This window comes from Triticum aestivum, chromosome 4D (assembly GCF_018294505.1).
Source record: "Triticum aestivum cultivar Chinese Spring chromosome 4D, IWGSC CS RefSeq v2.1, whole genome shotgun sequence".
Lineage (NCBI taxonomy): Eukaryota > Viridiplantae > Streptophyta > Magnoliopsida > Poales > Poaceae > Triticum > Triticum aestivum.
The window spans coordinates 207,919,967-207,992,055 of NC_057805.1; the positions used below are offsets into that span (position 1 = coordinate 207,919,967).

Here is a 72,089-nt window from a genome sequence, read left to right on the forward strand (position 1 = left end):
TGACGACGACCAGGAGTAGTTAGGAAGATCCCAGGCAGGAGGCCTGCGCCTCGTTCGATCTGTATCCCAGTTTGTGCTAGCCTTCTTAAGGCAAACTTGTTTAACTTATGTCTGTACTCAGATATTGCTGCTTCCGCTGACTCGTCTGTGATCGAGCACTTGTATTCGAGCCCTCGAGGCCCCTGGCTTGTATTATGATGCTTGTATGACTTATTTATGTTTTAGAGTTGTGTTGTGATATCTTCCCATGAGTCCCTGATCTTGGTCGTACACATTTGCGTGCATGATTAGTGTACGGTCAAATCGGGGGCGTCACAAGTTGGTATCAGAGCCGACTGCCTGTAGGAATCCCCCTTTCCACACTCCTTGGCCGAAGTCGAGTCTAGACATTACAAAACTTTTACTAACATGGCTGTGTGTCTTACGGGCCCACGTCGCCATTGGGTGGTACTAGTATCTTTTACTCCTCGACCTTTACTCTGGGACTCTGAACTCTCTTCTACTCGGGTTAAACGAATTTACTAACTCTAACACTAGGATCCCGTGACCACATTCACCCCAAAGTTGGATAAGCCATAGTTGTTTCTTAGAGTAGTATTTTGAACAATACACACACTGGCATTTGACTCCTTTGAAACGTCTTTGCTTTCAGATGGAACCCACGAGGCAGGTCGTTCGCCACACGACGGCCATTGGTGCCTCGGGATCACCTGCGGTGCTAGCTGAGATGATGACCTATCTGGGTTATCGCTGGCACCCTGAGTACACCGTCTACGAGGAGTACCAGGACTTTAACCAGGAGCAGTACCGTGCCATCGTCCACCTCTACTCTCGGGAGTACGACTCCACTACTGTGCTGCACACCGCACATGGTGTTGGTGTGACCATCGATATGGCTGTCCACGATGCTGCCTATGCTGCTCTGACACGTCTTCGTGGAGAGTATCGGGAGTTGGACACCTCCCCTTTCAGGCACATTGCTATCGCTTCTGATGTTGGTGCGGAGGGATACTATACTGCTGCCTACTCCACTGTCACCCGAGAGCCCTTCTACCATCAGAACCTGGTTCTGCATGCTGATGGGCTGGATCGAGCTAACCGAGCTCTTCACCACGAGATGTACACCACCCGTCAGCACCTTTACCGTGCTCTGACGCTGCTGCACCCCTTTTTCCGATCTGGACAGGTACCGCGTACTGCGATCTACCCAGCCAAGACCGTGATGCCCCACGGTGTCGGTTGGCCAGAGGTGGGAGGCTACTCTCCCGCACTTGGTCCTCTTCTGCCACCTGAGCGTCGGGCTCTACACCTGAGTATCCGCGGCCCCCAGTCTGCTGACGTGGAGGGCTATCCGTTGCCTCACTACCAGCTGTCGGGCTACGATTACCTCCACAGTACCTCTTGGGACTGATGTAGGCTTGCTTGTAGTGTTAGATGCATTCGCCGCGAGCCTGTGTGCCGCCTATGATGTTTTAGTCTATGTACTGAACTCTATGTACTGAACTCTATGCATGACCCCTTTTGTAAGTTATGCCGACTACTATGTAGTAGCTATCGTGCTCCTTTCATTATGCATGTTTCATCATGAATGATTCTTGTCTTTGCAAATATTTCCAATGCTGAACTACCCCTGTTATATATTAGCAGGATGGTTAGACCAGGTGGTCGTGGTCGTGGTGGCGATGCCCCACCACCACCTGAGTACATGGCTGGTATGATCCAACAGTTTGAACTGAACCGCCAATTCATGGAAAATATGATGGCTCAGTTCCCTCGCCCCAATATGAACCAGCAGTCAGCTCAAGTGACTCTTCAAGATTTCATACGCCTCAACCCAACCATCTACCGCAGCTCAACTCAGCCTCTGGATGCTGATGACTGGCTCCGTGACATCACCTATGAGATGGAGTCTGCTGATGTAGCCCCTGCCAGCTATGTCACCTTTGCTTCCTTCTTCTTGAAGGGACCCGCAGCTCAATGGTGGGACAGCCACAGGCGTACTCTGCCAGCTGGAACAATCATCACATGGCCAGACTTCCAAGCTGCTTTCCGTGCCCGCTTCATTCCTCAGGGAGTCATGGACCGGAAGAAGCGTGAGTTCCACAACCTCACCCAAGGCAACAAAACTGTCGAAGCTTATCAGCGGGAGTTTCTGGACCTGTCCCGCTATGCTGAAGAAGACATTGCAACTGATGCACGCAGACAGGAGAAGTTCCGTGATGGCCTTCAAGCTGACATCAAGCTCGCACTTCTAGTGCATGACTTTGCTGATTTCGCCACCTTGGTGAATAAGGCCATCAATGTCGAGACTGGTCTGCAGGAATACCAGAGCTCTCACAGGCGCAACCGTGACACGGGCTCATCTTCGGGCTCGCCCGCACAGAAGCGTAAGATATGGATCCCGAACAGCATGTACCGTCCAAATGCATCTGCCCCAAGGCAGACATATGCTGCACCTCGTCTGCCTCCACCACCATCTAGGCAGTCAAGACTTCCAGCTCCACCATCCCAAGCTCCTGTTCCCACTCCGAATAATGGCTTGTGCTTCAGGTGTGGTCAACCAGGGCACCGTGCTAAAGAATGCAACCAGAACCAGAATCAACTGGCCCTTCCAGCAACTGGCCGTAGTAACAATCAGCCCCGCAACAACAATGCTAAGTCTTATGGTCGTGCTCATGCCAACCATGTTGATCTCAACGAAGCTCAAGACCAGCCTACTACTGTGATGGGTACACTCCTCGTAAATTCAGTACCAGCATCCGTTTTATTTGATACAGGTGCATCGCATTCATTCATGTCAGAAGATTTTGCATACAAGCACGACGTTAAATGTGAGGAGATGAACACCTCTGTATTGGTCAAAACCCCCGTGGGACAGTGTCAAACCTCCTTGGTTGGCATCGATGTCCCCGTGGAAATCGAAGGGCTGGAATTCTATGCCTCTCCCATTATCCTGAAGTCGTCTAACATCGACCTCATTTTGGGTATGGATTGGTTGAAAGCGCATACTGCTTCTATAGTTTGCGCCACTAAAACCGTCCATCTGCTACACCCTTCAGATGAAATAGTTGCTTACCAAGCTCATCTGGTGCAAAATGCCGAGGCAAGGCTCTATGCATTGAATGCATTGAATGCTGCACCACTCGAGGGCATTGAAAACATTCCCGTCGTGCGTGAATTCCTCGACGTCTTTCCTGAAGAACTTCCAGGGATTCCCCCTGCTAGAGCTGTCGAATTCATCATCGACTTGAAACCAGGCACCACTCCTATAGCCAAGCGACCCTACAAAATGCCGCCGCATGAACTCCTTGAGCTTAAGGAGGAAATCGACAAATCCCTTCGCAAGGGATTCATTCGCCCAAGTTGCTCTCCTTGGGGAGCACCTTCTCTCTTTGTCAAGAAGAAGGATGGGACAAACCGGTTAGTTCAAGACTACCGTCCTATAAACCAAGCTACCATCCAGAATAAATACCCCCTTCCTCGGATCAATGATCTGTATGATCAACTGGCGGGTTTGTCAGTGTTCTCTAAGCTCGACTTGAGGTTGGGCTACCACCAGATCCGTGTTCGCAAAGAGGATATCCCAAAGACCGCCTTCGTGACTCGCTATGGTTCATACGAGTACACCGTCATGTCTTTCGGTTTAACCAATGCTCCAGCCACCTTCTCTCGTCTGATGAACTATATATTCATGGATTACCTCGACAAGTTCGTCGTGGTTTATCTGGATGATATCCTGGTATTTTCCAAGAACGAAGAAGAACATGCTGAACATCTTCGACTTGTGCTGGAGAAGCTACGAGAACATCAACTATATGCCAAGTTCTCCAAATGTGAATTCTGGCTACCGGAAGTAACCTATCTCGGGCATGTCATCTCTAAGGATGGTATTGCCGTCAACCCCGAGCGAGTTCAGGCTATTCTTGATTGGACTCCTCCCAAGAACGTTAAGCAAGTCAGAAGTTTTCTCGGTTTCGCCAGCTATTGCCGTCGATTTGTCGAGAACTTCTCCAAGATCGCCAGGCCTCTGACTAACCTGTTGCATAAGGGTGTCAAGTTCCAATGGACAGACAAATGTCAGGAAAGTTTCCAAGCACTCAAAGACAAGTTGACTTCTGCTCCAGTTCTAGCTCCACCTGATACTAAGAAGGACTTCGTCATTTACTGCGACGCTTCCCGTCAAGGATTAGGCTGTGTCCTAATGCAAGACCGCAAAGTGATTGCTTATGCCTCTCGGCAATTGCACCCTCACGAAGAGAACTACCCAATTCACGACCTCGAACTTGCTGCTGTCATTCATGCGCTGAAACAGTGGCGACATTACCTTCTCGGTAATCGTTGCGAGATCTTCACTGACCACCAAAGTCTGAAATATCTGTTTACTCAGCCAGATCTGAACCTCCGTCAACAGAGATGGATGGAGCTTGTTGCAAACTTTGACTTGGGTATTTCCTATACGCCAGGCAAGGCTAATGTAATGGCTGATGCCTTGAGCCGCAAGTCTTACTGCAACCACCTCCAGGTTCACAAAGTTCAGCCCTCGCTTGTCGAAGAATTCAGGAAGCTGAACCTCCATATTGTTCCTTCGGGTGCACTCACTCCCCCTCCTAAGGAGTTTGGCAAGGTGAACCTCCACGTTGTTACCCAGGGTTCCCTCAATACCCTAGTTGCTAAACCAGATCTCGAGGACAGCATCAAAAGGCTACAGAAGTATGACTCTGAAGCCCACAAGATTAAGCGCTACCTCGCAGAAGGAAAGCCCTCATTCTTCACTATTGCTGAAGATGGCACCTTATACTTCAAGGGCCGCCTAGTGGTGCCATGCGCAGAGAAAAACCTGGATATGACACAGGAAGTTATGAAAGAAGCTCATGATACACCTCTGTGTATCCATCCTGGTAGTACAAAGATGTATCAAGACATCCGTCAGAGATTCTGGTGGTCTAATATGAAGCAAGCCATTGCTCGTTATGTTGCTGAGTGTGACGTTTGCCGTCGTATCAAAGCAGAACATCAAAGGCCTGCTAGAACTCTGCAACCTATCTCTATTCCTGAATGGAAATGGGACCATGTTGAGATGGACTTCGTCACTGGATTTCCCAAATCCCAGAAAGGTAATGATGCTATTCTTGTCGTCATTGACCGGCTTTCCAAAGTTGCACATTTTCTGGCAGTCAAAGAAACGATCACTGCTAGCCAGTTGGCAATGCTCTATATGTCCAGGATTGTTTCACTCCACGGTATTCCATTGGTTATCAGCTCAGACCGTGGCAGCTTATTCACTTCAAGATTCTGGGCAAGTTTCCAAGAAGCTATGGGAACTCATCTGTCATTCAGTACTGCGTTTCATCCTCAATCGCAAGGGCAAGTTGAACGCGTCAACCAAGTTCTCGAAGACATGCTTCGAGCTTGTGTTATTTCCTTTGGCAAGAAATGGGAGGAATCTCTCCCGTATGCTGAGTTCTCTTATAATAATAGCTATCAAGCTAGTCTGAAGATGGCCCCCTTCGAAGTGTTATATGGACGAAAGTGCCGAACCCCTCTGAACTGGTCAGAAACTGGGGAACGTCCACTCTTCGGCCCGGATATTATCCAAGATGCCGAAGAACAAGTCCGCATTATTCGCGAGAATCTCAAGACTGCTCAGTCACGTCAGAAGAGTCAGTATGACCGTCATCATAAAGACATGGTCTATCAACCTGGCGAAAAGGCTTATCTTCGAGTCACACCTATGAAGGGTGCTCACCGCTTCGGGATCAGGGGCAAACTAGCTCCTCGCTATATTGGCCCATTCACTATTCTCGAAAGGCGTGGAAAAGTGGCATACCAACTGGAGCTACCGCCGAACCTTTCTCAGGTTCACGATGTGTTCCATGTGTCACAGCTCTGCCGTTGCTTCAAGGATCCAATCCGAGCTGTGGATCATGAAGTGCTCGAATTGCAGCAAGACCTCTCCTATAAGGAACATCCGGTCCGCATTCTCGACCAAGCTGAACGCCGCACACGTCAGAAGGCGATCAAGTTTCTCAAAGTCCAGTGGTCGCACCATTCTGAAGATGAGGCCACTTGGGAACGAGAGGATCGTCTGCGCGAAGAATACCCCGCACTGTTTCCTTCTACATCCTAAATCTCGGGACGAGATTTCTTGTAGTGGAGGAGATTTGTAACACCCCGAGAATCATGCTACAGTAACTCCCTGTGATTAAGCTAATCATGTTGCTAAACAGGGCTTGATCACAATTGCATCAAATTTCTTTTCAAACTCCTAGTTCAAACTTCAATTAAAATCAAAGTGGAAAATAAAAGTTTTCAAAAATTTGAACAAAAATGTTCGGGCCCTGCCAGAAATTGCACTGATAATTATTGTGGAGAAACACATTTTTATAAAATACCTAAATACTTTTAAATGAAATAAAATAGAAAAGAAAATAAGCAAATAAAAAGAAAACAGAAAACAGAACAGACAAAGAAAAAAAAAAGAGAAGGCCCTTCCCCCCCACTGGACCCCCGGCCCAAACTGGGCCGCCACCCCCGACCCCCCCGGCCCAGCCCACCTCTCCCCCGCGTCCCCTTCCCTGTTCCCCCGACCGGGGTCGGAACAGGGGCCGTCCCCGCCGCACCCCCTCGCCGGCGACGGGGAGGATAAGGGTGCCAGCACCCCCGCCTCCTCGGGCCTCTCTCCCACTCACCCCCGCTCTCCCTCTCGGCCTCTGCGCCTTCCCCCGCCAGATCCACCTCCCTCTCCCCTTCGATCCCCTCTGCCCGAGTGTGCTCGCCGCCGTTCACCGTCGTTCCCGCGGCCACCGTGCCCCGATTGCTCCAACGACGTGCCCGAACGGCTCCCCGCCGTCGACTACGTCGACTACGCCATCGGGAACGAGCCGAGCGCCTCTACACCGACCTCCACGAGCTCGTCTTCAACCTTCGGGTCGCCGGCGTTCGTCGCCGATTCCGGCTACCCCGCGCCCTCCCCGAGCTCACTGCCACTCCCTACGGCTCCGTTGTGAGCTCCCACTTCTCCTCCCCCTTTCCGTTAGCTCGCCCGCGTACCGTAGCCGCTGTTTCCACGCGCGCCCGAATGCCGCGCCGCGGAGCTCGCCGCCGGCGGGTCTCCGGTGACCAAATGGTCACGGGCGTAGGCCCGCTAGTTCGACCGCATCGTGCCGCACCCGCCTAGCTAGATAGTTCGGCCGCTCGCGCGCTCTAACGCCGCACCCGCCCCAGCCCGTAGCACCTCGCCGCCGGCGAGCTCGTAGCGCTCGCCCCCGCCCGTTCCAGCCCCTCCGGCCACCACCGTTGGACGCGCGGCGCCGAGCCGCGTCGAACGCGCCCAGCCACGCCCCCGCAAACCCCCTGTGCGTGAAACCCGCACCCCTCCCGAGCCGCGCCGCCGCGTTTGGCTCGCCGGAGTTGCTCCGGCCGCCGTACTGACCTGCCGCCGACGTGGCTGGCCTGGGGCCACCCCAGTGCCCCTGCCAGTGGGCCCCGTGGGCCCCGTTGACTGGGTCAACGTGCTGACTGGGCAGGCCCAGTCACTGACGTGCGGGCCCCGCCTCAAAAATTAAAAAAGAAAAAGAAAAAGAAAAATGTTTTATAAATAAAAATAATTAATTAACTTAATCACTCACTGACAGGTGGGCCCAGTAGTTAATTAACTAAAAATTAATTAGTTTAATCTTCTGTTTAACCCACTGTCTATGACAGGTGGGTCCCCCGTGTCAGTTTTGACTAGTCAACCGGACTGTTGACCGCTGACGTCACTCATACGTCATGCTGACGTCATATCCCTTTTCTGTTAATTAAATAATTCCAGAAATTCAAATAAACTTTGAAAATTCATATCTTTTAAACCGTAACTCGGATGAAAATGTTTTCTATATGAAAATTGCTCAGAACGACGAGACGAATCCGAATACGCAGTCCGTTCGTCCACCACACCTCCCTAACCTATCGAACTAGCAACTTTCCCCCTCCGGTCCGTCTGTCCGAAAACGCGAAACATCGGGAATACCTCCCGGATGTTCCCCCCCTTCGCCGGTACCACCTACTGTCGCGTTAGGACACACCTAGCACCGTTCATTGTCATGTCACGCATCGTCATGCTTATGTTTGCATTGTATTTACTGTTTCTTCCCCCTCTCCTCTCCGGTAGACTACGAGACCGACACTGCTGCTGCCCAGTTCGACTACGGAGTTGACGACCCCTCCTACTTGCCAGAGCAACCAGGCAAGCCCCCCCCCCCTTGATCACCAGATATCGCCTATTCTTCTCTATACTGCTTGCATTAGAGTAGTGTAGCATGTTACTATTTTCCGATATCCTATCCTGATGCATAGCCTATCCTTGCTACTACTGTTGCTACCTTACCTGCAATCCTACATGCTTAGTATAGGATGCTAGATTTCCATCAGTGGCCCTACATTCTTGTCCGTCTGCTGTGCTATACTATCGGGCCGTGATCACCTGGGCGGTGATCACGGGTATATACTTATATACTACATACATGACACAGGTGATGACTAAAGTCGGGTCGGCTCGTAGGAGTACCCGCAAGTGGATCTTTGTGGCGGAGCGACAGGGCAGGTTGAGACCACCCAGGTGAGAGGTGGGCCTGGCCCTGGTCGGCGTTCGCGGTTACTTAACACGCTTAACGAGATCTTGGTATTTGATCTGAGTCTGGCCATTTGGTCTATACGCACTAACCATCTACGCGGGAGTAGTTATGGGTATCCCGGCGTCGTGGTATCAGCCGAAGCCTTCTTGAGGTCAGCGACTGAGTGGCGCGCGCCGGATTGGACTGGAATGCCACTAGGCTAGGTCTGCTTCCGGCCACGTACGCAACGTGCAGGTGTGCATAGGGCGATGGGCCCAGACCCCTGCGCGCATAGGGTTAGACCGGCGTGCTGACCGCTCTGTTGTGCTTAGGTGGGGCTGCGACGCGTTGATCTTACGAGGCCGGGCATGACCCAGAAAAGTGTGTCCGGCCAAATGGGATCGAGCGTGTTGGGTTATGTGGTGCACCCCTGCAGGGAAGTTTATCTATTCGAATAGCCGTGTCCCTCGGTAAAAGGACGACCCGGAGTTGTACCTTGACCTTATGACAACTAGAACTGGATACTGAATAAAATACACCCTTCCAAGTGCCAGATACAACCCGGTGATCGCTCTCTAACAGGGCGACGAGGAGGGGATCGCCGGGTAGGATTATGCTATGCGATGCTACTTGGAGGACTTCAATCTACTCTCTTCTACATGCTGCAAGATGGAGATGACCAGAAGCGTAGTCTTCGACAGGACTAGCTATCCCCCTTTTATTCTGGCATTCTGCAGTTCAGTCCACTGATATGCCCCTTTACACATATACCCATGCATATGTAGTATAGCTCCTTGCTTGCGAGTACTTTGGATGAGTACTCACGGTTGCTTCTCTCCCTCTTTTCCCCCTTTTCTTTTCTATCTGGTTGTCACAACCAGATGCTGGAGTCCAGGAGCCAGACGCCACCGTCGACGACGACACTGGAGGTGCCTACTACTACGTGCAGGCCGCTGACGACGACCAGGAGTAGTTAGGAAGATCCCAGGCAGGAGGCCTGCGCCTCGTTCGATCTGTATCCCAGTTTGTGCTAGCCTTCTTAAGGCAAACTTGTTTAACTTATGTCTGTACTCAGATATTGCTGCTTCCGCTGACTCGTCTGTGATCGAGCACTTGTATTCGAGCCCTCGAGGCCCCTGGCTTGTATTATGATGCTTGTATGACTTATTTATGTTTTAGAGTTGTGTTGTGATATCTTCCCATGAGTCCCTGATCTTGGTCGTACACATTTGCGTGCATGATTAGTGTACGGTCAAATCGGGGGCGTCACAAGTTGGTATCAGAGCCGACTGCCTGTAGGAATCCCCCTTTCCACACTCCTTGGCCGAAGTCGAGTCTAGACATTACAAAACTTTTACTAACATGGCTGTGTGTCTTACGGGCCCACGTCGCCATTGGGTGGTACTAGTATCTTTTACTCCTCGACCTTTACTCTGGGACTCTGAACTCTCTTCTACTCGGGTTAAACGAATTTACTAACTCTAACACTAGGATCCCGTGACCACATTCACCCCAAAGTTGGATAAGCCATAGTTGTTTCTTAGAGTAGTATTTTGAACAATACACACACTGGCATTTGACTCCTTTGAAACGTCTTTGCTTTCAGATGGAACCCACGAGGCAGGTCGTTCGCCACACGACGGCCATTGGTGCCTCGGGATCACCTGCGGTGCTAGCTGAGATGATGACCTATCTGGGTTATCGCTGGCACCCTGAGTACACCGTCTACGAGGAGTACCAGGACTTTAACCAGGAGCAGTACCGTGCCATCGTCCACCTCTACTCTCGGGAGTACGACTCCACTACTGTGCTGCACACCGCACATGGTGTTGGTGTGACCATCGATATGGCTGTCCACGATGCTGCCTATGCTGCTCTGACACGTCTTCGTGGAGAGTATCGGGAGTTGGACACCTCCCCTTTCAGGCACATTGCTATCGCTTCTGATGTTGGTGCGGAGGGATACTATACTGCTGCCTACTCCACTGTCACCCGAGAGCCCTTCTACCATCAGAACCTGGTTCTGCATGCTGATGGGCTGGATCGAGCTAACCGAGCTCTTCACCACGAGATGTACACCACCCGTCAGCACCTTTACCGTGCTCTGACGCTACTGCACCCCTTCGTCCGATCTGGACAGGTACCGCGTACTGCGATCTACCCAGCCAGGACCGTGATGCCCCACGGTGTCGGTTGGCCAGAGGTGGGAGGCTACTCTCCCGCACTTGGTCCTCTTCTGCCACCTGAGCGTTGGGCTCTACACCTGAGTATCCGCGGCCCCCAGTCTGCTGACGTGGAGGGCTATCCGTTGCCTCACTACCAGCTGTCGGGCTACGATTACCTCCACAGTACCTCTTGGGACTGATGTAGGCTTGCTTGTAGTGTTAGATGCATTCGCCGCGAGCCTGTGTGCCGCCTATGATGTTTTAGTCTATGTACTGAACTCTATGTACTGAACTCTATGCATGACCCCTTTTGTAAGTTATGCCGACTACTATGTAGTAGCTATCGTGCTCCTTTCATTATGCATGTTTCATCATGAATGATTCTTGTCTTTGCAAATATTTCCAATGCTGAACTACCCCTGTTATATATTAGCAGGATGGTTAGACCAGGTGGTCGTGGTCGTGGTGGCGATGCCCCACCACCACCTGAGTACATGGCTGGTATGATCCCATCTTGGGGCCTTTTCCGGCGCTCCGCCGGAGGGGGAATCGATCACGGAGGGCTTCTACATCAACACCATAGCCTCTCCGATGATGTGTGAGTAGTTTACCACAGACCTTCGGGTCCATAGTTATTAGCTAGATGGCTTCTTCTCTCTCTTTGGATCTCAATACAAAGTTCTCCTCGATCTTCTTGGAGATCTACTCGATGTAATTCTTTTTGCGGTGTATTTGTCGAGATCCGATGAATTGTGGGTTTATGATCAAGATTATCTATGAACAATATTTGATTCTCCTCTGAATTCTTTTATGCATGATTTAATTATCTTTGCAAGTCTCTTTGAATTATCAGTTTGGTTTGGCCTACTAGATTGATCTTTCTTGCAATGGGAGAAGTGCTTAGCTTTGGGTTCAATCTTGCGGTGTCCTTTCCCAGTGACAGCAGGGGCAGCAAGGCACATATTGTATTGTTTCCATCGAGGATAAAAAGATGGGGTTTATATCATATTGCTTGATTTTATCCCTCTACAGCATGTCATCTTGCCTAATGCGTTAGTCTGTTCTTATGAACTTAATACTCTAGATGCATGCTGGATAGTGGTCGATGTGTGGAGTAATAGTAGTAGATGCAGAATCGTTTTGGTCTACTTGTCGCGGACGTGATGCCTATATACATGATCATGCCTAGATATTCTCATAACTATACGCTTTTCTATCAATTGGTCGACAGTAATTCATACACCCACTGTAAATTATGCTATCTTGAGAGAAGCCACTAGTGAAACCTATGGCCCCCGGGTCTATCTTCCATCATATTATTTTCCTATCAATTTACTATTCCTTCCATCTTTTATTTTGCAATCTTTACTTTCCAATCTATATCATAAAAATACCAAAAATATTTATGTTTATCTCTATCAGATCTCACTTTTGCAAGTGGCCGTGAAGGGATTGACAACCCCTTTATCGTGTTGGTTGCAAGGTTCTTATTTGTTTGTGTAGGTACGTGGCGACTTGCGTGTAACCTCCTACTGGATTGATACCTTGGTTCTCAAAAACTAAGGGAAATACTTACGCTACTTTGCTGCATCACCCTTTCCTCTTCAAGGGAAAACCAACGCATGCTCAAGAGGTAGCAAGAAGGATTTCTGGCGCCGTTGCCGGGGAGGCTTACGCCAAGTCAAGACATACCAAGTACCCATCACAAACTCTTATCCCTCGCATTACATTATTTGCCATTTGCCTCTCGTTTTCCTCTCCCCCACTTCACCCTTGCCGTTTTATTCGCCCTCTTTTTCCATTCGCTTTTTTCGCTTGCTTCCTTTGTGCTTGTGTGTTGGATTGTTTGTCACGATGGCTCAAGACAATACTAAATTGTGTGACTTTTCCAATACCAACAACAAAGATTTTCTTAGCACTCCGATTGCTCCTCTTACCGATGCTGAATCTTGTGAAATTAATGCTGCTTTGTTGAATCTTGTCATGAAAGATCAATTCTCTGGCCTTCCTAGTGAAGATGTCGCTACACATCTAAACAACTTTGTTGATTTGTGTGATATGCAAAAGAAGAAAGACGTGGATAATGATATTGTTAAATTGAAGCTATTTCCGTTTTCGCTTAGAGATTGTGATAAAACTTGGTTTTCGTCTTTGCCTAAAAATAGTATTGATTCTTGGAATAAGTGCAAAGATGCTTTTATCTCTAAGTATTTTCCTCCCGCTAAGATCATCTCTCTTAGAAATGATATTATGAATTTTAAGCAACTTGATCATGAGCATGTTGCATAATCTTGGGAGAGGATGAAATTAATGATACGTAATTGCCCTACACATGGATTAAATTTATGGATGATCATACAAAAAATTTATGCCGGATTGAATTTTGCTACTAGAAATCTTTTAGATTCGGCCGCGGGAGGCACTTTTATGGAAATCACTTTAGGAGAAGCTACTAAACTCCTAGATAATATTATGGTTAATTATTATCAATGGCACACCGAAAGATCTACTAGTAAAAAGGTTCATGCGATAGAAGAGATTAATGTTTTGAGTGGAAAGATGGATGAACTGATGAAAGTGTTTGCTAATAAGAGTGCTCCTATTGATCCTAATGATATGCCTTTGTCCACTTTGATTGAGAATAATAATGAATCTATGGATTTTAATTTTGTTGGTAGGAACAATTTTGGTAACAACGCGTATAGAGGAAACTTTAATCCTAGGCCGTTTCCTAGTAATTCCTCTAATAATTATGGTAATTCCTACAACAACTCTTATGGAAATTTTAATAAGATGCCCTCTGATTTTGAGACTAGTGTTAAAGAATTTATGATTTCCCAAAAGAATTTCAATGCTTTGCTTGAGGAAAAATTGCCTAACATTGATGAGTTGGCTAGTAACGTGGATAGAATTTCTCTTGATGTTGATTCTTTGAAACTTATATCTATTCCACCTAAGCATGATATCAATGAGTCTCTCAAATCTATGAGAATTTCCATTGATGAGTGCAAGGAAAGAACCGCTAGCATGCGTGCTAAGAAAGATTGCTTTGTAAAAGCGTGTTCTTCTAGTTTTCATGATAATAGGGATGAAGATCTAAAAGTGATTGATGTGTCTCCTATTAAATCTTTGTTTTGCAATATGAATCTTGATAATGATGGGACTGGAGATGAGTCAACTTTAGTTAAAAGGCGTCCCAATGATTCGGAGTTTTTAGATCTTGATGCAAAAATTGGTAAAAGTGGGATTGAAGAGGTCAAAACTTTACATAGCAATGAACCCACTATTTTGGATTTCAAGTAATTTAATTATGATAATTGTTCTTTGATAGATTGTATTTCCTTGTTGCAATCCGTGTTAAATTCTCCTCATGCTTATAGTCAAAATAAAGCTTTTACCAAACATATCGTTGATGCTCTAATGCAATCCTATGAAGAAAAGCTTGAATTGGAAGTTTCTATCCCTAGAAAACTTTATGATGAGTGGGAACCTACTATTAAAATTAAGATTAAAGATCATGAATGCTATGCTTTATGTGATTTGGGTGCTAGTGTTTCCACGATTCCAAAAACTTTGTGTGATGTGTTAGGTTTCCGTGAATTTGATGATTGTTCTTTAAATTTGCACCTTGCAGATTCCACCATTAAGAACCCTATGGGAAGAATTAATGATGTTCTTATTGTTGCAAATATGAATTATGTGCCCGTAGATTTCATCATTCTTGATATAGATTGCAATCCTACATGTCCTATTATTCTTGGTAGACCTTTCCTTAGAACGATTGGTGCAATTATTGATATGAAAGAACGAAATATTAGATTCCAATTTCTGTTAAGGAAAGGCATGGAACACTTTCCTAGAAAGAAAATTAAATTACCTTATGAATCTATTATGAGAGCCACTTATGGATTGCATACCAAAGATGACAATACCTAGATCTATTCTTGCCTTTATGCCTAGCTAGGGGCGTTAAACGATAGCGCTTGTTCGGAGGCAACCCAATTTTATTTTTGTTTCTTACTTTTTGGTTCTGTTTAGTAATAAATAATTCATCTAGCTTCTGTATGTGTTTTCATGTTTTAATTAGTGTTTGTGCCAAGTAGAACCAATAGGATCTTCCTGGGTGATAGTTGTTTGATCTTGCTGAAAAAGACAGAAACTTTGAGCTCACAAAAGTAATTGTTAAAATTCACCAGAACGTGATAAAATACCAATTCTTTTTGCAGTAGATCAATATACAAATTGTCCAGGTTTTCCTAGTTTTTCAGAATTTTTGGAGTTGCAGAAGTATTCGAACAAATCTGATTGCTACAGACTGTTCTGTTTTTGACAGATTCTGTTTTTCGTGTGTTGTTTGCTTATTTTGATGAATCTATGGCTAGTATCGGGGGGTATGAACCATAGAGAAGTTGGAATACAGTAGGTTTAACACCAATATAAATAAAGAATTACTTCATTACAGTACCTTAAAGTGGTGATTTGTTTTCTTATACTAACGGAGCTCATGAGATTTTCTGTTGAGTTTTGTGTTGTGAAGTTTTCAAGTTTTGGGTAAAGATTTGATGGATTATGGAATAAGTAGTGGCAAGAGCCTATGCTTGGGGATGCCCAAGGCACCCCAAGGTAAAATTCAAGGACAACCAAAAGCCTAAGCTTGGGGATGCCCCGGAAGGCATCCTCTTTTTCGTCTTCGTCTATCGGTAACTTTACTTGAGGCTATATTTTTATTCACCACATGATATGTGTTTTGCTTGGAGCGTCTTGTATGATTTGAGTCTTTGCTTTTTAGTTTAACACAATCATCCTTGCTGTACACACCTTTTGTAGAGACACACATGAATCGGAATTTATTAGAATACTCTATGTACTTCACTTATATCTTTTGAGCTAGATAATTTTGCTCTAGTGTTTCACTTATATCTTTTAGAGCACGGTGGTGGTTTTATTTTATAGAAATAATTGATCTCTCATGCTTCACTTATATTATTTTGAGAGTGTTTTAGAACAGCATGGTAGTTTGCTTTGGCTATAAAATTAGTCCTAATATGATGAACATCCAAGATAGGTATAATAAAAACTATCATATAAAGTGCATCAAATACTATGAGAAGTTTGATACTTGATAATTGTTTTGAGATATGAAGATGGTGATATTAGAGTCATGCTAGTTGAGTATTTGTGAATTTGAGAAATACTTGTTCTCAAGTTTGTGATTCTCGTAGCAGGCACGTATGGTGAACTGTTATGTGATGAAGTCGGAGCATGATTTATTTATTGATTGTCTTCCTTATGAGTGGCGGTCGGGGACGAGCGATGGTCTTTTCCTACCAATCTATCCCCCTAGGAGCATGCGCGTAGTACTTCGTTTCGATAACTAATAGATTTTTGCAATAAGTATGTGAGTTCTTTATGACTAATGTTGAGTCCATGGATTATACGCACTCTCACCCTTCCACCATTGCTAGCCTCTCTAATACCGCGCACCTTTCGTCGGTATCATATACCCACCATATACCTTCCTCAAAACAACCACCATACCTACCTATTATGGCATTTCCATAGCCATTCCGATATATATTTCCATGCAACTTACCACCATTCCGTTATTATGACACGCTCCATCATTGTCATATTGCTTTGCATGATCATGTAGTTGACTTCGTATTTGTGGCAAAGCCACCTTTATAATTCTTTCATACATGTCATTCTTGATTCATTGCATATCCCGGTACACCGCCGGAGGCATTCACATAGAGTCATATTTTGTTCTAGTATTGAGTTGTAAGTAAATAAAAGTGTGATGATCATCATTATTAGAGCATTGTCCCAAGTGAGGAAAGGATGATGGAGACTGTGATTCCCCCACAAGTCAGGATGAGACTCCGGACAAAAAGAAAAAAAAAAGAGGCCATAAAAAAAGAAGAGAAAAAAGGCCCAAATAAAAAAATAAAAAATGATAGAAAAAGAGAGAAGGGACAATGTTACTATCCTTTTACCACACTTGTGCTTCAAAGTAGCACCATGATCTTTATGATAGAGAGTCTCCTATGTTGTCACTTTCATATACTAGTGGGAATTTTACATTATAGAACTTGGCTTGTATATTCCAATGATGGGATTCCTCAAATTGCCCTAGGTCTTCGTGAGCAAGCAAGTTGGATGCACACCCACTTAGTTTCTTTTGAGCTTTCATACACTTATAGCTCTAGTGCATCCGTTGCATGGCAATCCCTACTCACTCACATTGATATCTATTGATGGGCATCTCCATAGCATGTTGATACGCCTAGTTGATGTGAGACTATCTTCTCCTTTTTGTCTTCTCCACAACCACCATTCTATTCCACATATAGTGCTATGTCCATGGCTCACGCTCATATATTGCGTGAAGATTGAAAAAGTTTGAGAACATCAAAAGTATGAAACAATTGCTTGGCTTGTCATCAGGGTTGTGCATGATTAAATACTTTGTGTGATGAAGATAGAGCATAGCCAGACTATATGATTTTGTAGGGATAACTTTCTTTGGCCATGTTATTTTGAGAAGACATGATTGCTTTGTTAGTATGCTTGAAGTATTATTATTTTTATGTCAATATTAAACTTTTGTCTTGAATCTTTCGGGTCTGAACATTCATGCCACAATAAAGAAAATTACATTGAAAAATATGCTAGGTAGCATTCCACATCAAAAATTCTGTTTTTATCATTTACCTACTCGCGGACGAGCAGGAATTAAGCTTGGGGATGCTTGATACGTCTCCAATGTATCTATAATTTTTGATTGTTCCATGCTATTTTATTATCTGTTTTGGATGTTTAATGGGCTTTACTATGCACTTTTATATTATTTTTGGGACTAACCTATTAACTGAAGGCCCAGTGCAAATTGCTGTTTTTTTTTTGCCATTTTCAGTGTTTCGCAAAAGGAATATCAAAAGGAGTCCAAACGGAATGAAACCTTCGGGAGAGTTATTTTTGGAACAAACGCAATCCAGGAGACTTGGAGTGGACGTCAAGGAAGCAACGAGGAAGCCACGAGGCAGGGAGGTGCGCCCAGGGGGGTAGGCGTGCCCCCCACCCTCGTGGGCCCCTCGTGGCTCCACCGACCTACTTCTTTCGCCTATATATACTCATATACCCTGAAAACATTCGAGAGCACCACGAAACCCTATTTCCACCGCCGCAACCTTCTGTACCAGTGAGATCCCATCTTGGGGCCTTTTTCGGCGCTCCGCCGGAGGGGGAATCGATCACAAAGGGCTTCTACATCAACACCATATCCTCTCCGATGATGTGTGGTAGTTTACCACAGACCTTCGGGTCCATAGTTATTAGCTAGATGGCTTCTTCTCTCTCTTTGGATCTCAATACAAAGTTCTCCTCGATCTTCTTGGAGATCTATTCGATGTAATTCTTTTTGCGGTGTGTTTGTCGAGATCCGATGAATTGTGGGTTTATGATCAAGATTATCTATGGACAATATTTGATTCTCCTCTGAATTCTTTTATGCATGATTTAATTATCTTTGCAAGTCTCTTTGAATTATTAGTTTGGTTTGGCCTACTAGATTGATCTTTCTTGCAATGGGAGAAGTGCTTAGCTTTGGGTTCAATCTTGCGGTGTCCTTTCCCAGTGACAGCAGGGGCAGCAAGGCACGTATTGTATTGTTGCCATCGAGGATAAAAAGATGGGGTTTATATCATATTGCTTGATTTTATCCCTCTACATCATGTCATCTTGCCTAATGCGTTAGTCTGTTCTTATGAACTTAATACTCTAGATGCATGCTGGAAAGCGGTCAATGTGTGGAGTAATAATAGTAGATGCAGAATCGTTTCGGTCTACTTGTCGCGGACGTGATGCCTATATACATGATCATGCCTAGATATTCTCATAACTATGCACTTTTCTATCAATTGCTCGACAGTAATTCGTTGACCCACCGTAAATTATGCTATCTTGAGAGAAGCCACTAGTGAAACCTATGGCCCTCGGGTCTATCTTCCATCATATTATTTTCCTATCAATTTACTATTCCTTCCATCTTTTATTTTGCAATCTTTACTTTCCAATCTATATCATAAAAATACCAAAAATATTTATCTTATTATCTCTATCAGATCTCACTTTTGCAAGTGGCCGTGAAGGGATTGACAACTCCTTTATCACGTTGGTTGCAAGGTTCTTATTTATTTGTGTAGGTACGAGGCGACTTGCGTGTAACTATAGGATCGAAAGTATGTCTAGAGGTTGGTGATTAGACTACTTGACCAATTAAAAATCTAGCCTTTTGCCAATTTTAGTTCTTGGCAGATTTTAGCAACCTAGCACAAGTCAAGCAATCAACCTACACATGCAATTCTAAGAGTGTAGCAGCGGAAAGTAAAACAATTGCATATGAAGGTAAAGGGAGGAGTTTGAGGGAGCAAACGCAATGTTGACACGGAGATTTTTTATCCATGGTTCCGATAGGTGGTGCTATCGTACATCCACGTTGATGGAGACTTCAACCCACGAAGGGTAACGGTTGCGCGAGTCCATGGAGGGCTCCACCCACGAAGGTCCACGAAGAAGCAACCTTGTCTATCCCACCATGGCCGTCGCCCATGAAGGACTTGCCTCACTCGGGTAGATCTTCACGAAGTAGACGATCTCCTTGCCCTTACAAACTCCTTGGTTCAACTCCACAATCTTGACGGAGGCTCCCAAGTGACACCTAGCCAATCTAGGAGACACCACTCTCCAAGAAGTAACCATTGGTGTGTTGATGATGAACTCCTTGCTCTTGTGCTTCAAATGATAGTCTCCCCAACACTCAACTCTCTCTCACGGGATATGGATTTGGTGGAAAGATGATTTGAGTGGAAAGCAACTTGGGGAAGGCTAGAGATCAAGATTTATGTGGTTGGAATGGAATATCTTGACCTCAACACAAGTGTAGGTGGTTCTCTCTCAGAAAATGTATGTTGGAAGTGTAGGCATGTTCTGATGGCTCTCTCCATGAATGAAGAGTGGGTGGAGGGGTATATATAGCCTCCACACAAAATCTAACCGTTACACACAAATCACCAAACTCGGTGGGACTGAATCATGAAACTCGGTCGGACCGATTTAGTTCAAAATGTGAATGTTAGGGTTTTCGGTGGGACCGACATGTCAACTCGGTGAGACCGACTTTGTTAGGGTTAGGGCATAACGTAATCTCGGTGAGACCGATTACACAAACTCGGTGAGACCGATTTTGGTAATAGACAAACAGAGACTTGGTCAGGCAAACTCGGTGGGACCGATTCGCTCATCTCGGTTAGACCGAAACATTACGAAAGGGAAACAGAGTGTTTGCATTGCAATCTCGGTGGGACCGATCGCTCATCTCGGTTCGACCGAAACGTTACGAAGGGAAATAGAGAGATTACAATCCCATCTCGGTGAGACCGAGATCCCTATCGGTGAGACCGAAAAGACTAGGGTTTCTGGCAGTGGCTATGTCAATTGAACTCGGTGGCGCCGGATAGACAGTTTCGGTGGGGCCAAATTTGACTTTTGGTTTGGGACATATGTGGATGTGAGAAAGTAGTTGAGGGTTTTTGGAGCATATCACTAAGCACTTTGAGCAAGAAACTCATTAAGCAACACCTCACCCCCTCTTGATAGTATTGGCTTTTCCTATGGACTCAATGTGATCTTGGATCACTGAAATGAAAAATGTAGAGTCTTGTGCTTTGAGCTTGAGCCAATCCTTTGTCCTTAGCATTTTGAGGGGTCCACTTTTCTCATCCATGCCATTCCAATCATTGAGCTTTCCTGAAATGTTTATCTTGAAATAGCATTAGCTCAATGAGCTATATGTTGTTAGGAATTACCAAAACCACCCAGGGATAGTTGCACTTTCAGTAACCTCCTACTATATTGATACCTTGGTTCTCAAGAACTGAGGGAAATACTTACGCTACTTTGTTGCATCACCCTTTCCTCTTCAAGGGAAAACCAACGCATGCTCAAGAGGTAGCAACGCTCTCTCTTCTCCTCTATGAACAACTCTTTTCTTCTTAATGAATGCAGGAATCCAACCATTTCAGAAAAAATAAAGCACATAGCGATACTTTTTGACAACTTTGATGATCGTAAATACAATGACCAAACTGAACCCTCACATCAAGTTTGAGTACCGCACATGTATTTCACTCGTCTCTACATTGCAAAGTTTCGATTTTGCATTTTCCAAAAACTCAAATTTCACTTGTATACAAGGCCGTTGCCCCTTTTATAACCAAAAAGTCTTCAATGAACATTGAGCTTGATAAAAAAATCTAGTTTTCTCCCACGCTTACCTTGAGGGCAACTCCAACATGGATCGCCAAACCTCCCATAAATATCCAGACCAGACGGTCCGGACACTTTTAGCCATCCAACGACAGCTCCTAAATTATCTGGACCGGTCCGGACATCTGAGATCCCGCAGACAGACACCAAACTGGGGGAGTTCGAACGTCCGCCACGGTGGACTCCGACAACGGAACCACCCAAAACCTCTCTCTCGTCGCATCCGCTTTGTTGGAGATATGCTCTAGAGGCAATCATGTATGATGATATTTCCTAATGTGTTCATGAATCAATATAGTCGTGAACAATATCAATGATGCATGTCGGCAAGTACCTGACTTTTGTGTGAGATCTTACATTCTATGATACATTCTTAATAGTCCCTAGTAAGAAAGACATGTGTGGACTCACATCGAACTAGACCGGCATGCAACATAGTGGATGGCTTAGTCTCACTAGCCATGTAGCATTGGATGCTAGCCGGATTGCGTGGACCTGGTCAGATATGGCATATGAGGCCATCTATAGTAGACCTGACTTGGACTCATATGGTTGTTAGATCGGACAAACCTAACCATGAGATGCAGCGACTGGTCATCTGTTAGTCTCTAGTTTGACATGTGTTGTGTGTCCTAGACTTCAGGTCAGCGCATGGACTCAGGATGGTGACTGGCCTGCTTCGGACTGATCAAATGTTGCTTTGTAACTTGGTAGTTATAGAAGTCGGGTTCAAGCTTGTCTATTTCCATGTCATGAGGCATGAAGTAAGATGGGATTTGCTTCTCCGGACTAGGAGATATACTCTAGGGCCCTTGTGTGATCCAATCTGGATAAACATGGCCATGCGACATGAATCTTTCCCTAATAATAAAGCACGCATTGAGTCTGCCGGGTTCACCGTCGCGTCCTTTTTACACAAAGGTCCCTGTAGTTTTTAGGAATTGAACCCGCAGTCCCTTTGTAAATTGATCCAAGAAAATGTTTTGGATTTACAAATTAACCCTGTATCTATCTGTATTCAATCCACGATCCTTTCTTCCAACAATTATCCCCTCGCTCGAGCGCTAACCCTTCTCGGCCCCAAGACGCTCGCCCTGGTCGCCGCCGCCGGCCTCCATTGCATCGCCTTGATGCCCAATGCCCGAATCTCGCAGCCCTCCACCAAATGAAAGCCGCCCGCCACCACTAGACCGTTGCTTCCGCGCTGATCTTCTCTCCCAGAGGCGCCACCATCTCCGAGCCGCCGTGGATCTCGTGCTGATGGGACTGACCGCCTTCGTGGCCCGGGCTAGCTTGCCAGCCGCTGCCGGAGACCCAAATCCCCGAGCTCTATGAGTCATGATGGGAATGGGTCGGGTTGGCCCGCCGGGTCACTGACCCGGCCCAAAAATTCGAGGCCAATGGGCCAAGTGGGTTGGCCTCAAATGATATACGGGTCAGTGAAGCCGGCGCCGTGAGACCCGATGGGTCAGACGGGTCAACCCATTGGCAGTAGATACTATACACACGTATTGTTAAGTTACTTGTATCCACCGACGTAGCTACCGTGGCCAGTCCTGCCTAAAGCATTTTTTAACATATGCAAAAAGTCCAATTTTTGAGCAACCAGCTGAATGCACTGAGAGATTATTCCTCTGGTTAGCTGAATGCATTAGACATTTAGCGTTCGCAGTCTGAATGCCCAGCCTACTGCAACCCACTCCACCGGAAGACAAGACAACACCTACGCACCTCACATCCAACATTGTATATCTATTCAAAATATCCCCTAAAAAATCTATTCAAAATAACTTAGTAACTAATGCCTGGTAGCATTGAAGCAGTATGCTTCAGAAAGTTTTTAGGTCCTCCTTTAGAATGGCCAGCCCTGCTATTTCTTTGTAAACAGAGATGTAAGTGTGAATTCGCTGGATTTTGGGTCGGCCTCATGTGCCCAACGGGTTGGTGAGGCCACAAATTTCTGATGAAATGGGCCGACCCATGGCCTCACATATTGACCTTGGGGCCACTGGGCCAGGTCCAAGGCCAGGTCTGGGTCGGTCCATTCCCATCTTGATCTACGAGCTAGCTAGCCGTTCTAGACGCCTCACCTAAAAACCTCTCCATCCCCCTGAGCGGTTGAGCCCCGCAGCCACCTCACCATCCGCCGTTGGGGCCGAGTGCGCAGGCGGACGGAGACGAGGATAGCGCGTATAGTGGAGGTGTTCCAGGGACGATGAGGAGTTCCAACAAATGGAAGAAGAGGCGGCACTCCCCGACAACCTCCTTCGTGGAATCCTCAAACGCCTCGACCCGCGCAAGGCGGCGAGCCTTCCCCCACCGGCTCTTCCTCCTGCACCTTGACGTTGGCCACTTCCCTGGCGATGCACCAGTCGAGATCATGGACACATTCACGGCCGCAACACATCCATGTATCCTCCTCCGGTCGGGTGCAAATGCGATTGCAAGGTTGCTATCGAGGCCTCCTCATCTTCTGCATGTCGGTCCTCAAGGGAGCATATATACTCATTGCTTCTCATTCCATATTTGTTCATTACGTTTATTTGCTAAATTGATGCTCATGATTGACTAATTGTGGTTGGAATTTCAGAATCATTTGCATCTCTTTGTTATCAATTTTTGTTGCAACTGTTCTGCCTGCAAGCAGGGATTCTTGGCTGCCCCCACATCCTTCTCCTAGCCACGTCCAGGCAGGGAAACAGTCACCCTGCGGCAATGATAGGGCCCGTTCGGAAGTGCTCCCGCTTCCCAAATGAGCCAGCTTCTCGTGGAGCCAGCGCTGGCTAGCTTCTCGCGGGAGCAGGCGGGCGTTCGGCAGCAGAGTAAACAATTTGTGGCACTGTAGCTTCGAGGAAAATGATTCGTGGCGCTGTAGCTTCGAGGAAAACGCTTCGCCAGGCACTTCGGGAGGGCATTCCACGTAATATCGAGCAACTCCTGCTTCTCGTATTCGCGGAGCTGGTCCGACGTTGCTTCTGAAATTTGCACGCAGTCCAGCTAGTTCTCCAGGAGCTGGCTTCTTGAAGCCCTCGCGTTCGGCCAGCTCCTCGCCCGCTTCCAGAGAAGCGCGGAGCTGGAGCACTTCCGAACGGGGCCTAAGTTGATTCAAGCCGGCTCCTTGCAATGGTGAAGCTGTGATGTGGGATGGTGCCATGGCAGTGGTACTCCAGCCCAATGGCAAGATGCAGGAAGGACCGCTCAATATTTCCTCAGGTTTAATCTTCTTTCTCAATTCCACGGGTTCCCATTGGTTAGTATGTGGTGGTTAACAGATGGAATTACGTGATGCTTAGAATCAATGGATTACCTTGCATGGTTGGAATCTGAATGTGCTTAGCCAGATTGATCATTTGTGTACGTACTAGATTTGTCAGATCACACACGGGCATTTATATAGTCGTGAAGCATGTTGCTTTCTTCAAGTGATTGCGTTAAGAATAGGGAAATAATAATGTATACTGCTAAGTTAAGTGACTGGTCCTGTTAAAGAGAGAGGAGGCATGCTGGCCATATTCTGAGACTGATACAAGGTGGGTGGGTGTAGTTAGGATTATAATGTTAATCTGTTGACACATCAAACAAAATAGATTATAATGTTAATCTGTTGCTGCTGCCCTTTATACAGAAGTGAAATATGTTAATCTGCTTCTGCTGCTACACAAAGAAAAGTGCAGTGGAGTAGCTACTGCTCCGCTCTAGAAACAGAGCATGCAGCCAAACAGAGATGTAGTATATAGAGACAGACACTGAAATAAATGATGGCTGAGACAAAATCCATGTACTGAATAAACTTACCAACTTACCACTGAAAGGATCTAGAATAGATCGCTGAAACAAAGGGCTCCTGCAGCCCGACTCCCAATTGCAACAGGCTATGCATGCCCCAAGATTTGATATATGATTGACTTTTTTTGTGTCGACTGGATTCTTTTGTGTTGTTATTACAACCATCAGTGGAGATTTAAAAAAAAAAGTGGATTGGTAAGACCAAGTTTGAATTATCATATTTAATGGGTCATAATTTTTTATTCCAAAAGAAGATGTTACATAAAAATACATGATTGATTTGATAAATTTAGATGTTACCAAAGGTCATGCATGTCGCTGTTGCATGCAACTGATTTTCCTTTGTTTGCACTGCTATATAATGAATGTAACTGATTTGCCCCCCTCGGATCTACCCCTGTTTCAGTTTGTTTTTTCTGAAAATTAGTGCTACTTCTGATTGCTCACAATTTCATTTTGGATGATATGATACAAGCCCCTATTTCAGTTTATTTTTTCTGAAAAATTATTGTTACTAGCCAAGGTTTGAACCATGAAATTTCATGTTGCTGACAACATATACTTGAACATGTTGGCTTCAACTTGGTTACAGTAATTCTTGGGCATGATGCTGGAGTAATTCTTGAAGTTTCATGTATTCTGCTCTTTCTTCAGTTATCAATTAGCTTAATTGCATATACATGAATAGATATGCTTGCTGCACCTAGCAAAATAGGATTAGGTGGTGTATTAAGTGGAGTGGATTTAATTGGTTTTGACATTTCTGTAATATACTGTATTCGTCAACTTTGCAGCCTTCGTCTCTGTCGACTTCGCCGCAAGGCCATCTGCCATCACCTCCGCCGACTTGGACGGAAGACCATCAGCTATTGCCTAGACCTACTTTGCCGCAGGTACTTTTGAAGCATCTGATGGGTCTCGTCTCTTTGTCAATTCGTCAGTTTACTGTAGCCAATATAGTTGTTGCCGACAGTAGACTACATTTGACTGACAAGCAACACATGCCCTCCTACATATATGGATTATGTTTGTACTGGACAGCAGCAGACTAAATTCGTAAAAGAAGATGTATGTGATAAGTTCACAGATTAAAAAAATACAGGATGCTACAGTGACCACATTGTATGAATATGTTTGTTTAAAAACAAGCTAGCGTGTGTGTTCATTCCTATATTTTTTGTTATGTATGTTAGTTGATTTTATTTACAGAAATTTACAAAAAAGAGTGATGAGGACATCAATACCATTGTTACACCCACAGCCCCTACTACAACATATACTGGACCAATTACTAGAGCTCGCGCACGCCAATTAAATTATCAGGTACTTTTGTTTCTTGGTAATGATTCTAATGTTCATGAGAATATGATGCTGCCTAAATTGGATACATTTGTTTTGCTTACAAATGAAGGGCCTGGCATGGATAAGAGGGATGAACATTGGAGCAAGAACAAGCATGGAGTTGATGGCATGCGCAAGGGGAACAAGAACGGAGTTACAAGTGATGATTTCAGGACTTTTAAGCCACCATAATGAGTGCATGAAGCCTTGGACGAAATATACAAGATGCCACTTCATAAACTTCATCCAGAGGCTATTCACCTTATTATTGGGCCAGGCCCATGTAATTTCAAAATACATAAGCATAGGCTGTTTTTAGAGTCCGTATGTGTGGGGAAACAAGAGATAGGGTTGGTTTCGGACCCCTTCCCCAAAGGCCACGAAATTCCCCCCTCTTCCCCCATATATACAGCCCTTAGGGCACCGTTTAGACTTTGGGTTTTGTTTAGATTAAAAGTTCGCCATAGCTGCAACTTCGCGTACTTCGTTTGTGTTCAACGACCAGACAAAGGCGTCACAGAACCCCACCTTCATTAATAAAGCTTTCCTCTTTTATTCGCAATATCCAGATTGCAATCTCAGTTTCTTGCTTGTTCTTCGTTTGCTCGCAGGGAATAGACCCTCGTGGTCAGGTTGATTGTGCTCCGGCGTGGTCAGTAACCCCTCGGAAGTTGGTTTAGCGATTGCTAAGGCGCGACGTCTTCGCACGATCGTAGTCGGATCGTCAAAGTCGACTCCCACAGAACACGATTGCTATCTCATCGAAACATCGGGACACCTTTGCCTCTATCAAAGAGTTTACTGATGTTCAATGGACTCCAAAAATTAACAGTACAGACTTGCCTCTGCTCCTGGAGGTAATTACCCAGTCACTGAAAGCTTCCTCTGTTGATGTTGCTTCTTTAGGTAGAGACTTGGCCAAATGGGGATCTGCAATTTGGATATGGGGATCCTCGATTTCTTTTTTGCGGTAACCAAAAATTATTTAGAAAATATTTATTGGCTGCCAAGAAATTTCCTTTGATAAATAATCTACAATCAGAAAACTAAGAGTATGTTATTCTTCTAATACATGTCCTGTTATCCACGTAGCAGATCCATCATGTTTCTGCAATGTCACATCCACGCTCAAGCTAGAATGCAGATAGAGGATTGGACTTTCAGTATACCGCATAAGTAGAGATGTGTCATGCTATTCAATCATGGTTTGGAGAGGTTAAACTTCATAGTTAGGTTTTTCGGTATGCTCGGAGATAATAAAACTTGATGATGCCTCTTACAACGCACTGCTGATATGACAGATCGAGGGAAAGAATTCAAGAAGATATTGCTAAAATGAGGACCATTTTAATTGCTATTTCCTTTGCAAAAATCCACTCTTGAGCTTTCCGCCAATCAACTTCTTCCTTTGTGTATGACTTAACCTTCATTTCCTACTGATGCAGATGTAATTTTGCTTCAGGGTTGGCCATAGCGGTTCTTCGGAGCCACTAGGCATCAATTGACAGTGAAGAAACTGTTTCTATTAGTCCCTTTGATTTTCTTCTGCTTGGGGAGTTCCTACATGTATTAGTTCTTTAGGACTCACCTTCCTGCAGATAGGTGTTCACATGCTTCATGCTTTTAAGTATCTGTTTTCACGGGATAATTCAGTCCCTATGTTTCTTGAGAGGATAGGACTAACTGAAAAATACTATATGGCTCACAACATGAAGAAGCATGCAGTAATTTATAAGTTTTGCTGTTTGCTAAACTCCGGTTCTGATTCGAAACATACGTACATTATTTTCTGAGTTCGCCTTACTTGGTCAGATTATAAACTGATGCATTTATAAGATACATGTTCAAGCTGAAGAGTTAAATGTATTAAAGTTTAAGAAATGAGTAAACTGTATTATATTTCACCTCAGCTTGGACTCAGGGGGTTGTTAAAACATAGGCTTTATCGTTTTAACTCTACGTATGCAACTACAGCCATTTTCACTTGCTTTTGCTGTGCTATTCTTGACAGCAGACTAAGATGGTTAGTTTCCAAAGTTCTTGGATAAATTAGGAAGATATTGTTACTCTTTTTGCACTTGTTGGACTGTCTTATACTGCTAACAGAGCCCTGCCGATGTTGTTCTTAACTTAGTGTACCTATAAATTGTTCTCCGAGACTGACTAAGCAGTCTTCATTATCATAAATGGTGTTCATTTGGTCTGTATATACAATTGCTTGATGTTGTTCGCAAAAAATAAATAAGTAAAGTTCTGATGGTGGTTTTGTGGTATGTATACTATCAATCTGTGTGAAGTATGTATAATTAGATCACACCATCACCATCTGTATGAAAGTTCCTATGTTAGTGTCGTCTACTGGTCATGTATGGTCAGTGTTTGTGCGCGACCAGAGGTGCAGATGAAGATCTCATTTGACCCGCTGCTCCCCATCACCGACTCACAGAAGGACTAAGTGTTTGCTCTGCAGTGAACCCGTTGCAACGCACGGGCACATTTAGTAGTTACTCCCTCTGTTCTTTTATGTAAGGTGTATTATTTTCGACACGATGACCAAGGCACATAATTATAGACATGTTAGGACGAAGTTACCCTTGGCCAATTTATTGGTTAGTGGCAAGTAAATCAGTTACTATAGGAAAGTAAGAGATACATGCAATCGACAGAGAGATAGTTTCCTTCTTTTACTACAAGGAGAGATACGGATAATCAGGAGAGAGATACTTTCTTTATTTCTGGAGGGCTAACAAGGGAATTATGAGGAATTAGAAGAAATGCACCTTACATTCTGGAATTTTATCTAAAAACAAATACACCTTATATATAGGAACGGAGGGAGTATAAGATAAATCAATTCAGAGGTCGGTTTCACGTGACAAGAAAAAGGTCGACTCAAACAAGGATGACCGATTCACCTTGAGCCCAACAACTTATATTGTGAGGCAAAAGGAGCAAAAGTGTCACATGTTGTACAGGTTCGTCAAACCAGTCATTCACTTGGAGGTTGGTACGTTTTGATGGAAGCAGCAAGGTGAAGCACAAAGAGGCATTCATCGTCAACTCCGCCTCTTCGCGCTTGCCATTAGTAGAGCTGGATTTTTAGTTGTTTTTATTGTTAGTTTTCTATGCAAAATAAAAAATTAAATGAATGAAATATCTATGTCGCCTTTTATTTGATAATAACTCCGGTTGTGTGGCCTCCGTCCGGCCAGCTATCCGTAGACACTAGATCGGCAACGCGCCTTGGCGCGAGGGTGCCGGTCCAACCGACATGGCCAAGCGGTGGAAGATCAAACCACATGATGCATTAGCAAAAAGTATTAGAAAGAAAGCGTGATGCACAACTGATTTTTTTGTTCAAGGGAAAGAATAAATATTCCAAGTTCAACAAAGTGATGAGGTTATAAAAACTAACCCGCCCCAGAAGTAATGCAACATCAAGTTCAATGCAGTAATGAGAATACAAAAGCTAATTAGCTGACATTAAGTTCAGTAACACGAGCAGGAACATAAGAGAGCAAAAGCCAACAGTGGCAATGGAGGCGATAAAACTACGAAGCCATAGTTACGCATACTAATAGATAGCTTGGTTCAACTGCCTCCATGAGTGCCATTCCATATGAATCTGGTGTGAATAGTTTGTAAGATAGATGACCACATAATGGTTTTGTATAAAAAATGCACTTGTGATTTCCTTCTAAAGCATATGTACAGTGAACGATGGTGTCCCCTTCTAATCTTGAAGGCGAACCAATTGGTATTGTGGCCCTCTTATCCGTAGGAAAATGTTCCAGAGTAGGAGTAGGCCTGGAAATGAGCGACGAAAAATAATTAGTGTATTTTTGAGTGACATTCGCAAACATGACTTCATTTCTTAATCATGAAATACAGAAAACTTTGTTGATCCCGTTATAAAACACGATTTATCAAGAAGAGTATGCCCAGCTTTCAATTTGAGACCTCTTGAGCAAATATATTAGCAACACTAGCATGAGAATTATATATCTTTAGGAATTTCAATGATGGTGATGCCTACACCACATGAACTAAATTATAGTGGTAGAATAGGACCAGTGTATTTTTGCTAATAATGAGACTTCTTTCTGTTAAAGGTGCTAAACACCTGTTGTTAATAAATAACAGTCCTGTACTCGAAAAGACTTTTAATGTCTTCCATTAAAATCATCACTAAGAAGGCTAGGTTGAGATACAAATTTTGAAGTACACAATATAACAGAAATACAAAACATGATATGAAACATTAATTTCTGATATGTGATGGAAAACACTAATTTAGAAGATATGAGCTAAAAAACCTGGCAATGGCTTTGGTGGTCAACAAACCAAGACTAATGTCTAAAACAACCATGGACACAGAAAGACAAATCACGAACCAAGTGTCTTAATTCGATGCAAATTTAAAGACTCTTATATTGTATCCATATGAATCCATTTTTAGATGACAAACAACAAACCATGGCAATAGAATACTACCTCTGTATCAAAATATAAGACATTTGTGAGGCTTAGATTGAGCCTAAAAAACATCTTATTTATGATACTGAGGGAGTAGTAAGCAATGACCATAGGGCAGGGAATAGCAACAGCCATTCCTTGTTCTAAGTCATGGAAGCATCAACTGACAAATTTGTATGCTACTCTGGCCCAATTGACAAACAAGAACACAGTTTTCTGCTGTTAAGTGAACCTATTCCGGCTAGCCATGGCTGGGTCTGCTGCTATTCAGTCAAAGCCACCTGGAAGTTGTGTTTTTCGATTTTAGTTCAAATGGATCTATCTGATTTCCTTTAAAAGAATTTCCAGTTCAATTCCTATGTTTTTATTTTACATTTGGCATTGTGCTTACTAACATGACATACCCAGCCATGAAACAGCAAACAAATGAGCCCACTTTTTGCATGATGACAACCGTTGAATTGGCAATGTTCTTGACAATAATTGCATCGGCTTGCAGAAGGTACAAATAAGAATTGTTTGATATTGTATAGATAAAACATGGGTACACCATTTTCATGGACCAATAAAACCTACAATGTGTTGCCTATTTCCATAAAAAAAAGGAGAAGTTATCCATTCTAGTGCACACAAGCGTTACATACACCACTTGACTAAATACAAAATGGAAGAGCATAAAATCTGCAGCTGTAAGAGAAATAATATGGGCACGTGCCTTTCTTTTGATATCAAACAAATATCACATATCATAGGGCAGTTATAAGAGAATGCATCAAGCTTAAACAGGAAGTTTGAGATGACAGCGCCGCTACACACTGTATATACACATACCTTCACTGTCGACTGATGTATATCAGGTTGTTGTTGCTCGGCCCTTTCACAGTGTGGCTAGCTCGACCGGTTGGCTTTTTGGCAGGGCAGTATTTCCCTCAAAATCTAATCATACAAAAAGCCAAACAAATTTCACACATCGCATCATTGTCATAAGAACATGCACATAGGTTAAATTAAGAAGTCAAAGACAAATGGAATTTAGAATCCATATTTTTAGAACAGCCAACCATTATTTGTAAGACAGTGCATGCACTTTTGTGCCACAAACCATTCTTATAATGTTGAGGGAGACATATAAAATTAGTTGCCACATACTCAGACCTGAACAAACTAATAAATGAATACCAATGACATTGCTCAGAAATTCTTCGAGATCATCACAATTATTTCAGTGCTCACATGAACCTACCAAATGTGGTGGTCAACATTTGCATCATTCAGAACATAAACAGTCAAGTTCGATTGATACCTAATATTTACATAGATCAGCGTGGATGCGAGGCCATCTAGCTCAGCTCTAAAGTCTACTGCAAGCACAATTTGCAAATATTTATATTACCAGGTCTACGATCTGTAGCCCCATATCCAAGCCCGTGAAGGTCAGGGCTAGCCTAATCGATATCTCCTCACCCCTGGCCGTGGCCACAGGAGAAACATACATAGATCAGGTTGCCACTGTCATCTTCCTCCCTAAGCCACTGTAGTCCTCTTCTTCACCAAGACGCCGCCGCCAATGCCGTGCCATGGTACCAGAGATGGAAACATTCAGATTCGGTAGCAGGCATGGCTCAAGATAATGAACAATCCCAGAAATCAATGAAAGTTAGGTGTCACTTACTCGATCAAAACAAACAGAACTAAATGCACAAAACACATGAAGTAGATAATAATATAGTTAATCTGACAGGACCTAACACGAAAGCCTAACAATCTTGATATGCCACATGTTTGGACACCTTCATATCAATCTAGTATAATATGCAGTCCATAAGAGCTTCAGTTTGGAACAACATAAATTAGCATTTTGCGGTAAAGCATGGCATAGATATAAATAGGTTCAGTACATAGTAGTTGATCCAAACAATAACAAAAGGCAGTGGAATCAGTTATGCCAACACAATTGACAGAGTTGAAACATAGTGCACAAAGCAATTATGTTAAAGATGACTCGACTATACATTCATACCTAACATCAACCTGTTTAGTCATGGAAGGAAGCATCACATTTATATACACGCCAAGGGCAACCTAATTTGAGAGAACATGCATGTATTGAACTCTGCCTCGAAATAATATATGGAGTTAATTACACATGCACCGATTTAAGCTATCTCTTTTCCAGATTATATAGGATATTTTAACTGCTTGCAAAGAATCCTGTGAAATAATACAAAGAAGATATGCTATATCAACGGAGGTAGAAATTAAGTAAAACCGTAAGAGTATACTCATAGTCTCATATATTTATGATTTATTAGTGCCGAATACAATAATAGTCCAAGCAGATACCGTTTAATCTCTACACATCATAAAGTAAAAGCCAGGAAAAAACCTATGAAAGGTATACAATATGGAGAGAAACGACCTTGACATCTAAGCGAGACAGGGATCATGTGTAGGTGCCACCTCCGAGTGTTGCCTCATTCTTAGGACAATTTCGATCTGGATAACAGAAGGCAATCAAGTAGATACAATAGTTGGGAGACCCGCAGCTAGAGAAGTCCACCCTCTCGCCCTTATGCTTCCTGCAGAGCAACAACAAAAATAAATGGTCATGGGGATGTTGCTGTTACTGCTGCCGGAAGCAAGAGGCAAAGATTGCCGTGGGCTTGCCTGAACTTGCTGCGGACCTTGCCCTTCTCCTTGTAGACGAAGGTGACGAACCCAAACATGTGGTTCTGCTGGTAGGGGATGCGCACATCGTGGACAGGACCGCAGATGCTGCGGTTCAGAGGACGAGCACGGTTAATCCCGGCGAGACTTCGAGGCAGAGCAGAGGTAGGACTGTGGTGTGTGAGCAAGCACGGTGATGTACCTGAAGTAGTTGGAGATGTCATCCTCGTGGAAGGTGCTGTCCGCCGGGAAGATGAGGTATATCTGTCGAGACGCCGGGTTCATCAGCTCCCCATTCTACAAATAAAAAAGAACAATAAGCTCGCTCACAAAGGGAACAAGTATTATTGATTATAACTCACTCTGGAAAAAACAATGAGTGATAAATTCGCCCTAAACCGGAACCATTTATTACCATGAGCCAATGCTGAACAATACATAGCAACACTAAGCTTTCTACTGGGAAACATTAAGCACATTCCACATCAACTGAGCACAAAGCAACACATGGATTGCACTGAATATCAAAGGAGGAGGTGGAGTAGAACGGGTGGCTCACCAGTGCACCAGCAGATCCACGTACCACCAAACAGAATAACTAAAGATGGGGGCGCTTGATTGATTTGCATCGAAGACCCGAGTCTGAACCACCAACAATGAGCAGAGGGTAGATTTTCTTCTGTTGCTCGTACATCTAACAAATATATAAACAAATTCAGGACCACGTTCTGCGACAGCACGGCCGTCATTTGCGTGAGACTGCACCTACATATCCAAGTCAGATTCCTACATGAGCTTTCTTAGGTACATAACTGAACAAAGATAATGCTTCCACTGTTAGTGCTGCAGGTAAATCCTGACTGGATGGTGGCATTTATACCATTGTTCAGACGTCAGTTAATCACAAGGGTTGATAGAATAAAATCCATTATCGTTGCAGCAGCCGATACAATCGATTTATAATATAGAACAGATGGAGCAAGCAAAGAACGACCAACAAAATACACATATGCATACATCACAGCCACGAGTAACAAATGTTTTTACCCAAAAACATTGATATAGTTACTTGGACAAATTACAGTTCAATTAGCAACAAATGTTTCTACCCAACAATTGTGAAGGACACTTGACATTGTAGTTACCCTTTTAATACATAAATCAACTGGTCACATCTGTTCATAGGCACCTATCCAGAGAGATACATATTTCATTCTCAGAAAAGAGCATATGCACATGATCATTTGTCGTTGAGTACTTTTATTGCAGAGAATTATAAACCCAAAAAAATGTGCACTTTTGAAACCACATAATCTGTTTAGGGCAATCTGACTTTTAATGACCTGATCTAATATATCCGGATGTAGCCCAGAGAGAAAGAGAGCAGATCGAGAAGGGCAAAGAGGGGGAGAGGTTACCAAACCTGGATGAATGGACGCAGAGCTGCCGACCGCGATCTCCTCTTCCTCCCCCACCACCCTCTCTGCTTCCTATTCTTTATGTTGTTTCTCACCTGGGCGGCACACCACCATCAGGGACAGCGGCGGCGCGACGACAGGGGTGTGCGATGGCGGCGCGACAACGCTCATCCTCCTGCCCAGTCCCGATGGGGAGGAGGAGGGAGGTGACCCACGAGCTGGGCGGCGCGAGCTGCTGGTAGCCGGGCTGTCCAACGGCCACCGTGGCCCCCTCCTGCCGGCGGCGGAGGCGGCACGCCACCCAGAGCAGCGGGAGGAAGACCGCCAGGAACCCCGCGCCACCAAACTCGGGCTGAGCTCCGGGAGGCGAAGGAGATGACGACGGCGGGGCAGGGAGGCCGGCGCGGGTTAGGGTTTGGAGGGAGAGAGAGAGGCGGGGCGGGAGGGAGAGAGAGAGGCGCGCGGGGGAAGCGCGAGTGCGGGAGGGAGGAGGCGGCTAGGTCATCCCACGGCAGCGGCACCCTTTTTATACCCAAGTACGCGAAATGACCGAAATACCCTCGACGGGGCAGCGAAATTACAGGCGGTGGCACAAACGAGAGGGAACTATGCATTGTAGCAGTGTCTGTTTTTGATCCGGCGGCCCAGATCATCCGGAAGGGAGATCCGACGGTCAAAATCGCATCAAAAAATCGAGCCAACGGCCGAGAGTCGCTAAGCTATGAGAAGCCTCATGTTCTCCCTAGATACTTATATCAGGATGTTCAAACATGCCACCAAACATTCGTCCATTTGGTGATCCACGTTGGAATTGCCCACACTACCAAGTCTACGGACCAGCCGGCTATCCACAGAAATGTAAAAATGTGACAGCGAACATTCGTACATTCGGTGAATTGCCCACACCACCACGTCTACGGACCAGCCGGCTATCCACAGAAATGTAAAAATGTGGCAACAAACATTCGTACATTTGGTGATCCACGCCTTGAAATTGACCACAGCAGGGAAACCACCTCTGCTCAGTCAGAGTAGTAGCCACACCAGGCGACGGCAACAGCTCTTCTTTTTCTTTTCTTTTTACAGCACGGCGGCAACAGCTCTTCTACATCAATCAGAAACCCGAGGCCTAACTACCATCATTATATGAACTGATATCAAGAAAACAAAACAGTTAATATAATGATGGTAGTTAGAACTGATATCAAGAAAAAAAATGCAGTTAGCACAAAACTCAAATCCTGAAAAGCCTCCTAGATTATTGTGACTTATACGTACTCACATTATCGCTCAAATTACAATACATAAATCTAATACACAAAAATTGGGCAACACCAATGTTCCAGCTGTCCTCTGGAATATCTACGTTCGAATTGGAGAAGTTATCATTGCAGAAGCTTCTGTACATGCCTCCTGCATATAACCTGATCAAGGTTCAAACAGGTGGCATATGGAGGCATGTTCTTTTGACAGGACCATACGTTTTTGCGTGCCTTGGTTCGGCCTTCAGCAACTCAAGTTCCGTTGTTACCCTGTGAGACAACACCCAGTTGCCCAAATAAAATATTTGAAGCAGACAAAGTCTCTGCATAAAAATGAATGTAGGGTCACTATTCCAACCAGCCAACGATTATATCAGGTCAATCTTGCTCCACGCCCTTTGACAAGGCATTTTCTTCGTCCATCTTGTACTTGGCCACATTGGCATTTACTTCCACTATGTTCTCAATAGCCACTTCAGCAGTAGTTTCCACCATCTTGTCCTTAGCCTCGTCAGCACTTTCTTCCCCCATCTTGTCTTCTATAGTCACATTACCTTCATCCATCTTGTTTACTTCCTGCACCATATCATCTTTTGACTCAACAGTATCTTCCTCTATCTTGTCATTGTTCACAGCATCAGTTGCCTCACCATTTTCTTTCTCTGTGCCATCCTTCGCATTATCCAAAACAATATCACCATTGCCAGTTTCAGGAGGGGCTGCATCAGCATTTGCATGGGGTGCATAATATTGCATGGATTGCATCTGTTGCAGAGATATGGAGGTTGGGTTGTCAGTTTTTTAATGTGTCAAATATATGCCGCATAACTAAATTTTACCAAGCAAAGGCTCTACTAGAGAATGTAGTACTAAAGTACCTGGCGAAGATGTTCCAGTCTGAAGTTCACCAAGTGTCCAATATCTTCAACATCAGTAATATAATGAATATTTCCAGCTTCTCCCAAAGGTCGCTCTGTAAATGGAGTGCACTCTTCAAGATTTAACGCAAGCTTATCGGGCCTTTGGAGTAGAAGCTGGAATGTTGGCTGCAGTTCATAGCATTGTTCAAACAGAGAACAGCGGCAGAACACATACAAACCCAAACGAGCACGGGACATTGCCACAATAAGCCTTCTGACATCACGAAGATGACCCACAAATCGGGTCCGGACAAGAGACAATAAAATAAAATCATTTTGTTGACCCTGGAATTTGTCCACTGTAGTAACCTAAATAATACATATTGAAGTTTAGTTTCAGCACAAAATAGCTGCAAAATGATCAAATATTTGATTGGAAAATTCTGGATTGTTCTAAATTACCTTGCAAGGTGGCTCAATATTCCATGGCTTGCATCGTCTGCTGATAACATCACGAATAAGAAGCTTCTGACCATTGTAAGTGGTTAATATTGAAATCTTATTGGCAGGGTATCCAATCAGACGCATGTAAATATAGACACTAACAATATACTCAGCCTCCCCTTCATTCTGGTAGAACCAAGGAGAAGGAGCAGACTCGCCTCTGCCACGATAATCAGGAACATCAACCAGCTGATACTCGTAAGAGAACCCAGAATTAGCTTTATGGAATATAGCTTCCTCATGTACATAAGGCAGATCTCCCAGTTCTCTGTATCTCCAATTATAAAGCTGAGCAATACTAGGTCTGGCACGACCCTGAGCATTGAGTTCAATATAAGGGACACCAAGGCGAACAAACCTTGTGAAGAGACTCTGGTCCATGTGGCTGTACTTCTGAAAAGCCATGTTCTTCACGACAGGGGGTAACTGATGGTGATCACCAATTAAAATGCAACGTTTGAGACGAGCATAGCCATCTTCCTGCCGTTGCAGGAGAGTTGGTATAAAAGTCTCTATCTCCAATATCTGTGCACTTTCTTCCATCAGTAAATTGTCATATTTGAAACCCAATTGAAGAAAGTCTCTTCTCTTCAATGCTGCATGAGTACAAGTCATGGCAACAATCTTAGCTTGTTTGGTCATCAGATAATTTGCTCGCTCAGCTGTTGACTTCAGTAACTCAAAAGCCCTGCACTCTTCCAGCTCTTGGAATATCGTAGAAAGATGTTTGAAACATCCTTTGGCTGCATGCATATCTTTCTCAAAGGACTCACCAGTAAACACAGGCTGTTGGGTATCCGAAAAGAACTCGGAAAATGGAAAACGGTCTTTAACAAAAGAGGGATTCTCCTTATTTGGCACACATGCAGCCAAGAATTGTTCCCAGCGGGCATAAACATGTAATAACCAAAAATATGCAGCATTTTCACATGTGTAGCTCACATCTTCAGGAAGATGAAGGGATATTGCCAGTTTTGCAACTTCACCAAGCAGCTCTAGTCGCCGAACCAGCATAGCATTTACACGACCTTGACGGCTAAAATCAAGATCAGTTGCCAGTTCTTGTTCACCCTGACCAAGACGAAGAAGGTACCTAGCAGGCACATCCCTCTGAAGAAAGAGTTTACATCAGACAATCAGACGAAAAATAAACATGCAGCAAAACAAGTACACAGAGCACCCTATATGTTTTGATACGTATATTTGATACATTCATCATCATGAAGTGTAACTCAAACTCCAGCAGTCAGAACACTTGGAATAAGTCAAGAATCAACAGTAGCACAACACTGCATCGACATGAGGCATACATAATCGTTTCATCTAGAAGCCCTCAAGGACCAAGAGATGATATCTATTCTTCTATTCAAACTCAGTTGATACAACATGTGTTCTATAGCAAGGTACAAAATTAGAATCTTGCACTTCGAAGTGATGGCTACTCAAGTAATTTCCAGTCATACATTGCAGCACCGATAGCTAGTAACTCATGCATATTAAAGAACATCATTTTCAGATAAAACAACCACTGATTCGCACTATCTCTAAAAAAGTACAGATATATGACAAGAGTTGAGACAATATTTGGTGCAGTGGCAATACCTGCATTATCTTCTCGAACAAATCATTCAAAGCTTGATTCGAATGGGTTATAATAAGTGTTCTTTGTGAAGGACAGTTATGATATAGAACATTTAATATCTGCACAGCTGTATCTGTTTTTCCCGTTCCAGGAGGACCAACAACCATCGTCAACCCAGGTTGAATACCAGATATTATAGCGCCGACCTACAAATCAAAACTTAAAGTCAAATCAGATATTCATTTATCTTCAAAGCAGCTGTTGGAGTGTCATTGGCTGCGCCGCTTTCTGCAACTCGTAGTTACAAAACCTTATTAATTTAAGTGATTCTTGTCGACGGATCACTATCCATCAAACCCCTTCCTGAGATATGTTTCACACCCCTCTCCCTCTCCTTCTCCCTCTCCCTCTCTCTGCTGGAGCTGAATGACTCGCCTTCTCTCTCTCTGTTGTTTCTCACAACATGCACAAGTACACAAGCTGTTTCTGTGGTTTGCTGCCTCACACAGCCAAAGCCATCTCTATTGTTGATGCACTACAAGCTTACATTATTCTACATATAGCATCTTCTTATATAGAGGTGTTAGGTCAGTGCTACAGTAGCCAACCTAGACAGCTCATACCCAACAAGATCTGGAAACTACAGCTATTACAGCTCACCTTATCGAATCTTCCTCAACTACTAAGTCAGACCAAAATATCCTAAAAGGGCTGCTACTACATGACATAAGGACTATCCTAACATTCTCTCCCTAATCCTTGTGTATCTACTCTCTCCCTCATAATCTTGTCATATGCACTCGCCAAAATCTTAACGCTTGCCTTGAATGACACCTTGTCATGTTGTACTAAGTGGCACGTACTAAAAATGTTCTCCCCCAATGACATATCTACAATGTTCAATTTGTTTCTACGAGGTGCATGCATGTGATAAGGGCTAAAGGCACTGTATTTCTCACAAGAAATGCTTTTAAGGTATCCTGGTATGTTCTGTCTCAAGGATATGCACCACCGACAATGATGGTTTAGCTTAAGTATCATCCTATCCTGCAGTATTCAGATAAAAAAGTTTTAGTTGAGGACCTAAAAAGTACCTGAGTGGGTGTAAACCTCACTGAGTTCTGGTTAGGTTTATCTTGAGGATATGGCACTGGGTCAGCAGGAATGTAAGTCTCCACCCTTAGTTTTTCTTTCTGAGACCCTTCATCATCAACCATGTTGTTCTTGCTTGCGGTATCAGAGGCATTTACATTGCCGGGTAGAGCATGACTTATTTCCCTCATTTTCTTGGACAACTTGATCCTAAAGGGAGGGCTTGGATGCATGTTTTCTGTACCATCAGTATTGATGAATGTGACCTTCAAATAATGTTGAGTTAGACCAAATAGATAGAAAAGAACATCCACCTCGAGATAACTAGAATTGGATTACAGTAATTACCTGGAAAGCTGGAAAGCTTTGCACAACGTGGCTAGCATCAAGAAAAGTGTCCTTAAAATCTATAGTTTCCAGAAGATCAGGCATATTTATCCACTGTGCGGCAGAAGGATTTCCGTAACCCAAGAATATGTTATGCAACCATTCAGGAACTACACATGTTTCATTCATTAGATCACGTATGGATTCTAGGATTGCTTTGAAATTATTTTCCTTGGGTTTCCTTCTCATTAGAATATTAAATGTCCCATAAACATTTTCTGCACCCTTCTCTGCTAACTCAGTAGCATCAATGTGATACTGTGCTGTATCTAAGGTAATTTTAACTGTACGAATCTCACCCTTTGGAGGTTTCCACTCATCCTTCTTTACCCTTCCTGTATAGTCATTCATGAGTCCCCCTTCCTCATCACGGATTTCAATCACCTCACAACCACGTACATATTGCAATCCTAACCTTTCAGGCACAGTTGATTTTGCAGCCTCCTCGGGGCTAAGAGGTTCAAAAGATGGGCGGATTGACAACAAAAATAACACATCATGCTCTTTCAGAGCATCCCACTCAGATTTTATCTGTGATCTGTAGCTTGATATGCTAAAAGTAACATCAGCAGTTACAGCAGAAGGCTTAACCTCTCCAATGTTTGGTTGCTTCACTTGTGTGATCCTAAATTCTTTGATTGGAACAGCCATCCTGGACCATCCACGAAAGGAAGTGTCCCCCTCATTGTTGATGTAAGCATGTAAATGAGGAACAGCTTCCTGAATATCTTCACGAATTTCATATGTTGATTCAAGACGAAAGAGATTAAAATTCCTCAGCAAGTAATCATGAAGTGTCAGAAATTGGAGATTGAGTTTTGGGAGGGCAAGACAGCCTTCTCCAGAATAATTGATGCTAGGAACAAGGCTCTCATCCCACATGATCTGTTCATTTGGATAAAGAGGAAGTGCATTAACTGCATCTTTCTGGGATTGACGCTTCTCAAAAAAAGCAACTACGACCTCGATAAGGAAATCACGCCTTCCAGTCCATGGATCCTTCTCTGAAATTATTTTAAGCTGTTTATAGAAGATATTAGTACATCAAATGACTGTTTTCCAACTTTGTTCGCGTAACATGTCCAAGTCTAGCACTGATAAGCAATGAGAAATAAAGGAACTACGGAGTGTTTTTTACTTTTTAAAGCTAAATATATGCAAGCATCCACATTTTACTATGTCATTTAGTAGTGCATGCAAACAAGGTAATGATTGCTGCCATGACGATGACTTCTCTGATCTACGTGTTCTTTACATTACGTTTACTTGATTGCAGTTGCCATTTAATCTGTAACGAATGATGAGGAACATGTATAAAGATGTTTTGTCCTTTTATCCGAGCAGTGGTCTTGTAGGTATGCATGCATTCCATCAGAACTTTCGCGTTAACACTAAACAGCACAACCCAAAAAATAGACCTTCAGTGACAAATAGCAAAAGAGGAAATATATCCAGCTTAAAACCATCTACAGTGCAAGGTGCTTGGAGAGGTGCTTACAAAAATAGACCGGTTTTTGTTTAAGCACCGGTGCTTATTTGTAGAGGGCAGATGCTTAATTAGGCACCTCTGCTATAGAAATAAGCACTTGGTGCTTAAGAAAAAAAAGTCTATTTTATTAAGCACCTTGCATTGTACATGGTCTAATGTATTTGAAGGGAATAATGCCCAGATAATATTTACAACTAACAGTCACAATCTGGTAGTTATTTTTAAAGAAACAAGAAGCACAGAGAAATGAAATGAACATATAAATTGCTCACCTTATTGCAAACCAGATCTTGCAGTTCCATATCTGACAAGACAAGCAGCTTCTTTGTTAAATCAGCACGCTTATGGATTGAACCAATATTACACAAGGCAAGGTCTCGCAACTGCATCAATCGACAAATGAAGAGAAATTAACTATTTGCCTTCAGCAATAACTAACCCACCGGCCACCCCTTCCCAAAATGGAGTCTTATGTTTGTCATAAGTGAAACCTTTTTATGTTGTGTTAGAACTAATCTTGCCATATACCAAAGAGATGCATGCGTGAGACGGAAAAAGTCAAATTGAGTTGGATGTTGTGCAATAGGTGAACTAGCTATGAGCTGTACCACTGTAGCAATGTTGGTTATTGTGGCAGGCCGGTCGCTGTAACCCTGTCCCTACAGCCTCTACATAACGAGAGTCATGGGTGAGAGCTAGTAGCAATTGAGATATCTAATAAAGCTTCCTCCCACTAGTAGTAGCTGTGTGTGTGTGTGTGTGAAGCACATCTCTTTAGAGAGTCCTGGGTGAGAGCTAGAGAGAAGCTAGTGATTCTAACAATTGAGTTATAATATGTTGGACCAAGTGTGTAGAAAAAAATCAGCATCTATAATACCAAACCAATACCAATAGATACATCATGAAATATATTCTCAGTGTATTTATTTGGTATTATAGATATAAATATTTATTTCTACAAACTCGGTCAAACTTTAAAAGTTTGACTTAGGACACAACAAATAAGTCTTGCATTTTGGATGGAGGGAGTATTATCAAGGAAATCAGTGTAAAGAATTTGTAACAGCATAAATAATAAGGCAGACACCTTAGGCACTTGTTTGAATGCTAGCAGCTGAAAAGCTTGGAAACGAGAATAGTGAGCTTGCAAGACATCATCATCACTAAGCTGTGTCCCAGAATTATCATTAATCTCAAAGCCTTCGTAGAACTGAAGTAAGTCCACCAATTGTGCAAAAAGACGCCCCTTTTCATGAGCATAAAGCATGCTTAAGTGGCACTTGGCAACGACAGCAACATCAGCGATAAGCGGCCTTAGAAATCTGCATATTAAACAACATTAGTGGAGAACATATATACATAATTACAATATTACATACAGAATACATTATACATGGAAAATTAAATTTTGGCTAACACTGTCAGTTGCCAGCAAGGTTTAACAGAACCAAGATGTTTCACTTTATGAATGCAGTTAGATGTTGCTAGATAAAGAAAGGACCTTCACAAGAATGTAAAAGAAATACAAATGAGAACATGTTTATGTTATGTGCATGGTTAAAAAAGGGTGCAACGACCAAGGGGCCACCTGCCCTTGCTTGGCAGGACTTGGAGCTCTTCCCCCATGCCACGCCTCAAGGCTCCAAGGCGTGGATGAGAAGAGAGAGAGAGACTAGAGAACTTCTAACTATTACTCACTCCGTTCCTAAATATTTGTCTTTCTATAGATTTCAACAAGTGAATACATTCAGAGCAAAATGAGTGAATCTACACTCTAAAATATGTCTACATACATCCGTATGTGGTAGTCCATTTGAAATCTGAAAAGACATATTTAGGAACAGAGGGAGTATTTCCTTGTCCAGATGCACATGCATGAATCTCCCAATGAAGAGACTTACCAAACAATCTTGGCAAACCAAGAAAAGCACCTCTTAGTGAGATCTAATCAAATAAGTAATGCAATTGTATCTCGAGTATGAAACCAAAAGGTGACAGTTCAATCTTATCTAATTATTAAAACAGCTGAACAGCACTGTAGTCTATAACAGTTTCATGGATATGAAAAGAGCAATCACGAATAGCAAATCACAAAATGATGTCTAGTTGTCGCAATACATGGATAAAGAACAACAGGAAGATTAACACCATAGACAAGAGTAAAATATCTGGAGTTACAAATGCTCGTGGTGGAAAGAATCATAACAACTTATGTGTATGACTTTATTTCATATGCATGGGGACTTTGAAATCTGTATTGTCAAAGGAGAGAGACAGTTATTCTGAAATAAATTACACCTGAGTCTAACTCAAATGGGACACCGTTTAAATTTAGTAACTTGAGAGATGAAAATCCCTAGGCCTCTAACACATAGATTGCACCTTAGTCCTTAACATAGATGCTATGTTTCATAAGGACCTGCAAGTCTGACCTAAATCAATCAGACCAAGTGAAGAAGGATGTTGAGTTCCCAGGTTCTTTGATCTAAGTGGAACACACTTGAAGGGCTGAATAACCTAGAGTGCAATTTGCTCTCATATACTAGTCAAAGATGCAGCTTGATGCTACCAGTGACAAAAGTGTATGCATACCTTCTCGTAGGAAGCTGGCTCAACATATCAATCAGAAATTCCATGAATCTTTCACAATACAAGACACTAGAATCATCAACCTGCCCACTAAGGGATTCATTAAAGACAGATTCTTCTCCACCATCTTGACTAGATAATATGACCTTTGAATCAAGAATCTACAAAAGTTTCATGGTGGGGGTTAAGCACAATCCATATATAGAAACACCATATTAGATTGGAACAGTTTTCAAGGTGTACCTCCAGGAATTCTTCCATTAGGTTCCTAAGGAATTTATTCTCGAGCATTTCTGAAGAATTACCAGTTTTCCCAGCCTTTTTCCCTTCCTTCGCTTCTTTTCTTTTAATTTTTGTCCACTTCTTAATCAATTCAGGATTAAGGCAAAGCTCCATCTGTAGATGTTTGAAACAATAAGGAACTACGAGAAGCACAAACAAGCTAGTCTGAGGTGAGAAAAACTTTGAATTACCTGAAGTCGTCCAAAAGAAAGAGTATGCCACAACTTTAAGCTTACTACCTGGAGTATAGTCTCCCGGACAATTTCATCCTCCAAACTCTGCAGTAAAGCATGAGTTAAAGGGGCACGGAGAGCATGCGCAAATTAAACAACAAACAGTACATAAATGAGCAGCCTCCACACAGCCAATTTTGAAGTCATTAGAGCAGGGATTCATAACCTTAAACAACCAGTGCATATATAACAATTTGATAGAAAGTTATGAAGAAATACATGTCAAACAACATAGCGGCCCACATTATGGTATTTGAAAGATAATCCTAATTTCCCTTCATTTTCGTAGAGGCATCTACATGTGAGCGTGTAGTAAATACCTGAAATGCGTTTATCATAAACAAGAGGTAGTTTGTCTTCTCTGCCATACTAACATTCCTATCCTGCAGACAACATAAGGACAAGACGAAATTCAGAAAAAATGTGGGAATATATCCATTTGTTCATTTGAAAAAACATGAACATAAGATTCAGCATGGAACTGAATAGGCGATAAAACTGTTTGCCTCACAGAAAGCACAAGTATGGAAAAAAGTAAGTAAACAGATACAGAGACCAATCAACCCATGGTTTACATTGAGTCTACAAAAAATCAACACCAAGCATCAGGAAAAACTTCAGTCCACAATTAACAGGTGCTCAGGGGACAAACACATCATTCCATACTACTAACTTCTCATGTTTTGTCAGGATATTCCACATTCCCAAGAACACTGAGAAAATACATTCTGGCCAGTGACTACTCACTAAATCTCATAAATCAAACACAATTCTGGTAGTTGCAGCACACAAAATGCAAGTTTGGTCCCACTGAGCCTATGACCACCTCTACTGGTTGCTACCAACCACTGAGCTCGTCCTAACAAAATCTCGCCCAGAGCAATCTGCTGAACATGGACCAAAACCGCCTTTGTTGAAAAAGTTCCAGCAAAAACTACTGAAAGTAGAGACACAAAGAAGAGAAACTAAATTTCATTGTTTTGCTAATTATGCTTCTCCACCCTACAGAGGCTCTGTTTTACTAGAAATACATTCATAGGCGAAGCATAGTGAGCAAATGGACAAGTGCATCAAATTTTATTTATTTATTTGAGAGTGACAAGTGCATCAAATTGAACACACCTCTTCCTTTAGCTTGAGAACGCGCCATAGGAAGCCTTTGAACGCGTCCTTCCGGCCATGGAAGGATGTCCATGCCGCCACATTCTCTCGAAACTGCACACAAAATCCAAAACCATGTCAGACCCTACAAATAGCACAGAGAAATAAGCTACCATTGATTGGTAAATTCGAGTGTATGTGAGGGGGGGGGGGGGGGGGGGGGGGGGGGGGGGACCTTTTCGTTCACCATGAGGATCATGGACATGACGTGCTCAAAGGACGCGTCATCTGGATCGAAGTGTGGCCAAAGGTAGTTCTCGAGGTACTGGCTGACCTCGAGGATCATGACACGGTGAAGCGGGACCGTCTTGCGACCGCGGCCCTCCATACGGAGCTCAGTGGCGTAGATCTCCCTTACGAGGTCAGCATCGAAGGCGGCGGCGGCTGCTGGCGAGCCCCAGTGCTCCGCGGCAGCGCGGGTGAGGCGGTCGCGCTGGATGTCGAGGAGTGTGATGGAGACGCCAATGGAGGCGGGGGGCTTGTCAGGTGCCGCTGAGGTGGAGACCTCGGCGGGGAGCGGGTACTCGGCGGCGCGGGGGTGCCGGAACTCGAAGACTCCGGTGCCGTAGACCTTCGGCATGGCCGCAGTTTGCGAGGTTTAGGGTTTCCGTGACAGGTCGGTGCGGACTGCGGAAGGAGGGTATGGGTGAGAGAGAGAGAGATTTGAGAAGGCCAAGGGCAACTCCAACGCGGGGTGGGGTTAGGGCCGGTTCTTTTGCTAGCTTTTTTGGGCTTCCGGAATAAGCTGCTCCCTATCCAGCTTATTCTAAAAGCCCAACCAAAATTTCCTTTTTAGAAACTTACTAGTCAAGTCTTAACTACTAGGCTTTTAAAAAAATAAATTTGGTTGGGCTTTTAGAATAAGCTGGGTAGGGGGCAGCTTTTTGCAGCTTATTCTAGAAGCCACCAAAAGAACTGGCCCTTAGAGCATCTCCCGCTGTTGGCCCCTAAGGGGCGCCTAAAATCGCCGCCTGGGGTGACCCGGCGAAAAAATGGGTCTGGGGCGAGTTGGCCCCCAGCCGCCACCCTCAGGGCCGGCCCCAGGCGCTGGAAAAAAAATTATGTAACAAATTTACGCAAAGTTCGGCTAAAATACGCCAAATTTCGGCAAATTTGAGCTTATATTCGCGGATTTAAGTCGAGTAGTCGTCATTACATATAAAAACTAATAAAAAAACTTGCTGAAGGCCGAGAAGTAGCCATCGTCGGCCTTCTCCTCCTTGACTCGGGCGCCCCTGCTGGACCCCTCCCCGGCTGGTGGCGGCGGCGGCGCGTCGTCGTCGTCGTCGCTGTCGTCGATGATGACGACTCCTCCTTCGTCGCGGCCTCGGCGGCGCTGCTCGAAGCGCCGCAGGGCGGCGCGCTGGCGCTCCGTCGCTATCTTGATGGAGTCCTGGCGTGCCCATTCAAGGGTCGCGTCGTCGTCGAGCTCGACCTTGCCGTGCTCCGTCTTCACCGGCGCCAGCCCCGGCTCCGTCTTTGGCTTGACGAAGCGCGGAGGAGGAGCCGACGAGGAGGCGCGCCGGCCGCCCTTGATAGAGGCAAAGGTGTCCCGTCTTTCGATGAGATGATGAATATCGCTTTGATGGAAGTCGACTTTGACGATCCGACTACGAACGTGCGAGGACGTCGCGCCTTAGCAATCGCTAAACCAACTCCGAGAGGTTATCGACCACGCCGGAGCACGATCAACCTGACCACGAGGGTCTGTTTCCTGCGAGCAAACGAAGAACAGGCAAGAAACTGAGATTGCAATCTGGATATTGCGAATATAAGATGAAAGCTTTATTGATCAAGGTGGGGTTCTGTGACGCCTTTGTCTGGTCGCTGAACACAAACGAAGTACGCGAAGTTGCAGCTATGGCGAACTTTTAATCTAAACAAAACCCAAAGTCTAAACGACGCCCTAAGGGCTGTATATATGGAGGAAGAGGGGGGAATTTCGTGGCCCTTGAGGAAGGGGTCCGAAACCAACCCTATCTCTTGTTTCCCCACACAACAGACTCTAAAAACAGCCTATACTTATGTATTTCGAAATTACATGGGCCTGGCCCAATAATAAGGTGACGCAGCACCTAGAATAGCCTCTGGACGAAAGTTATGAAGTAGCATCTTGTATATTTCGTCCAAGGCTTCATGCACGCATTATGGTGGCTTCAACGTCCTGAAATCATCACTTGTAACTCCGTTCTTGTTCCCCATGCGCATGCCATCATCTCCATGCTTGTTCTTGCTCCAATGTTCATCCTTCTCAAAGCTAGGCCCTTCATTTGTAAGCAAAACAAATGTATCCAATTTAGGCAGCATCATATTCTCATGAACATTAGAATCATTAGCAAGAAACGAAAGTACCTGGTAATTTAATTGGCGTGCGCGAGCTCTAGTAATTGGTCCAGTATGTATAGCAGCAGGGACTGTGGGTGTAATAATTGTATTGATGTCCTCATCATGACTACCTTGGATACGACCAAAAATATTGCATACATGCATATTTGTCAGGTGATTTCTAGTGCAAACTATTCAATAATCTATTTATGTTATCCAGAACAAAAATACTTCACACACTTTTGTGTTTTGTCTAATTGCAGGTGTATGGGACATTTGTACAATCCACATATGAAGATAAGGCAAAAGGAGAAGTTTAGGTTCTGTTCAAAAAGTCCTCTCACGTCACTTTTGGGCCAAGAGAAGATAGAGTCCAAGTCTCTCACGTTCTGGATTCAGATTCGGACTGCACAGACATACCTGACTCAAAACGCCAACAACTTTTTCATACGGACTCCGAATTGGGTGATTCTTTTTTTGTTGGAAACTAGATTTCGTGCTCTTTCCAACCCAATTGGATTCACCTTTAAATTCGTCCGGAGCATTGAGTTATGGTCGAAACAATCTGACGTTGCACCAGAATCCGAGTCAAACTACAAGTCCAAAGGTGTTGCATCACCTCCACTTGGGCCCATGAGCCTTGTACGACCTAGGGTTGGTTTTAGGCTGCCTTGGGACGTCCTCCCACCTCCTTGGCCGCCACCCCTTGCTCCTATATAAGTAGATCCATCTAGTAGTTTTTTGCTTGGGTTTTGTTTAGATTAAAAGTTCGCCATAGCTGCAACTTCGCGTACTTCGTTTGTGTTCAGCGACCAGACAAAGGCGTCACAGAACCCCACCTTGATCAATAAAGCTTTCATCTTATATTCGCAATATCCAGATTGCAATCTCAGTTTCTTGCCTGTTCTTCGTTTGCTCGCAGGAAACAGACCCTCGTGGTCAGGTTGATCGTGCTCCGGCGTGGTCGATAACCTCTCGGAGTTGGTTTAGCGATTGCTAAGGCGCGACGTCCTCGCACGTTCGTAGTCGGATCGTCAAAGTCGACTTCCATCAAAGCGATATTCATCATCTCATCGAAAGACGGGACACCTTTGCCTCTATCAAGTGGTATCAGATTTCCAGGTTGTTCGGTGAGATTTTACAGTTTTTCGTAGTTTAGATCGAGTCTGTTCTTCATACCTACAGTCCACGAAAAAGCCACAAAAAAAAATTTAGGGTTAGTTCATCATATCCGAACCAATTTGACAGGGCACACAAGTGATATTATTTGTCGTCGTTGTAAGGGAAGAGGACATTTTGCGAGAGAATGCAAATCTCAGCGTGTCATGATTGCTACTGAGGATGGTGGGTATGAGTCCGCTAGTGACTATGATGAGGAGACTTTGGCTCTTATTACACGTGAAGAACATGGTGGAGATGATTCTGAAAATGAGACGCAATACATGGCTCCTGAAGACGCTGACAGGTATGAATGTTTAGTTGCTCAACGTGTTTTGAGTGTGCAGGTCACACAAGCAGAGCAAAATCAGAGGCATAATTTGTTCCATACAAAGGGAGTTGTGAAGGAACGTTCTGTTCGCGTCATCATAGATGGAGGGAGCTGTAACAACTTGGCTAGCATGGAGATGGTGGAGAAGCTATCTCTCACCACAAGACCACATCCACATCCTTACTACATCCAATGGTTCAACAACAGGGGCAAGGTTAAGGTAACACGTACTGTTCGTGTGCATTTTAGTATCTCTACATATGCTGATTATGTTGATTGTGATGTGGTACCCATGCAAGCATGTTCCTTATTACTAGGTAGACCATGGCAATTTGATAAAAATTCTGTACACCATGGTAGAAACAATCAGTATACTCTTGTTCATAAGGATAAAAATATTACTTTGCTTCCTATGACTCCTGATTCCATTTTGAAAGATGACATTAATAGAGCTAATAAAGCAAAACAGGAGAAAAATAAGAGTGAAAATCAGATTGTGGCAAAGGAATTTGAGCAACAAATGAAACCTAATAATAAACCATCTAGTGTTGTTTCTGAAATTAAATTGAAAAGTGCATGTTTACTTGCCACAAAATCTGATATTGATGAACTAGATTTCAGCAAATCTGTTTGCTATGTTTTTGTGTGCAAAGAGGCATTATTTTCATTCGAGGACGTGCCTTCCTCTTTGCCCCCTGCTGTCACTCACATTTTGCAGGAGTTCGCTGACGTCTTCCCACAAGACGTGCCACCGGGATTACCACCTATTCGAGGGATTGAGCATCAAATTGACTTAATTCCCGGTGCATCGCTACCCAACCGTGCACCATACCGTACCAATCCAGAGGAGACGAAGGAGATTATGCGTCAAGTACAGGAGCTGCTCGACAAAGGTTATATACGCGAATCTCTTAGTCCTTGTGCTGTTCCTATTATACTCGTGCCTAAAAAGGATGGTACGTCGCGTATGTGTGTTGATTGTAGAGGCATTAATAATATTACTATTCGTTATCGTCATCCTATTCCTAGGCTCGATGATATGCTTGATGAATTGAGTGGCTCTACAATATTCTCCAAAGTTGATTTGCGTAGTGGATACCATCAAATTCGTATGAAATTGGGAGATGAATGGAAAACTGCATTTAAAACTATGTTTGGTTTATATGAGTGGTTAGTCATGCCTTTTGGGTTAACTAATGCACCTAGTACTTTCATGAGACTAATGAACGAAGTTTTACGTGCTTTCATTGGACGATTTGTGGTGGTCTATTTTGATGATATACTGATTTATAGCAAATCTTTGGAAGAACATTTGGAACATTTACGTGCTGTTTTTATTGCTCTACGCGATGCACGTTTGTTTGGTAACCTTGGGAAGTGCACCTTTTGCACCGACCGAGTATCTTTTCTTGGCTATGTTGTTACTCCACAGGGAATTGAAGTTGATAAAGCCAAGATTGAAGCTATTGAGAGTTGGCCGCAGCCCAAAACGGTCACACAAGTGCGGAGTTTTCTTGGACTCGCTGGTTTCTATAGGCGTTTTGTGAGAGATTTTAGCACCATTGCTGCACCTCTCAACGAGCTTACAAAGAAGGATGTGCCTTTTGTTTGGGGTACCGCACAGGAAGAAGCCTTCACGGTATTGAAAGATAAGTTGACACATGCTCCTTTACTCCAACTTCCTGATTTTAATAAGACTTTTGAGCTTGAATGTGATGCTAGTGGCATTGGATTAGGAGGTGTGTTATTACAAGATGGCAAACCTGTTGCATACTTTTCTGAAAAATTGAGTGGGCCTAGTCTGAATTATTCTACTTATGATAAAGAACTATATGCTCTTGTTCGGACTTTAGAAACATGGCAACATTATTTATGGCCCAAAGAATTTGTTATACATTCTGATCATGAATCTTTGAAACATATTAAAAGTCAAGCTAAACTGAATCGTAGACATGCTAAATGGGTTGAATTCATTGAAACTTTCCCTTATGTCATTAAACACAAGAAGGGTATACTATGCTTTCACAACTTGACTTCAAAATATTTGGTTTGGAGACCATCAAAGATCAATATGTGCATGATGCTGATTTTAAAGATGTATTGCAGAATTGTAAAGAAGGAAGAACCTGGAACAAGTTTGTCGTTAATGATGGATTTGTGTTCCGTGCTAACAAGCTATGCATTCCAGCTAGCTCTCTTCGTCTTTTGTTGTTGCAGGAGGCGCATGGAGGAGGATTAATGGGACACTTTGGCGTGAAGAAGACGGAGGACGTACTTGCTACACATTTCTTTTGGCCAAAGATGAGACGGGATGTTGAGCGTTTTGTTGCTCGCTGCACTACATGTCAAAAAGCTAAGTCACGACTCAATCCTCATGGTTTATATATGCCTTTGCCTGTACCTAGTGTTCCTTGGGAGGATATATCTATGGACTTTGTTTTAGGTTTACCTCGAACAAAGAAGGGGAGGGATAGCATATTTGTTGTCGTGGATAGATTCTCGAAAATGGCGCACTTTATACCATGTCATAGAAGCGATGATGCTGTTAATGTTGCTGATTTGTTCTTTCGTGAAATTATTCGCTTGCATGGTGTGCCAAATACTATTGTTTCAGATCGTGATACTAAATTTCTTAGCCACTTTTGGAGATGTTTATGGGCTAAGTTGGGGACTAAACTGCTTTTTAGTACTACTTGTCACCCCCAAACTGATGGACAAACTGAAGTAGTCAATAGAACATTGTCTACTATGCTTAGGGCTGTTTTGAAGAATAATAAGAAAATGTGGGAAGAATGCTTGCCTCATATTGAGTTTGCTTATAATCGTTCATTGCATTCTACTACTAAGATGTGCCCTTTTGAAATTGTGTATGGTTTCCTACCTCGTGCACCTATTGATTTGTTGCCTCTTCCATCTTCGGAGAAGGTTAATTTTGATGCTAAACAACGTGCTGAATTGATCTTAAAAATGCATGAGTTAACTAAGGAAAACATTGAGCGTATGAATGCTAAATATAAACTTGCTGGAGATAAGGGTAGAAAACATGTTGTGTTTGCACCTGGAGATCTTGTTTGGTTACATTTGCGTAAGGATAGATTTCCTGATTTGCGCAAATCAAAGCTAATGCCACGTGCTGATGGTCCTTTTAAGGTGTTAGACAAAATAAATGATAATGCATATAAACTTGAGCTGCCTGCAGATTTTGGGGTTAGTCCCACTTTTAACATTGCAGATTTGAAGCCTTATTTGGGTGAGGAAGATGAGCTTCCGTCGAGGACGACTTCATTTCAAGAAGGGGAGGAACGTTCATTAGTCTCATGAAAGTACTAGGTGCATTAGTTAACCCAAAAGGCATGACTAACCACTCATATAAACCAAACTTAGTTTTAAATGCTGTTTTCCATTCATCTCCCAATTTCATACGAATTTGATGGTATCCACTACGCAAATCAACTTTGGAGAATATTGTAGAGCCACTCAATTCATCAAGCATATCATCTAGCCTAGGAATAGGATGACGATAACGAATAGTAATATTATTAATGCCTCTACAATCAACACACATACGCGACGTACCATCCTTTTTAGGCACGAGTATAATAGGAACAGCACAAGGACTAAGAGATTCGCGTATATAACCTTTGTCGAGCAGCTCCTGTACTTGACGCATAATCTCCTTCGTCTCCTCTGGATTGGTACGGTATGGTGCACGGTTGGGTAGCGATGCACCGGGAATTAAGTCAATTTGATGCTCAATCCCTCGAATAGGTGGTAATCCCGGTGGCACGTCTTGTGGGAAGACGTCAGCGAACTCCTGCAAAATGTGAGTGACAGCAGGGGGCAAAGAGGAAGGCACGTCCTCGAATGAAAATAATGCCTCTTTGCACACAAAAGCATAGCAAACAGATTTGCTGAAATCTAGTTCATCAATATCAGATTTTGTGGCAAGTAAACAACACTAGATGGTTTATTATTAGGTTTCATTTGTTGCTCAAATTCCTTTGCCACAATCTGATTTTCACTCTTATTTTTCTCCTGTTTTGCTTTATTAGCTCTATTAATGTCATCTTTCAAAATGGAATCAGGAGTCATAGGAAGCAAAGTAATATTTTTATCCTTATGAACAAGAGTATACTGATTGTTTCTACCATGGTGTACAGAATTTTTATCAAATTGCCATGGTCTACCTAGTAATAAGGAACATGCTTGCATGGGTACCACATCACAATCAACATAATCAGCATATGTAGAGATACTAAAATGCACACGAACAGTACGTGTTACCTTAACCTTGCCGCTGTTGTTGAACCATTGGATGTAGTAAGGATGTGGATGTGGTCTTGTGGTGAGAGATAGCTTCTCCACCATCTCCATGCTAGCCAAGTTGTTACAGCTCCCTCCATCTATGATGACGCGAACAGAACATTCCTTCACAACTCCCTTTGTATGGAACAAATTATGCCTCTGATTTTGCTCTGCTTGTGTGACCTGCACACTCAAAACACGTTGAGCAACTAAACATTCATACCTGTCAGCGTCTTCAGGAGCCATGTATTGCGTCTCATTTTCAGAATCATCTCCACCATGTTCTTCACGTGTAATAAGAGCCAAAGTCTCCTCATCATAGTCACTAGCGGACTCATACCCACCATCCTCAGTAGCAATCATGACACGCTGAGATTTGCATTCTCTCGCAAAATGTCCTCTTCCCTTACAACGACGACAAATAATATCACTTGTGTGCCCTGTCGATGCCATGGAAGAAGAAGAGCTCTGCACAGGCCCGACAGGTGTGCTCTTGGCAGAGAGTGGTGGTTGTGCCTGCTTTCTTATATCACGGCTGGAGGTGGCACCTGATGGAGGTGATGGTGAAGTGGAAGTAGAAGATGCACGCGGTGTCCATGATGAAGGTCGACCTGCAGAAAAGTTAGTTCGCGCCAATGGCTGTCGATCCTGCACTTCACGTTCAGCTTTACAAGCAAGATGGAATAAACGAGTGATATTATTATAATCCTTATACTCTAGAATGGTCTGAATCTCTTTATTTAATCCACCCATAAAACGTGCAAGCATAGCTTCATTCTCCTCAACAATACCACATCTAATCATGCCAGTTTGTAATTCCTGATAATATTCTTCTACAGAATTTTTTCCTTGTCTTAAACGCTGCAATTTTTGAAGTAATTCACGTTGATAATATGGTGGAACCCAACGAGTACGCATAGCAGTTTTCAAAGCAGCCCAAGTAGCTGGAACAGGATATAATCTACAATGTTCAGACCACCAAACACATGCAAAGCTTGTGAAAGCACAAACAGCAGCAGGAACACGTCTCTCCTCAGGATATTGTAAACATGTAAATCGTTGTTCAGTTTCTAACTCCCAAGTAAGATATATATCAGGAACATATCTACCCTCAAATGGTGGAATATTCAATTTCAGTTTAGGGAGATGGTCATGATCTCGTACCTGAGGTGGTGGTGCCGGCCTACCGTTGCGAATATATACCTGAGGTCGACCTGCTGGTGGTGGTGCTGGTGGCTGCACGTAGTTCTGATTTTGATCAACCTCATCCTCATAATCGCCCACATAATCGTCATCCTCCTCAGCCGCCGCAGGAGCAGGAGCCAAAGAAGCATCAACAGTAGGGACAGCAGCACCCGAATTTTGACCAATCTCAATTGGAACGCGCTGTGCCCGTCCCACTTGATTTGGAAGGCGGCGTTGGAGATGTGGTTGTTGTTGTTGTAGAGGTGCGACATGTGCAGCCGGTGGTGGTTGGGGAAGACGCTTTAGTAATTCAGTAAACTTGTTATCCAGCTTTGTCTCAAACGACTTCTCCACGGCATCTATCTTCTCCATAGCCTCTTCAAATCTGTTTAGCACATCTCCCACCTGGCCACTCATCATTTGCTGAAATTTATCATGCAACTCCTTGTTCGTCATGTTCGCCCAATCAGTCTCATCGGCTTGTGAACCTGCCATGGTTAGCAGCAATAGAAACACAAAAGAGTATGATCCTGCAGACTACTAGAAGTGGTGGGATGGTGGTGTGTCACAAAACCTTCAAGCGAATCTCAAATTCTTACCAGTTCTTACCCAGCAGCAGGTGGTGATCGGCAACCGTTGTAGTCAAAAACTCTCAAAGCTTGGATATAGCGATTACCAGGGAGAGTCAAACGCACGATGTAGACTTATGTGGAGCTGGGAAGGCTTATAATATGGTAGCAAAATGGTAAGCAATAATCAATTCAGAGATGCAAAGTTGAATAAACGCTCAACGACGGTACTGTGCTGGTCCTAGGCTAGACCGTGCTAGAGACGCGAGCCTAGAACACTAACAAAATCACGGCGCTGCACGTAAACAAGGGAAAAGCACACTCAGGAATTTTTTTTTCGCTCTTTTTTTTTGCGCTCTTTTTTTTTTGCGCTCCTCCTTTTTTTTTTGCGAAAAAATCACTATAATGGCGAGTGTCTCAAAACTCTTCCCAGGTCAAACTGACAGGATGGGCACAAAATTTTTTGACTATTTTTTTTTTCGGAAATCAGGGCAGCGACGACGAAAAAGTGCGACAAAAAATCACTATGATGGCGAGTGTCTCAAAACACTACCCGGGGCCTAAAAATAGGATAGGGAAAAAATATTTTGGGTTGCCGAATTTTTTTTTTTCCGAGACCTACTCAGGCAAGGAAACACGAAACGGAAAATATATGGATCTCTAAAACAAACCGACTATGAAAAGAACTCGGATTGGTGGTGGATATATGGCGGTAGTATATGGCAGCGGTGGTGGTATATGGATACGGATTCAAAGCGGTGGCGGATAAGCAATGGTGGTAGATGGCAAGGCGATGATGATGGTGCGGCGGCGGCGTGACAACTTATGACCAGAACTCGAAACTCTAAAAGACTAGACTCTAAGACCAGCAACTTGACACGACGATGCAACCGCAAATTCAACAAAGCAAAAACCCTAAAAAGATTATGCAAAGGCTCAGATTGGTTCGGATATGATGAACTAACCCTAATTTTTTTTTGTGGCTTTTTCGTGGACTGTAGGTATGAAGAACAGACTCGATCTAACCTACGAAAAACTGTAAAATCTCACCGAGCAACCTGGAAATCTGATACCACTTGATAGAGGCAAAGGTGTCCCGTCTTTCGATGAGATGATGAATATCGCTTTGATGGAAGTCGACTTTGACGATCCGACTACGAACGTGCGAGGACGTCGCGCCTTAGCAATCGCTAAACCAACTCCGAGAGGTTATCGACCACGCCGGAGCACGATCAACCTGACCACGAGGGTCTGTTTCCTGCGAGCAAACGAAGAACAGGCAAGAAACTGAGATTGCAATCTGGATATTGCGAATATAAGATGAAAGCTTTATTGATCAAGGTGGGGTTCTGTGACGCCTTTGTCTGGTCGCTGAACACAAACGAAGTACGCGAAGTTGCAGCTATGGCGAACTTTTAATCTAAACAAAACCCAAAGTCTAAACGACGCCCTAAGGGCTGTATATATGGAGGAAGAGGGGGGAATTTCGTGGCCCTTGAGGAAGGGGTCCGAAACCAACCCTATCTCTTGTTTCCCCAGACATACGGACTCTAAAAACAGCCTATACTTATGTATTTCGAAATTACATGGGCCTGGCCCAATAATAAGGTGACGCAGCACCTAGAATAGCCTCTGGACGAAAGTTATGAAGTAGCATCTTGTATATTTCGTCCAAGGCTTCATGCACGCATTATGGTGGCTTCAACGTCCTGAAATCATCACTTGTAACTCCGTTCTTGTTCCCCATGCGCATGCCATCATCTCCATGCTTGTTCTTGCTCCAATGTTCATCCTTCTCAAAGCTAGGCCCTTCATTTGTAAGCAAAACAAATGTATCCAATTTAGGCAGCATCATATTCTCATGAACATTAGAATCATTAGCAAGAAACGAAAGTACCTGGTAATTTAATTGGCGTGCGCGAGCTCTAGTAATTGGTCCAGTATGTATAGCAGCAGGGCCTGTGGGTGTAATAATTGTATTGATGTCCTCATCAGCCCTCGTTGATGACGATGTCGGGCTCGGCCTTGACGCCGAGCAGCGTCGGAGTGCCGGAGGAGTGGGAGGAGGAGCGGGAGGAGGAAGAGGAGGAGGACGCGCCGAACCTCGAGGTCCGTCAGCACGCCCTCAAGTGTGCGGCCGGGGGCGCCCCACCACAGGTGGCGCCCCTCGCTGTTCTTCACGCCGCCGACCACCGGCGCCCCGTTGGTGGACGCCAGCCGTTGCTGCTGGCGGCGCTCGAAGTACGCTGCCCAAGCCGCGTGGTTGTCGGCGGCGTACTGGGGGAGGGAGAGCTCGGCGGCGGTGAGGGAGGCTGTAACGCCCCGAGACCGACGCTCCGATTGCCTTCCTTGTTTTGCGAGTCAGCTGTGTTTTATTTGTGTGTTGCATTCATCATCGCATCATTTGCATTGCATCGGCACTTCGTTGCCGTCATGTTTTAAAAATTTGCATTCGTTCGTAGTTGCCGCGTTCCCCCCTTGTCTTCGTTGACCAACCGTGTTTTCGGTTCCCTCTTGTCAAACCAACTAACCTCTCTCGTCAACCACCCACCCCCTCGCGCGCGTCCGAAAGTTGTCCCGTACCCGACCCGGTTTGTTGTTACCGTTGGGTCCGGATCATCCCCTAACATCTATAAAATATCTCCGTTTTGTTATTTGGACTCCCTACCTATTTTTCTTAGCCGTTCGATTATGATTGTAGGGATGAGGTATCCCCTAACCTAAATTCATCTGATATAAATATCAGTCTAACCCTAGATCCTAGGGGCTTGTCCCATCATTCCCTTTCGGCCGCCGCCACTCCACATCGGGATCCCTCCCGATCCACCTGTCCAACCAGAGCACACCCCGGCCTCTCTTTGATCCACCCATCTAGCCAGCAGCTTCACCCATTCCATCCATCGATCTAGCGCCTCGTGCCTCCTCCTCCCTTGGTCCTGGACGCGTCCGGCCACCCGCAGCCGTCGTCGTCCGCGCCTACAGGAGCTAGCAGCTGCAGCCCCGAGCCCTCTGTTTCTTTCCCGCGCGTCCTCTGTCTCACCGTCGTCTTCGCGTGCCACGCCGGAGTTCCACCTCGCCAGAGTAGAGCTCCTCCTGTCGTGCCTCGATCTCCTCCAAGACTGGCAAGTTACGCCGTATGCCGTGGTCGTGGAGCTCGTCGGCGTCGTCCTCGTGCCGTCCTAGCCCAGTCGCCGTTTGCCTCCTCGCCGCCCGGATCCGGCCGTCTCCGCGTCGTCCGCGCCCCTGCCTCGCCATGGACGCGCCTCCCTGTTGCCGGAGCCCCACGAACCCTCCTGCAAGCTGTCGCCGTTGCTGCTTTGCTTCAGGTCGATCAGAAGAGGACGCTCGCGCCCCTGCCTCACCTAGGTTCTCGTCGGGTCGCCGTCTCACCGCCGGAGCAGCGCCTGCTCCTCTGCTTCGGGTGTTGGAAATATGCCCTAGAGGCAATAATAAATAGGTTATTATTATATTTCCTTGTTCATGATAATCGTTTATTATCCATGCTAGAATTGTATTGATAGGAAACTCAGATACATGTGTGGATACATAGACAACACCATGTCCCTAGTAAGCCTCTAGTTGACTAGCTCGTTGATCAATGGATGGTTACGGTTTCCTGACCATGGACATTGGATGTCGTTGATAACGGGATCACATCATTAGGAGAATGATGTGATGGACAAGACCCAATCCTAAGCCTAGCACAAGATCGTGTAGTTCGTTTGCTCAGAGCTTTTCTAATGTCAAGTATCAGTTCCTTAGACCATGAGATTGTGCAACTCCCGGATACCGTAGGAATGCTTTGGGTGTACCAAACGTCACAACGTAACTGGGTGACTATAAAGGTGCACTACAGGTATCTCCGGAAGTGTCTGTTGGGTTGGCACGAATCGAGACTGGGATTTGTCACTCCGTGTAAACGGAGAGGTATCTCTGGGCCCACTCGGTAGGACATCATCATAATGTGCACAATGTGACCAAGGAGTTGATCACGGGATGATGTGAGTTACGGAACGAGTAAAGAGACTTGCCGGTAACGAGATTGAACAAGGTATCGGGATACCGACGATCGAATCTCGGGCAAGTAACATATCAATAGACAAAGGGAATTGCATACTGGATTGATTGAATCCCCGACATCGTGGTTCATCCGATGAGATCATCGTGGAACATGTGGGAGCCAACATGGGTATCCAGATCCCGCTGTTGGTTATTGACCGGAGAACGTCTCGGTCATGTCTGCATGGTTCCCGAGCCCGTAGGGTCTACACACTTAAGGTTCGATGACGCTAGGGCTATAGGGAAAAGATATACGTGGTTACCGAATGTTGTTCGGAGTCCCGGATGAGATCTCGGACGTCACGAGGAGTTCCGGAATGGTCCGGAGGTAAAGATTTATATATGGGAAGTCCTGTTTTGGTCACCGGAAAAGTTTCGGGTGATATCGGTAATGTACCGGGACCACCGGGAGGGTCCCGGGGGTCCACCAAGTGGGGCCACCTGCCCCAGAGGGCAGCATGGGCCAAGTGTGGGAGGGGACCAGCCCCAGGTGGGCTGGTGCGCCCCCCCACCAGGGCCCAAGGCGCCTAGGGTTTGGGGAGGGGGCGCCTCCACCTTGCTTGGGGGGCAAGTTTCCCCCTCTCCCCCCTTGGCCGCCGCCCTAGATGGGTTTTGGGGCTGCCGCACCCCTTGGGGTGGAAACCCTAGAGGGGGCGCAGCCCCCTCCCTCTCCCCTATATATAGTTGAGGTATTGGGGGCTACAAACACATGAGTTTTCCTCTCCCTGGCGCAGCCCTACCTCCTCCTCCTCCTCTCCCGCGGTGCTTGGCGAAGCCCTGCGGGATTGCCACGCTCCTCCATCACCACCACGCCGTCATGCTGCTGCTGGATGGAGTCATCCCCAACCTCTCCCTCTCTCCTTGCTGGATCAAGGCGTGGGAGACGTCACCGGGCTGCACGTGTGTTGAACGCGGAGGCACCGTTCTTCGGTGCTTAGATCGGAATCAACCGCGATCTGAATCGCTACGAGTACGACTCCTTCATCCGCGTTCTTGCAACGCTTCCGCATCGCGATCTACAAGGGTATGTAGATGCACTCCCCTTCCCCTCGTTGCTCGATTACTCCATAGATTGATCTTGGTGACACGTAGGAAAATTTTGAATTATTGCTACGTTCCCCAACAGTGGCATCATGAGCTAGGTCTATGCGTAGTTTCTATGCACGAGTAGAACACAAAGTAGTTGTGGGCTTAGATGTTGCCAATTCTTCTTGCCGCTACTAGTCTTATCTTGTTTCGGCGGCATTGTGGGATGAAGCGGCCCGGACCGACCTTACACGTATGCTTACGTGAGACAGGTTCCACCGACTGACATGCACTAGTTGCATAAGGTGGCTAGCGGGTGTCTGTCTCTCCCACTTTAGTCGGAACGGATTCGATGAAAAGGGTCCTTATGAAGGGTAAATAGAAATTGGCATATCACGTTGTGGTCTTACGTAGGTAAGAAACGTTCTTGCTAGAAACCTATACAAGCCACGTAAAAACTTGCAACAACAATTAGAGGACGTCTAACTTGTTTTTGCAGCATGTGTTATGTGATGTGATATGGCCAGAAGATGTGATGAATGATATATGTGATGTATGAGATTGATCATATTCTTGTAATAGGAATCACGACTTGCATGTCGATGAGTATGACAACCGGCAGGAGCCATAGGAGTTGTCTTTATTTTTTGTATGACCTGCGTGTCATTGAATAACGCCATGTAAATTACTTTACTTTATTGCTAAGCGCGTTAGCCATAGAAGTAGAAGTAATCGTTGGCGTGACAACTTCATGAAGACACAATGATGGAGATCATGATGATGGAGATCATGGTGTCATGTCGGTGACAAAGATGATCATGGTGCCCCGAAGATGGAGATCAAAGGAGCAAAATGATATTGGCCATATCATGTCACTATTTGATTGCATGTGATGTTTATCATGTTATGCATCTTATTTGCTTAGAATGACGGTAGCTTAAATAAGATGATCCCTCACTAAAATTTCAAGAGACGTGTTCCCCCTAACTGTGCACCGTTGCGAAGGTTCGTTGTTTCGAAGCACCACGTGATGATCGGGTGTGATAGATTCTAACGTTCGAATACAACGGGTGTTGACGAGCCTAGCATGTACAGACATGGCCTCGGAACACATGCGAAACACTTAGGTTGACTTGACGAGCCTAGCATGTACAGACATGGCCTCGGAACACAAGAGACCGAAAGGTCGAACATGAGTCGTATAGTAGATACGATCAACATGGAGATGTTCACCGATGATGACTAGTCCGTCTCACGTGATGATCGGACACGGCCTAGTTTGACTCGGATCATGTATCACTTAGATGACTAGAGGGATGTCTATCTGAGTGGGAGTTCATTAATCAGATGAACTTCATTATCATGAACATAGTCAAAAGGTCTTTGCAAATTATGTCATACGCTTTAGTTCTACTGTTTGAGATATGTTCCTAGAGAAAATTTAGTTGAAAGTTGGTAGTAGCAATTATGCGGACTGGGTCTGTAAACTGAGGATTGTCCTCATTGCTGCACAGAAGGCTTATGTCCTTAATGCACCGCTCGGTGTGCTGAACCTCAGCGTCGTCTGTAGATGTTGCGAAACATCTGACATACACGTTTTGATGACTACGTGATAGTTCAGTGCGTAATGCTAACGGTTTAGAATTGTGGCACCAAAGACGGTTTTTGAAACGTCGCAGAACATATGAGATGTTCCGAAGACTGAAATTGGGATTTCGGACTAGTGCCCACGTCAAGAGGTATGATACCTCTGACAAGTTTCTTAAGCCTGCAAACTAAGGGAGAAAAGCTCAATCGTTGAGCATGTGCTCAGATTGTCTGAATACCACAATCGCTTGAATCAAGTGGGAGTTAATCTCCCAGATGAGATAGTGATGGTTCTCCATAGTCACTACCACCAAGCTAGTAGAGCTTCGTGATGAACTATAACATATCAGGGATAGATATGATGATCCTTGAGCTATTCGCGATGTTTGACACCGCGAAAGTAGAAATCAAGAAGGAGCATCAATTGTTGATGGTTAGTAAAACCACTAGTTTCTAGAAGGGCAAGGGCAAAAGGGATACTTCATGAAACAGCAAATCGTTTGCTGCTCTAGTGAAGAATCCCAAGGTTGAACCCAAACCCGAGACTAAGTGCTTCTGTAATGAGGGGAACGGTCACTGAAGTAGTACTACCCTAGATACTTGGTAGATGAGAAGGCAGACAAGGTCGACAGAAGTATATTGGATATACATTATATGAATGTGTACTTTACTAGTACTCCTAGCAGCACCAGGGTATTAGATACCGGTTCGGTTGCTAAGTGTTAGTAACCCGAAATAAAAGCTGCGGAATAAATGGAGACTAGCTAAAGGTGAGATGACGATATGTGTTGGAAGTGTTTCCAAGGTTGATGTGATCAAGCATCGCATGCTCCCTCTACCATCGAGATTTGGTGTTTGCGTTGAGCATGATTTGATTATGTTTATCGCAATACGGTTATTCATTTAAGGAGAATAATGGTTACTCTGTTTATTTGAATAATACCTTCAATGGTCTTGCACCTAAAATGAATCTCGATCGCAGTGATACACATGTTCGTGCCAAAAGATATAAAATAGTAATGATAGTACCACATACTTATGGCACTGCCATTTGAGTCATATTGGTATAGAACGCATGAAGAAGCTCCATGTAGATGGATCTTTGGACTCAGTCGTTTTTTAAAAGATTGAGACATGCGAACCATGTCTATTGGTATATATGCATGAAGAAACTCCATGCAGATGGATCGTTTGGACTCACTTGATTTTGAATCACCTGAGACATGCAAATCATACCACATGGGCAAGATGACTGAAAGGCCTCATTTTCAGTAAGATGGAACAAGAGAGCAACTTATTGGAAGTAATACATTTTGATGTATGCAGTCCAATGAGTGCTGAGGCATGCAGTGGATATCGTTATGTTCTTCACAGATGATTTGAGTAGATGCTGAGTGTATTTACTTGATGAAACACAAGTCTGAATTATTGAACGGTTCAAGTAATTTCAGAGTGAAGTTGAAGATCGTCGTGACAAGAGGATAAAATGTCTATGATATGATCATAGAGATGAGTATCTGAGTTACGAGTTTGGCACACAATTAAGACATTGTGGAAAGTGTTTCACAATTAATACCGCCTGGAACACCACAGTGTGATGGTGTGTTCGAACATCATAACTGCACCCTATTGAATATGGTGCATACCATGATGTCTCTTATCAAATTACCACTACCGTTTATGGGTTAGGCATTAGAGACAACCGCATTCACTTTAAATAGGGCACCACGCAATTCCGTTGAGACGACACCGTTTAGAGAAACCTAAGTTGTCGTTTCTTAAAAGTTTGGGGCTGCGAAGCTTATGTGAAAAAGTTTCAGGCTGATAAGCTCGAACCCAAAGCGGATAAATACATCTTCATAGAATACCTAAAAACAGTTGGGTATACCTCCTATTTCAGATCTGGAAGCAAAAGTAATTGTTTCTAGAAACGAGTCCTTTCTCGAGGAAAAGTTTCTCTCGAATGAATTGAGTGGGAGGATGGTGGAGACTTGATAAGGTTGTTGAACCGTCACTTCAACTAGTGTGTAGCAGGGCACAGGAAGTTGTTCCTGTGGCACCTATACCAATTGAAGTGGAAGCTTATGATAGTGATCATGAAACTTCGGATCAAGTCACCACCAAACCTCGTAGGACGACGAGGATGCGTGCTACTTCAGAGTGGTACGTGATCCTGTCTGAGATATCATGTTGTTGGACAATACTGAACCTACGAGCTATGGAGAAGCGATGGTGGGCCCATATTCCGACAAATGGTTAGAAGCCATGAAATCTGAGATAAATGGATCTTTGAGAAGAAGACAGACGTGGACGGTAATGTTACCGTCTATGAAGCTCGACTTGTGGCAAAGAGTATTTCCACAAGTTCAAGGAGTTGACTACGATGAGATTTTCTCATCCGTAGCGATGCTTAAGTCCGTCGAAATCATGTTAGCATTAGCTGCATTTATGAAATCTGGCAGATGGATGTCAAAACAAGTTTCCTTACCAGTTTTCGTAAGGAAAGGTTGTATGTGATACAATCAGAAAGGTTTTGTCGATCCTAAGGATGCTAAAAGGTATGCTAGCTCCAGCGATCCTTCCATGGATTAGAGCAAGCATCTCGGAGTCAGAATATACGTTTTGATGGAGTGATCAAAGTTTTTGGGTTTATACAAAGTTTGTTGGAAACTTGTATTTACAATAAAGTGAGTGGGAGCACTACAACATTTCTGATAAGTATATGTGAATGACATATTGTTGATCCGAAATGATGTAAAAATTTCTGGAAAGCATAAAGGGTTGTTTGAAAGGAGTTTTTCAAAGGAAGACCTGGATAAAGCTGCTTACATATTGGGCATCAAGATCTATAGAGATAGATCAAGACGCCTGATGATACTTTCAAAGAACGCACACCTTGACATGATTTTGAAAGAGTTCAAAATAGATCAGCAAAGAAGGAGTTCTTGGCTGTGTTACAAGGTGCGAGTATTGAGTAAGACTCAAGACCTGACCACAGCAGAAGAGAGAGAAAGGACGAAGGTCGTCCCCTATGCTTTAGACGTAGGCTCTACAGTATGCTATGCTGTGTACCGCACATGAAGTGTGCTGCCATGAGTTGGTCAAGGGGTACAATAGTGATCCGGGAAAGGATCACATGACAGCGGTCGAACTTGTCCTTAGTATCTAGTGGACTAAGGAATTTTCTCGATTATGGAGGTGAAAAGGAGTTCGTCGTAAAGGGTTACGTCGATGCGAACTTTGACACTAATCCGGATGACTCTGAGTAGTAAACCGGATTCATATAGTAGAGCAGTTACTTGAAATGGCTCCAAGTAGCGCGTGGTAGCATCCACAAGATGACATAGATATTCGTAAAGCACACACGGATCTGAAAGGTTCAGACCAGTTGACTAAATAACCTCTCTCACAAGCATAACATGATCAAACCAGAACTCATTGAGTCTTAATCACATAGAGATGTGAACTAGATGGTTGACTCTAGTAAACTCTTTGGATGTTGGTCACATGGTGATGTGACCTGTGAGTGTTAATCACATGGTGATGTGGACTAGATTATTGACTCTAGTGCAAGTGGGAGACTGTTGGAAATATGCCCTAGAGGCACTAATAAATAGGTTATTATTATATTTCCTTGTTCATGATAATCGTTTATTATCCATGCTAGAATTGTATTGATAGGAAACTCAGATACATGTGTGGATACATAGACAACACCATGTCCCTAGTAAGCCTCTAGTTGACTAGCTCGTTGATCAATGGATGGTTACGGTTTCCTGACCATGGACATTGGATGTCGTTGATAACGGGATCACATCATTAGGAGAATGATGTGATGGACAAGACCCAATCCTAAGCCTAGCACAAGATCGTGTAGTTCGTTTGCTCAGAGCTTTTCTAATGTCAAGTATCAGTTCCTTAGACCATGAGATTGTGCAACTCCCGGATACCGTAGGAATGCTTTGGGTGTACCAAACGTCACAACGTAACTGGGTGACTATAAAGGTGCACTACAGGTATCTCCGAAAGTGTCTGTTGGGTTGGCACGAATCGAGATTGGGATTTGTCACTCCGTGTAAACGGAGAGGTATCTCTGGGCCCACTCGGTAGGACATCATCATAATGTGCACAATGTGACCAAGGAGTTGATCACGGGATGATGTGAGTTACGGAACGAGTAAAGAGACTTGCCGGTAACGAGATTGAACAAGGTATCGGGATACCGACGATCGAATCTCGGGCAAGTAACATATCGATAGACAAAGGGAATTGCATACGGGATTGATTGAATCCCCGACATCGTGGTTCATCCGATGAGATCATCGTGGAACATGTGGGATCCAACATGGGTATCCAGATCCCGCTGTTGGTTATTGACCGGAGAACGTCTCGGTCATGTCTGCATGGTTCCCGAGCCCGTAGGGTCTACACACTTAAGGTTCGATGACGCTAGGATTATAGGGAAAAGATATACGTGGTTACCGAATGTTGTTCGGAGTCCCGGATGAGATCCCGGACGTCACGAGGAGTTCCGGAATGGTCCGAAGGTAAAGATTTATATATGGGAAGTCTTGTTTTGGTCACCGGAAAAGTTTCGGGTGATATCGGTAATGTACCGGGACCACCGGGAGGGTCCCGGGGGTCCACCAAGTGGGGCCACCGGCCCCAGAGGGCAGCATGGGCCAAGTGTGGGAGGGGACCAGCCCCAGGTGGGCTGGCGCGCCCCCCCACCAGGGCCCAAGGCGCCTAGGGTTTGGGGAGGGGGCGCCTCCACCTTGCTTGGGGGGCAAGTTTCCCCCTCTCCCCCCTTGGCCGCCGCCCTAGATGGGTTTTGGGGCTGCCGCACCCCTTGGGGTGGAAACCCTGGAGGGGGCGCAGCCCCCTCCCTCTCCCCTATATATAGTTGAGGTATTGGGGGCTGCAAACACATGAGTTTTCCTCTCCCTGGCGCAGCCCTACCTCCTCCTCCTCCTCTCCCACGGTGCTTGGCGAAGCCCTGCGGGATTGCCACGCTCCTCCATCACCACCACGCCGTCATGCTGCTGCTGGATGGAGTCATCCCCAACCTCTCCCTCTCTCCTTGCTGGATCAAGGCATGGGAGACGTCACCGGGCTGCACGTGTGTTGAACGCGGAGGCACCGTTCTTCGGTGCTTAGATCGGAATCAACCGCGATCTGAATCGCTACGAGTACGACTCCTTCATCCGTGTTCTTGCAACGCTTCCGCATCGCGATCTACAAGGGTATGTAGATGCACTCCCCTTCCCCTCGTTGCTAGATTACTCCATAGATTGATCTTGGTGACACGTAGGAAAATTTTGAATTATTGCTACGTTCCCCAACATCGGGTCTCGGCGTCCCCAGCTCGCCAGCAGCGGCGCCACCGGAGCACCTGCGCCTTGGGCTGCCTTCGCCCCTGCCGCCGCAAGATCCGCCAAGTCCATGGCCGACCTCCCCTGCTTCTGTGTGCAAGCCCGCGCGGACGAGACCAGCGCCAAGAACCGCTCGTCCTGGAGCGTTGACCGCGCCCCGCCGGACCTCCTTCCTCCGCATCCGGCCACGCCGGCGGCAAGCCCTGCCTCCGCCGCCTCGCCAAGTTTTGCCGCCTGAACCTCCCTGCATCGCCATGGCCGCCGGCCTCTGTTTTCCCCGCTGTGAGCAACTTCCTCCATGAACGAAGCTTCGATCCTTTCCTAGATCCGTTCTGGCATGTAGAGTTTATTTAGAATTGCCACTATGTTTCCACCGCAAGCATATCAGCTAGCCCAGTGGCTAGCGCGGCCTCTATCCATTTGAGGGGTCTGGGGTTCGAGTCCCAGCCGCCCCCTTTTTATGCTTAGTTTTTCCTGTTATTTTGCACTCCCACTTCTGCTTCGGGCCAGATCTGCTGCTGGGCTTGCACAGTGCGTTGCATTGGGCCCGTTGCTATTTTTTTGGCGTGCTGCGAATTTCATATTATCCAGAGAGTGCAGTTTTGCAGAAAACCCCTCATACATCATGCATATAATAACTTCACAGCCGTGCATCGGATTAAAATAATTTATATATGAAAAATGTCTAGAATTTCATCTAGTTTCATAATATGCTGCTCTCATCCATGTTTAAAATGTTTAAACTTGTTGTTTATTTAATTTGCTTAAATGCCATGTTAAAATGATTTATTTCATAACTAATTAACCGTAACTCGGATTTAAATAAACTTTATATGCAAATGGGGTAGAAAAATGCATAGATTAACATGGTGCACTTCATTTTTCTGTTTAACAACATTAAAATTGTGTTTAGGGCAGAACAGTACCAAATCAAAAATATGCTTATGGGGTTTTTCCGAAATTGTTGTTTGTTGTTCCGGCCTCATTTAAATTGCCTAAAATAGGTAGTTTCCATATGCTTCACCTCTTGCCATGGTTAATAACATTTAATATTGTTGGGTCCATAAACGAGAGAGAACTAAATAATTAAATGTGGTGTTTCGTCAATATGCAACTCGTTGCATACTGAGCTCCACTTAATTTGTAGTGTTGTTTGTTGCACTTTGCCATGCCATGCCTCATTAAACCGGACATGCATCATATTTGTTTTTGCATCATGCCATGTGTATGTGGTGGTTGTTTACTATGTTGTTTGTTTCTTTCCGGGTTGCTTCTCTCGTTAGCTTCGGTTTCATTCCGGAGTTGTGAGGATTCGTTCGACTACGTCCGCTTGTCTTCTTCATGGACTCGTTCTTCTTCCTTGCGGGCAAGATGACCATACCCTCGAAATCACTTCTATCTTTGCTTGCTAGCTGTTTGCTCTATTGCTATGTAGCGCTACCTACCACTTGTTATATCATGCCTGCCTTATTGCCATGTCAGCCTCTAACCTTTTCACCCTTCCTAGCAAACCGTTGCTTGGCTATGTTACCACTTTTGCTCAGCCCCTCTTATAGCGTTGCTAGCAGGTGAAGATGAAGATTGCTCCATGTTGGATTATGTTTATGTTGGGATATCACAATATCTCTTATTTAATTAATGCATCTATATACTTGGTAAAGGGTGGAAGGCTCGGCCTTATGCCTGGTGTTTTGTTCCACTCTTGCCGCCCTAGTTTCCGTCATACCGGTGTTATGTTCCTTGATTTTGCGTTCCTTACGCGGTTGGGTGATTTATGGGACCCCCTTGACAGTTCGCTTTGAATAAAACTCCTCCAGCAAGGCCCAACCTTGGTTTTTACCATTTGCTACCACCTATCCCCTTTTCCCTTGGGTTCTGCAGACTCAAGGGTCATCTTTATTTTAGACCCCCCGGGCCAGTGCTCCTTTGAGTGTTGGTCCGAACCGAGCAGCCTGCGGGGCCACCTCGGGGAAACTCGAGGTCTGGTTTTACTCGTAGCTTGACTTATCCGGTGTGCCCTGAGAACGAGATATGTGCAGCTCCTATCGGGATTTGTCGGCACATCAGGCGGCTTTGCTGGTCTTGTTTTACCATTGTCGAAATGTCTTGTAAACCGGGATTCCGAGACTGATCGGGTCTTCCTGGGAGAAGGTTTATCCTTCGTTGACCGTGAGAGCTTATAATGGGCTAAGTTGGGACACCCCTGCAGGGTATTATCTTTCGAAAGCCGTTCCCGCGGTTATGAGGCAGATGGGAATTTGTTAATATCCGGTTGTAGAGAACTTGACACTTGACCCTAATTAAAACGCATCAACCGCGTGTGTAGCCGTGATGGTCTCTTCTCGGCAGGGTCTGGGAAGTGAAAACGGTTTCTGGGTTATGTTTGACGTAAGTAGGAGTTCAGGATCACTTCTTGATCATTGCTAGTTCATGACCGTTCCGTTGCTTCTCTTCTCGCTCTCATTTGCGTATGTTAGCCACCATATAAGCTTAGTGCTTGCTGCAGCTCCACCTCATTACCCCATCCTTTCCTTTAAGCTTAAATAGTCTTGATCTCGTGGGTGTGAGATTGCTGAGTCCTCGTGACTCACAGATACTTCCAAAACAGTTGCAGGTGCCGATGATACCAGTGCAGGTGACGCAACCGAGCTCAAGTGGGAGCTCGATGAAGATCTTGTTCGTTGTATTGTTTCTTTTCATGTTGATCAGTAGTGGAGCCCAGTTGGGACGATCAGGGATCTAGCAGTTGGGTTATCTTCTTTTCTTTTGGCTTTGACCGTAGTCGGTCTATGTGTGTACTCTGATTGATGTATGATTTATTTATGTATTGTGTGAAGTGGCGATTGTAAGCCAACTCTTTATCCCATTCTTGTTCATTACATGGGATTGTGTGAAGATGACCCTTCTTGCGACAAAACCACAATGCGGTTATGCCTCTAAGTCGTGCCTCGACACGTGGGAGATATAGCCGCATCGTGGGCGTTACAGAGGCGCGCACGATCTCGACCTCGTCGGCGAAGTAGGATGGTTTGGCAACGGCGTCGGGCAACGGGGGAATGGGCACTCCCCCATTGCTGAGCCTCCAGCCCGTCGGCCCGGCGCGCATGTCCGGCGGCGCCAGGATGTTCGCCTGGAACAGGAGCCAGGACTCCTGTTCGCGGAGCGAACGGCGGCCGAAGCCGTTGGCCGCCGGGGAAACGCTCGGCCATCGGGGAGATGGAGTGGCTGGGGAGAAGAGATCGGTGGCGGCGCTCGGGAGATGGAGTGGCTAGGGGAGAAGAGATCGGCGGCGGCGCTCGGGAGAGGGAGGGCTGGGGGAGAAGAGCTCGGCGGCGGCGTTCGGGAGAGGTGGAGAGGTGGCACTCATCACAGGCGAGCGAGGCCATATATAGTCGCGCCGCGTCCGTGTGTACGCGTCCGAGGGAGGGGAGGCGTCAGCGCGCCGCCCCGTGAACGCGCCGCCCGTGAGGAATCAATGGCAAAGCTGACCGGCGGCAGCCTTGCCATTGATTCCCCGCGGGAAACCGAGGCGTCGGGAGAAGACGAGGCGGGCGGTGTCGCTGACGCGGCTGGCCCGCGGCGCTTTCGCGCCAAAAACAATTCGCCCGGCGCCCCCCAGCGCGCCGGGTTCGGGTTGGGTCCGCCGGCGCCAATTTCGGCCCGAGCCAGCAAAAAAAAGGCCCCTGGGGGCGTGACTGGGCCGATTTTTTGGCGTCGGCGGCCGAAAAATCGCCTGGGGGGCCTTGTTGGGGGCGCGGCTAGAGATGCTCTTAGAGCATGTCTAACAGAGCCCTCAAAAACTCAACCTTCAAAACCAGTTTGAGGGGTGAGAAAGTATCGTTTTGAAGGTCAAAAATCTCTGGCACAGATCAGTGCCCTCAAACCAACCCTCAGAACCTTCAAAACAGGACAGCAACATAAATCACTCTCAAATTTGCAAATGATCATGATCACATAC

At 44.7% G+C, this 72,089-nt stretch overlaps 1 protein-coding gene and 2 long non-coding RNA genes across 3 annotated transcripts; all 3 read right to left on the bottom strand.

The window, feature by feature from the left end:
- Window positions 1–29,649: 29,649 nt before the first annotated feature.
- Window positions 29,650–33,266, bottom strand: LOC123097285 (uncharacterized). The gene is made up of 3 exons (XR_006446971.1): window positions 32,082–33,266; window positions 31,520–31,624; window positions 29,650–30,019 (listed from the first exon to the last, which is right to left on the bottom strand). It is a non-coding gene; the product is annotated as an uncharacterized lncRNA (long non-coding RNA).
- Window positions 33,267–33,349: 83 nt separating this feature from the next.
- LOC123097286 (uncharacterized) lies at window positions 33,350–34,100 on the bottom strand. Its single transcript, XR_006446972.1, has 3 exons — window positions 33,915–34,100; window positions 33,558–33,652; window positions 33,350–33,463 (listed from the first exon to the last, which is right to left on the bottom strand). It is a non-coding gene; the product is annotated as an uncharacterized lncRNA (long non-coding RNA).
- A 1,895-nt stretch (window positions 34,101–35,995) lies between these two features.
- LOC123097287 (RNA helicase aquarius) lies at window positions 35,996–46,895 on the bottom strand. Its single transcript, XM_044518988.1, has 14 exons — window positions 46,390–46,895; window positions 46,176–46,268; window positions 45,374–45,436; window positions 45,012–45,098; window positions 44,782–44,934; window positions 44,542–44,699; window positions 43,037–43,271; window positions 42,222–42,332; window positions 40,422–41,480; window positions 40,076–40,339; window positions 39,002–39,187; window positions 37,358–38,509; window positions 36,914–37,264; window positions 35,996–36,800 (listed from the first exon to the last, which is right to left on the bottom strand). Exons 1-14 carry the CDS (start codon window positions 46,792–46,794, stop codon window positions 36,414–36,416), a joined length of 4,704 nt encoding a protein of 1,567 aa, XP_044374923.1. The 5' UTR covers window positions 46,795–46,895; the 3' UTR covers window positions 35,996–36,413.
- Window positions 46,896–72,089: the final 25,194 nt, after the last annotated feature.

Bases quoted from the DNA above. Each gene is read 5' to 3' on its own strand.
- LOC123097287 (XM_044518988.1), bottom strand. From the start codon at position 46,794: ATGCCGAAGGTCTACGGCACCGGAGTCTTCGAGTTCCGGCACCCCCGC. The intron at 44,935-45,011 runs GTAATTCAAAGT...AAACATCTACAG, and splicing joins TTTCTTTTGGACGACTTCAG to ATGGAGCTTTGCCTTAATCC. The intron at 44,700-44,781 runs GTACACCTTGAA...AAACTTTTGTAG, and splicing joins TAATGGAAGAATTCCTGGAG to ATTCTTGATTCAAAGGTCAT.